Source organism: Poromitra crassiceps (genome assembly GCF_964638095.1).
Source record: "Poromitra crassiceps genome assembly, chromosome: 9".
Taxonomy (NCBI): Eukaryota; Metazoa; Chordata; class Actinopteri; order Beryciformes; family Melamphaidae; genus Poromitra; species Poromitra crassiceps.
The window spans coordinates 43,229,072-43,301,160 of NC_139630.1; the positions used below are offsets into that span (position 1 = coordinate 43,229,072).

At 45.1% G+C, this 72,089-nt stretch overlaps 2 protein-coding genes across 2 annotated transcripts; one reads left to right on the forward strand and one right to left on the reverse strand.

The window, feature by feature from the left end:
- Window positions 1-3,303: 3,303 nt before the first annotated feature.
- On the forward strand, window positions 3,304-49,308 carry slc24a4b (solute carrier family 24 member 4b; the record flags this gene model as incomplete). Its single annotated transcript, XM_083642992.1, has 17 exons — window positions 3,304-3,469; window positions 9,800-9,901; window positions 28,776-28,852; window positions 32,104-32,178; window positions 32,338-32,422; window positions 32,986-33,089; window positions 34,793-34,867; window positions 34,973-34,998; window positions 35,439-35,492; window positions 37,849-37,940; window positions 41,497-41,666; window positions 42,067-42,223; window positions 42,468-42,634; window positions 44,170-44,284; window positions 45,075-45,187; window positions 47,882-47,947; window positions 49,153-49,308. The coding sequence occupies 17 exons, from the start codon at window positions 3,304-3,306 to the stop codon at window positions 49,306-49,308; spliced, it is 1,800 nt and encodes a 599-aa protein (XP_083499118.1).
- A 17,988-nt stretch (window positions 49,309-67,296) lies between these two features.
- tmem121ab (transmembrane protein 121Ab) lies at window positions 67,297-69,331 on the reverse strand (the record flags this gene model as incomplete). Its single annotated transcript, XM_083643616.1, has 2 exons — window positions 67,297-67,629; window positions 68,720-69,331. The coding sequence occupies 2 exons, from the start codon at window positions 69,329-69,331 to the stop codon at window positions 67,297-67,299; spliced, it is 945 nt and encodes a 314-aa protein (XP_083499742.1).
- Between the last annotated feature and the right edge of the window lie 2,758 nt (window positions 69,332-72,089).

The following is a 72,089-nucleotide window of genomic DNA, read 5'->3' on the forward strand; positions in this document are numbered from 1 at the left end:
ATGCCAATGGAAGGTAGTCTACAAAACATTCCTGGAGTTTTCCAGGGAAACAAAGTTACAGCATTCTCCTAAAGTAACAATTGAAGTGAATGGTAACCAACTTTCAAACATAAAAAAATAAATTCCTCCGTTCATACTGCTTGTCTGGCGTAATCCAAGTCTCGACAAGCCCTGAGATGGCAAGTTGACTTGAAAGGATGTAACTTACACCCTGTTTTTAGCTTAAATTTTCAATGTATAGCAGGTTAACCGTTTCAAAGGGTAGGCACTTAAAAAAACTACCTGGCAAGTCACAGGTGATTGGATGAACCATCTGTCCATCACGTCTATCACGGGCTCGCTTCTCGCTGGCGTCACACCAACGCCCGCCTGTAGCGGCCTCATAGGCTGCTGATTGGTGTGAACCACTGGTGGTTCAGATTCAAACCAATAGAGCGTGGCAAGATGGATTTGTCATGTGATCGTGATCTCATGATCTGGTGTGAATATAGCTGCCGGGCAAGGTTATGGCTACAGTAGCCCCGCCCACCAGCACTTGTTCCTTCCATTTTCCTATGGCTACTACAGTGAAGATTTCAGCTAAAAACAGTATTATGATGATCAATGACAGCAGGTCATATTCTAGACAGCTTTTAATGGATCACTGTAACACTGACATTAATGTTCTCATTAAAGGATAATTTGGGTGTACAGCGCGCACGTTTGTGTCAAGCAATTTTCTCCAAAGCAAAACCACAGGGCCATGTTTAAGCCATTCAAATCTTGGTAGGGCAAAAAGGCTATGAGAGAATATTTCATGGCTGTGGATTTGGGGGAAACTGCAGGTATTGATGCCCGTGAGCTGGAATATCTATCACCTCAATTATTCAGCCTGCTATCAAAATGAGGTGACTTGTAGGCCAGTTATTAAAGGACCCAGAAAGAGATTGGATTTGGCTTCGTAGCCCAGCAGTGGGATAGATAGTATACATTATATACAGCAGTGGGATAGATAGTATATATACAGCAGTGGGATAGATAGTATATATACAGCAGTGGGATAGATAGTATATATACAGCAGTGGGATAGATAGTATATATAACACAGCAGTGGGATAGATAGTGGCTGTTTGTTGGGCTTGCTTTGAAGCAGCATGATAGGCCTTGCCTGCTCCGCGTACAAACCCAACCATGTATTTGGTGTCGATGGCGACGTGCAAATAACGTGAAAGAAGTGCCAGCGGGCTCTGGGAGCGATCAATAAGCGGTTGCCCGGGTTGTTTGAAGGTGGCTGTTCCAGAGAGAGCGAGAGAGAGACGATATTTTCCCCCTGCAAATATACGCTGTTTGCACATTACATTATCTGAAAAGTTGACTGCGCGCGCTGATGTGTTTGATTTTTATTCATTCTTCACCCTTCCCAGATAACTAACAGTCAACGCAGGCACTTTCCTTTGCAGAACGTTAGCAGCTAACGCCTTATTAGCCGCTGGTATTATGTCGTTGGCCTAACGTTGTATTGTTGTCAACAAATGGGGTTTGTGGCAGCTACATTTTGCTTTTCTCTGACCTTTCTTTCCACAGCCGGCTCAAGGCTCAGAAGCAATCGCCACGTCTGTCTAATAGAGCGCCCCAGGGATGTCATGTTTTATAGGCCACCCCGGAAGATAGCATCACGCTGGGTTCCTCGTCTCAAAGTCATGGGTCTTTGGTTTCAATGCCTGCAGGTCTGTGCTTAACAGAAGTTCATGATATACTGATATTTTATGTTCAGCAAGATAATCTTCACAAATGAATCCCACTTTTATGATTTTTGGAGCTTAATGGCCAGAAAAGGCTATCAGTCTTCTAAAGTGTTTTTCAAGGTCATGAGGTCAGGTGGTGATGTTTTGGGGATATTTTAATTGATACACTGTTATTTTATTTAGTCACAATGTTTTTTAGTCTGAGATAATTGGGCTTTTATGGTATGGTATTTACAGACTGCAGGGAATCAACACAAGGGAGGTGTTCTTCAACCAATCACACACACACACACGCACACACACGCATACACACACACACACACACACACACACACACACACACACACACACACACACATGAAGAGTGATACATTGTGACAAAATTGTTCCGCTTTCCTACAAGTATTTTTGCTAACAGGTCCGTCTCTGTATAGATCATGAATTTGTGTGTATAGCTTTGGTTGTGTTTGTAGGTGACATTTTGGTATGAATTTTGCTCATCCAGAAATGCTGTAAATAAGCTCCATTAAAAGGGGGGAAATCTGGACCTCACTAATTTCTAAACCCTGGTAACCACCAGAAGAGATCTTAATATTGTTATAATACATCCATGCTATTTTAAAATGACAGTGCGTGTTTTGGGGGCCCCATGTAAGATGTAGCCTATAGGCCTATTAGGGCCCTAACCCCAACATGTTCAGAAACGGCCTACAGTAGCTGATTGGGCTCACACGAGAAGCACAATATAACTTATGGTCCGGAGTTGATAATTGAATTTAAGTGAATGTAGGCTATATTATAATGTAGCCATACATTCGAATGCATGCAGGAGCGTAGCAGCTGGGAGCAGAGACTTGGTGGTCCTCTCTCTCATCAGTGCAGCTTTGCTTTGTGAGGACTTCATGTGGAGGCAGGCACAGACAGGGGGAGGCGCCCGACCCCACCGACCAAGCCGAGTGCCATGACTCTCTCTGCCGTTGCCCAAACTTAACAATTAACCTTGATGAGCGCAGATTGATTTCACTTAATAGGCTACTGGGTGACAGACGCGCGCAGGTGCATGGAGTTTGCGACCCAGTGCAGCTGACTGATTCCGTTTACGACTGGAAACTGACGCATTCCATGCCCAATACAGAAAGTAGGATAGGAGGCGTGCTGCATGTACCGTTTGGCTTTCTTTTTCTTACAAACGGACCCAGGACAAACGTTTTCCACACCGCATGTTGCCATGGGTGTGTTGATATTAAACCGGCAGAATCGGAGATTTGGAGAGTCGCTGAATTGATTTGGAGCCATATATTGGAATTTGACCGCCTTGTCATTGCCGGCTGTGTCGGTCCCAGAACGGCATCGTCTCGGCGGTGGGAGACGGGGAAAACAGCACTGTCCGCTTCACTACTCTCCATCTGCGCCCCTGGACGGCTTGAAATGAGGACCGCATCCCGGTGCTGCTCCGTGTGAAGAGAGGAGAGGCGAGCGGGCAGGGTGGGAGCGGAGCAGTTTCTCCGCTGGGTCTCAAGGACGCACATAAGCAAAAAGTGGCCACAGCCGGTGCTCCCGGGCCGAGCCACTGCCAAGCATGGAGCAGCGGGACGACACAGACACAGCAGGCATGTCCAAAAAGACCACCATCGCCAAGCTGTTCAAAGTTCGCAAGAGGAGGGAGATGCTTTTTGTACAAGTGTGCTTTATCTGCAGTGTCCTCGCAGTGGCGTGGAGCATGTCGGCGCTGCTGACCAAGACAGGTGAGAAAGTGTGTCGGCTGCCCGTGTGTGCGTGAGGGGGAGAACCCGGGGTGAGGCGAGGGGGTGAAACTGCTGAGAAACGCCGGGGCATGGAGGACTGGAGGTCGGAGCAGAAATCTGCAGTGTAATCGCGCAGCCTCCAAAGCACATCCATGCATTGTAAAATAAATAAATAAATAAATAAATACATTTAAAAAAGTAGGCTATAGGCTACGTCAAGGGCATGGCATCAGTGTTTGAGCCATAGCATTCATTTTAATTGATCTGCATTCTCAAATATGTAATAATAGACAGTGGAACAGAGCACATCCTGTGACCTGTCCAAAAGGTGGACATTATATCCGATCCGGTTTTCTGCTGATTTAGGCTACTGGAAAGTTGGCATTGAAATGTAGCAAAACGCCGCGTTTGTCTTTGGGTTTGTGGGCCATCACACCCGGGACAAAAAAAGTCAGCGGTACCTGTTATTGTGAGAGAGACGGTGATATAGGTCACAGGATGAGGATAATTATTTCTGAGTCTCTCTCCGCACGTTGGAGTATGCGTCTGTTTGTCCGTATGCCGCAGTGTGCGCGCCGTGGCAGCGGTAGGCACGTTTTTCTGTCCTTTTTCTTTTTTTAATTTAAGAGGCAACACACACACACACACACCTCAGAGTCAGCCTCCACCATCCATGCAACAGCAACACAATGATCAGTGATCACGTAACCGAGCCCCTACAGGCGCATATGTCTATGTTTGACTGGTTCGAGTGAATCGAGTCGGTCGCATCGTCGTGTCGCGGCTTCACACCACCGCACACCGGATCACCATCATAGCTCTCGGTCTCGGAGCATCATGCTTCCAGGTTTCCGCATGTGTGTTTACGAGGGTGGAGGAATGCCGATTACGCAGAGGCCACGGCTGATCATTTGGAGGAGGAGGAGGGGGGGTGGGGGGGTGTAGGCGTTATTCACCCAGCTGCTCTCTCTCCGAGGTCTCGCATTCAGATGGCTGATCATGCATGATGTGATTATGGTGCTAGTTTGGTGACACCCCCCCCCCCCACACACACACACACACTCACTCACTCTCTCTCTCTCTCTCTCTCTCTCTCTCTCTCTCTCTCTCTCTCTCTCTCTCTCTCTCTCTCTCTCTCTCTCTCTCTCTCTCTCCAAACAACGTGCACTTATAGGATGCACATACTGTATGTCCAAACTCTTACCTCAGGCCCGTGCAACCACTTGCACACAGCATCAGAGCATCCCACACACTGTTATGTAATCTAGCAACCAGGACAATTAACCTTGACATTTTGCTGGTGAAGAATGATATCTGACGGGCAGTGGGGATCAGAGGTTACCCAGTCCCAGATAGCCTGCTACACCCCGATGACTCTATTGTCTGCAGGATGCGCCACAAACTTGGGGACAGCGTTCACTATTCCCACTATATATATATATATATATATATATGTGTGTGTATATATATATATATATATATATGAACCTGATGAAGCAGCAAGCCTGCGAAACGCGTTCTGCTTAAATTAAATATGATCTTTTGATACAACATTGGTCACCCTGTTCTTCTGGAGTGTGCGGTCAACTTCATATGGACTTGTTCCTGTAGAGACTGTTTTTATGTTATATATATATATATATATATATATATATATATATATATATTAGTGTGTGTGTCAGCCACGATGCAGAGATGCACAATGCAGCGAGAAGAGGGCTCAATGTTTCACCCTCAAAGTGCTATTTAACACTGACCCTTGACCCCAGACCCTGCTGTGGGATCCGTCCATCTGCATCCACTCAGCCAAAATCGCCCGTACTCCAACGGATGTATTGGGAGTTGTGTTAATTACATTAAAAACAAGAGGCTTAAAAGCTTATTCTGGAATGATATCATACGGACCGGCGCAAATCTCCAAAGGCAAGCCAAGTAACCCCCCCCCCCCCATCACTAATGGTTTGCCTTTTCTCTTCTTTTTTTTTCATTTAATCAAGTTTGCTTGACCCGCACGGTGATGTTTAGCCATGTGGGGGCATTCGGTATTTCAGCTGTGATTGACTGTTTGACCAGCAGCGGTGGCAATAGTCTCAAGGTGAGCAGGCAGATGAGAAGTGTTTGATGACAGAGAAATGGAACACTCTCTCTGCACCCGTGGGACCCGCCGCTCACCTATAATCACATCTGTCCTGCTGAATGGCCGCGGCACTCTCATCCCTCAACCGCCAACAATAGGCGCACGCATTCTTCATGTAGCTGTAAAAACCTGTGTCCCCTGTTTGCCACCCTTTTGATTGATGGAGCAGTGGCGTGCGTGGGCGGGGGGAGTGGCGCTGCGTGCCGAATGGGCCAGATGGATGGGATTTGATGTAGTACTCTGGTGTTACGTCTCCATGAAGAGGGGTGGGGCACGGAGGCGTCATCCTGCACGCTCACTGCGTGTGTGATGGAGACGCCAGGGGGAGTAAGAAACAGGTGTTTGTGGAAGTGGGGCAGGGCTGAATCTGACTGGTGCATGCAACAGACTGATGGTGATGGTGGTGCAAACTGTGCAGAGGTTGTTGTCGCAGCGGGAGGCCAAGGAGAAGAGGCGCGGGAGCATGTTCGCGGTACGGGAAGTGGCGGATATTGATGGTCGTCCTTGGTCCCGCTCCCCCCTGAGCTGATTGGACCGAGCCAACGGACGACATTACCTACTGTGCTGCCGTTGCCCCCTGCTCCTCTGTACAGTCTGCTTCAGTCTGCTTCAGTCTGCTCCTCCTTACAGTCTGCTTCAGTCTGCTCCTCCTTACAGTCTGCTTCAGTCTGCTCCTCTGTACAGTCTGCTTCAGTCTGCTCCTCTGTACAGTCTGCTTCAGTCTGCTCCTCCGTACAGTCTGCTTCAGTCTGCTCCTCTGTACAGTCTGCTTCAGTCTGCTCCTCCTTACAGTCTGCTTCAGTCTGCTCCTCCTTACAGTCTGCTTCAGTCTGCTCCTCCTTACAGTCTGCTTCAGTCTGCTCCTCCTTACAGTCTGCTTCAGTCTGCTCCTCTGTACAGTCTGCTTCAGTCTGCTCCTCTGTACTGTCTGCTTCAGTCTGCCCCTCCGTACAGTCTGCTTCAGTCTGCTCCTCTGTACAGTCTGCTTCAGTCTGCTTCAGTCTGCTCCTCTGTACAGTCTGCTACAGTCTGCTTCAGTCTGCTTCAGTCTGCTTCAGTCTGCTCCTCTGTACAGTCTGCTTCAGTCTGCTCCTCTGTACTGTCTGCTTCAGTCTGCTCCTCCGTACAGTCTGCTTCCGTCTGCTCCTCTGTACAGTCTGCTTCAGTCTGCTTCAGTCTGCTCCTCCATACAGTCTGCTTCAGTCTGCTCCTCCGTACAGTCTGCTTCCGTCTGCTCCTCTGTACAGTCTGCTTCAGTCTGCTTCAGTCTGCTCCTCCATACAGTCTGCTTCAGTCTGCTCCTCTGTACAGTCTGCTTCTCTGTACAGTCTGCTTCAGTCTGCTCCTCTGTACAGTCTGCTTCAGTCTGCTTCAGTCTGCTCCTCTGTACAGTCTGCTTCAGTCTGCTCCTCCGTACAGTCTGCCCGAAACAAACATTTCTGCTGATATGACAGGCCGATAAAATGACTTTAATTATGTTCAGATGCCTAATGCCATCTCATCTCCCAAGCATGAGGGCATCTCCCAAGCATGAGGGCATCTCCCCAGCATGAGGGCATCTCCCCAGCATGAGGGCATCTCCCCAGCATGAGGGCATCTCCCCAGCATGAGGGCATCTCCCCAGCATGAGGGCATCTCCCCAGCATGAGGGCATCTCCCAAGCATGAGGGCATCTCCCCAGCATGAGGGCATCTCCCCAGCATCAGGGCATCTCCCCAGCATGAGGGCATGCGTGCTGCTGGCACATTTAAGTAGTTTTCTTATTTTGCCCACTGAATGTGTACAAATTGAAAAGCATTGTATTTATGTCTGCATCTGCCAGTTGGCCATCACGATAAGAGTAGGCATAATCACTACAGACCAAAGGAGATGAAAAATATCGGTATATCGGATAGTGGCAAAAAACAACAACAATACATTGTTTTTATCATTAAAATGTTAAGTGTTTGATATGAGAAGATGTTTCATGATGTAAAACGTCAGCAGTGAACATCAGGTTTTGGTGTCAGTCCCTCAGAATAAGAGCCGCCATTTTGCACCAAGAGACGTTCAACAATCGGGGAGAAATCCACGGTAGAAGAGGAGAGAGAGCACCGCTGAAGTAGAATAGATGAGACTGGTTGAGGGAAAATGCCAGTTCTTGAACCTGCAAACACACCCTTAGATTTAGAATCGCTGTTAGTTTCATAGCTATGGCTAGAAATAATTGACTGGTTTTTCCTTGACCTCACGGCCTATCCATCCACCAAATTTCACATTCACAAGTTCTTGGGAAATTTTGTCAGTCTTGACAAACTAACCGGGGGGAAAACATAATTCATTATGTATTAAACCTAATTGGTGGATGTAATTAAATGTCGCCGACAACAGTCTTGCAAAGCCAACCAGATTAATGATTTCTTGTCGTTGGGGTGGGGGGGGTTGTCAATGTTGAGTCATCACTGGGGGAGCAAATCAGGCGTAGCGTGAGCCAGCAACATCTTGCCCACCGCAGACTGCACAAATGCACCCCTATTTCACCCCAGCCTGCCTGCTTCACAGTATTGCAAATCAGTAGCACAGTAGGAAAGCTTCCTCCCTAGTTTTCTCTCCCCTAACTGCACGTTTAGATGCTGTTCTAAATATTCCATGTTAAATGGATCGGTTTCAAGTGATTCCACACATTCAAAGATTGAGGATGTCACACGAGTTTCCAAATGAGTCTAGTACACAGCATCCATGGGTACGTTGTGTAAACTGCCATTTGGAACCTAGCTACCTCTGACATCAGATTGGATGGCATGGGGGAAGAAGAGGAGGGGAAGCGAGCTGGTTAGCGAGGAGGAGGAACAGGTTAGAGCGATGGATGGCTGGAGGGTTTGGTCCAGGGATCGGTGAGCGGTGAGAAGCTTCTGCAGGTGGCTTGCACAGAATCTGTGAGTCCAGTGCCTGCTGATCACCAGGCTGTTTCACTATAATACATTTAAAACGGTCCAAATCTCTGTCTGTGTACTGAAAATGCCAGGATGTATTATTTCAGGGATGAAGGAGAAAGAGAATGTGTCACACAGTGCATGACAAACAGTTAAGACGCTGAACACGCATCAGTGTTTGGGTTTCAGTGTGATTGAAATAGTGTTCTGACATTGGTATGCAGTATTTGTGTTTTTCCCACGCTGCATGCTATCATTGCTATGGTGTACAGCATGGTTTGTAGGGCTAATACTTCTAATTCTAGGGATTAGGCTTGTGTAGTGAACAGTTTTCAGACAAATTGACTCCCAGACCTGAGCTTACCGTCTTAAAATGGTGGATTGAGTACTATAGAAAGATGCACTCAATACTGTAGTTAATGTTAAAGGCCACAGACAGTTTTTTCTTACCAATTAAGCCTTATATTCAAACAGACTAATCATCTTGTTCATCATCTTGTTCAAACACCGGGAGCTTGTGAGTCTGGCATCTCTGCTAAACAATCTCTTTGAGAGCCTCAGCCATTGGAGAATCTCTAACCAGAAGCCAGCCAATTGGGAAGAAAGCTGTTGAGCAATTTGGAATCCAGTAAACATGATTAAACTCAGACACCTTCCACACAGTCCCTTTGGAAATTCATCCCCTGCTGGTTTCCTGATCATTTGATTATGCTTGTTATGGGATGCTGTTACACGCTCCTACTGTCCTAACTGCACTGTCAGTCAGTTTGCCATTCTATATTTGTCCAGTGATGTTTTGTTTTTGTAAATTACCAGTTTAAAACATTGCTCTACTTGTCACTATCATTTTACAGAATAGATTTGGGACTGCAGCCCTTTTTATCCTTATTACAGAGCAGATCAGTGAAAAATGAGACTCCCATGTCTCCCCCAAAACATGATGGAAGAACAGTGCATTTTGATGTTATTTGCCGCTTTAAAAACTTTAAAGCGGCAAAAACTTTAAAGGATTAAGAAAATCCACTTTATTATTTGGATTAAGGACCACACTTTTTCAAAATGATGATATGGGTTTCATGGGAGCAGGTTTCATGGACCTCTTGGGTGATGAACCTACCCTGCACATAAACGACAACGTCGCAGTTATGTTTTCCCACCCTTGAAATATTGTTTGTTGTTTTCTCTGCTGCAACACATTGCTTGCTATGGTATCTTTTTGGTCAAGGATGTGTTGATGTTGTATGATGTTTGATAAGCAGAGCTGTCCATGTTGTGTTGCAGGCCATGGGATGCTGGTGGAGGGCCATCCGGACTACGAACACTGGGGGAGACGGCTCATGGCCTCGACGAACGAAACTGAGACGAAGAATTGCACAGCCCCAGGTATGCCAGTCTAGAGGAGGCGATGCGCTTAATGAACTCATTTTCTGCAAAGGTTTCCAGTGAGGACCACCTTAGGGGCTGTTCACATAATATAGCAATTTTTCCCCCAACTGCCAGAGCCCACTTCTCATTCAAAGCAACGGGACGCGGCGCAAAAGGCAGCTGTTCCCGAAAAGCGCTGCAGCCGGCATTTTTCCCATTCGAGCTGAGCACTTTCAAAAGTTGAGAAATCTTCAACTTTTCAGAAAAGCGCCCGGCGGTGACGTGAACCGCTTTTGCCAGCCGACCAATCGCGATCAGAGAAACACTGGCCATTTCCCATAGCAACAGCAAACGCAGAGAAAGTGAAAGTGCCGGTGGAGAAATAGGACATTGTAATCAGTAAGTTTACACGTTAACACGTTAACAGCGATCATAAAGGCAGTGTGGATTATACAGACATGTATTGGAACTATCTGGTAAGCCTTTGCTTGTTCCACAACACTATTGTCTGCTAGAAGAGCTAACCAGCTGATCATGTTATCATGATCCACTTTGTATTTCTCCTCCTCACGAAGTGCTCCAGGCAGTACTTTGAGTTCTCAACGGGCCTGAGCCGAATCCAACTGACCTGAGCCTGGCAGGCCTGAGATCATCACATACCATACAGAGCCCAAGACTGAGCAAGCCCGGAGAAAAAACTAAACAAAACACCCACGAGTCTGTTATTGCCAGAAAAGGCTGCACAATTCACGTAGGCAGCGGCTTAAATCACATAGTAGCACAATCGGGTGAGAGAGAGCAAGAGACTGGGAAGAGGGGGAGAGAAGGACCGAGCAAGCAGGAATGCCACAAACTAGCTGTTTATTCACCAATAGTTAGAGCAAACAGGAGATGTTGGATGGATGAATGAAATAAATAAAGTCACAATTGTTTGACTCCACAATTGGTAATCAGCACCATGGACAGCGCTGAGTGCTCACTGCTCACATGGACCCATACATTATTTTTTGTTCTTCTTCTTTGCACAGGCCGACCCAACCAATTAGCATAAATTGGTCGGGTTAAATAAATCGGCCTGAACCCGGCCCTACCCGAGGGGCTTTTTCGTGCGTGCTCGGGCTGAAACTGAGAAGTGAGAAAGTGCTTTCTCCATGCAAAAAAACGCTGTATGTGAACAGCCCCTTTGTCGACTCCAAGTCAATCCAAAGACCAGGTTCAAAGAGGGTCGAGTCCAAGTCAGAACCGAGACCGAAACGATCAACTCCAATAAACGGTGTGCATTTGGAATAAAAGATAATGGCTTAGAGGTGAAGGATAAATGTATGCAGGAGCAGATACTGTGCGATACCAGTCACTATCCAGCAAATCGATGCAGAGGACCATCACATACACATGCTTCTGCAGGTGAAATCCCTCAAATGGAATGAAAAACAAACCTCAATAAAATACTTAAAAAATATATTTTTAGATGGGCAGGAAAATGTCAAGTCAGCAACCGACAGTGGCCGTGTCCCTGAGTTGACCTGCCGCTTTATTCCATTTCCTGATGTTGAGCTTATGTTGCTCTGAATCAATTTAGATCACTTGCATTGAAATAAGCACTGAAAGGACTATTAAAAGGGTCACATATTGATTATTTTAGAGCACCCTTGGTATACTTAAGGGGAGGCAGCAGCACAATCTATAATTAAATATATTGGGTTGGGTGCGGACAATTCCACTGACATTGCTGATCCGCATTGAACCACAAAAAACCTTAATGCTCATTTTGCATGAATTCATAGATTTAAACGGTGCCCAAGTGATCGCAGCTGTTTAAATTCCCGTAGATCAGTTTCTCCAGGGTGGAAAACCTGAAAAGTGTTGTCAGACTTTGAATTTGGATTTCCACGCCTGGAAAAGTTAGACAAAACAATACATGTCTGTAACGTTTTGGAAATCCTATAATGTGCATCTTTTTCTTTTTCTTTTTTCAAACTTTGTGTTGTTAAGCTTGGCTCCTTGGTGCCTTCTTGGAGGCTTAATAACCCAAATAACAGATGTACTTATATTTACTTATAAGTCCCAAGTGACACTCAAATTAGCATTTCAACCGAAAAGTCACAAAAAGTCATAACATGGCTTTAGTAGAACTGGGAAAACATGGAAATTGTGCTACACATCGTGGAATAGACATGGAATTTAATTAGTAACAAACAAACAAATAGGAACCATGTTGTTTATAAGAGCATCAGGGAAATGGAAGTTGTCATTGTTCCCCAACTGTTGACTGCCATCTGTGCACCGTCTTGATATGCACTAGCTTTCTGTTCTCCTGTACAGATCAATGGGAACAGCCTGGCACTAACACTGTCAGGGTTAGGGCCCATTCATGCTACTGTAAATGGCATAATAGCTCTTCTTCATACTGAATATTGCTTCATTATAAAGCCTTTCCCCCTGAGACCTTCTCACCCGTTCACCTGGCTTCAGTCACAAAGCGCAGATGGAGATTGAGGAGACGCAGGTTGAAGGAGGACTTTTATGCCCTGAGACAAATGAGAACATGAATTTTGCAAAATGGGGTGCAGCTCCATATTAGGAAGATGGTGGTAATATTTGATACGCTGTATTTGAAGGGCAGCAGGGGACAGACAGGGGACAGGGGACAGACAGGGGACAGACACTTCGGGAGATAATTTGAGGTGTTATTTTTAGCTCTTTTTGGGCCACCGCAATTGACCCAGTGAGGCCTCGACCCAGTGAGGACTCGACAGTCTATTTCTTCATTACTAGTCGCAGCAGGTGGAAACTTTCAGGGCATAGTAATTGATTCTGTAGCGTAGCCTACTATTTCAAAATCTTAGCAAAATAAAATGTTATTTCTATCCCATGCTCTTGTCATCTAAATGCTACGGTTCCTCCTCATCTTGATTTCTCGTGATCTTGATTTGTCTGTATAGGGAGACAAGCAAGCGCAGAAATCTGATTGGCTGTTGACGGTCGACAATGGAGAAACGTTTTCACGGCCAAGAAGCTTGTTGACAGTCAACACATGGGCTGAGTTTCCTTGGAGCTTAATGGATCTCTGGTGACTTGTTGATCATGTTGCTGACAGTGTGGAAGCATGGCTAGTCATATAGTGACTGTGTACATCGGTGAATACATTGTTCGGTATACATACTGGACTGAAGTGTGGCCACGATAGTTTATGGTAGAGGCGACTCAGGGGGCTCCATTTTGGTCAATAATGACGCATGGCGTAGACAGTGGCGCACAGTCTGTTTAAGGCATGTCTAACTCAATGTAGGTAATTTGGTGTATGGAGAAGCGATGTCCCAGGTTGGTGCAGTTGTAAAGGATGAACTAAAAAAAGGAAATGCACAGGGGTGTGATGATGGGGGCTTGGTTTCATTATGGCCAATTAGACGAGCTGATTTATATCCTTTTTTAAATACGTTAGCTTAGAGAAAACTCACAATTTCCCAGGGACGGCTGTGCAAGGAGCGCTTCTCACAGGAGGAAACGGACCTGCTTGTCCGTGACGTGCCTATTTGTCGTTTTCAAAGCGGTGCAAAAAAAAATAAAGTTGACAATTTCAACTGTTTAATGTATGTTCGTCATGCACCTGAATATACTCACTAGGGAACCAGCTCCATGGCCAGACGGTCCTTCACCCCTTCCCCCCCAACCTCTGCAATCACCACATGCAGCTGTGCCTCTCCGCATCCTGCATCCTATTTAACAGGCATGTCTGACTCCCACTGATGAGTGGTCCTGATTTATCACTGTCTCTTGTGTTTGTTGCATAACCACAGGCACTGTTTAAATAGTTTGTTAAATGGGAATGTTTAATTAATTACAGCTTGCGTTTTAAACTGGGAATGTTTAATTGATTACAGCTTGCGTTTCAATTAGTCACTTTGGTCAACGTGGGGGAAATATACAATATTCACAAGCAAGCTGCTCATGTGATTTCACAAGCCCCTGTGTTAATTTGTGCCCATTAATAACGCCACCAAAATGGCACGGTGCCTCAACGTTTGCGTTAAGAGGGGGTCTGGTTCAGCCGAAACGTAAACTCATTTGATATGAAACTTGCACAGCGCCGACTGTTTTGTCACACCCCCTATTGCGTGAGCCCAACCCATATTGACGCAAATGCGTTTGTGTGCAACGAAAATGTCAATCTGGGTGCAGGTGCAGAATATTTGATTTGCACCTTGTCCACGTGGGGAAATTCACCCTCTGCATTTCACCCATCCTCTACTACCTTCTAAAACTATGATCAATCAATCAATCAATCAATCAATATCCTTTATTTAACCAGGTAAAAAAAACACATTTGAGATTAAAACCTCTTTTCCAAGAGCGACCTGGCCAAAACGGCAGCATAAAGACAGTTGCATCAATACACACAAACACAAAATAAACACAGATAGACAGATCTCTGTCTTTTAAGATTGACTTGAATTCCCCCAGAGTTATGAGATTTGGTAGTTTCAAGTCCTTCTGCACATCAGTCCAGGTAGAGGGGGCAGAACATTTAAAAGCCTTTTTACCCAGTTCACTTCTGACTCTCGGGACCTGCATCTGAAGGATATCCTTAGAGCGCAGGCCATAATGGCCTGAGCAATGGGCAGCCGCAGTGCAGCGCCCTGGGACCAACTCCACTCCAATTGCCAGTGCCTTTGTCAGGAGCTCTGACTCGAGTATTAACCCTAACATACATGTCTTTGATGGTGGGAGGAAACCGGAGCACCCGGAGGAAACCCACACAGACACGGGGAGAACATGCAATCTCCACACAGGAACGACTATGGGACAGACTGGGGTTCGAACCCGGGACCTTCTTGCTGTGAAGCAACACAGTGCTAACCACTGAGTCCACTTGCACTTGGCCATAGTGTCGCGCAGCGCCAGCATGAAAGAGCCCCATGGGTCTTAAGCTTGATCTTTCGGATATGGACATGGGACTTCTCTCAACACCGCTCTTACTGTAGCTATAAACCATAGTGAGGCTTTCCTCATCATGGATCCATGCGTTTGTTGTGATTGGCTCATTCACTGTGTAGCTGTGTCCTGAGAAGACCGTCCAGCATTCTGCAGCCACGGCACCGGCCTGGACCCCGGGGGAAAGCAGGACCGGACTAGATGGATGAGAAGAATTCTTATTGGAGGCTTTTTAGTTTTATGCTGAGTGTGTGTGTACCACATCTAAGGCTCTGCTTAATTAGTGTTGCTGTTTGTGGGATGCATAGATTACACTCAGCTGCTTTGGTCTCTCCTTTTCCTCATCATTAGCTCTGTGCTCGGCGAGGGAGCCCTTTCCTGGGTTCATAAGGTGCTAATGTTGTTTTGCTTGTCCTGAGACTTGCACTGCCAAGACAGCCATTCATCATAAGTACCTATTTTATTGGTCATTCAGCAATAAGTCCTGGCAGGCAAACACGCTGTCCAAACCCTTATTTGTGCTCCTGGTTCATTACAATACATGCTTGCCATCTATAAAGGGCTAAATCATAATGCAAGACGCTGATGGCACCTGAATGCTTGTTTTATTTTTCCGCCATCACACGCAGAGCCATTCCAGCCCTACTTTAACTAATTAAAATGTGCGCTAAGAGATTTATTAACGGAACAAACGTACTCGCCACTTTTCTCCCAAATTCAACAAGTCGCAATAACTCGTAACAAAATGAACTTTATTGCAAAACTCAAAAGGCTTTATGTGCTGTTCTGTTCCCGACTGTGAAGAATGTGATCTGACTTTACAGAGAGGTTAAGTCATCCTTTATTGTCCCCTTGGGGAAGTTCATCCTCTGCATTTGACCCATCCTCTATCTATAGGAGCCTTCCTAAAGCTAGGAGCTGCGGGCAGCCGCATTGCAGCGCCCGGGTACTGGAACTACACCGGTCCAATGTCAATGAAATAATGGACACGCTTTTTGAAGTCTTTTATTTCTCTCTTTTGCTCTTTGACACTGTGAAAACTAAAAGAAAATAAAAAACATAGAAAGGTTCAAATGAAGTCTGTCATTTCAACGTCTCTCCAGCAATTATCCATTGTTATACAAGTTCAAACAACGCTAGCATGACAAATGTGCTGAAATCAAATTGTTGTATCACATTGTCTATGTAACGTTAAAAGGACATCAACAGACATTTTACACAAATATAAAACAAATTAAAGATAATTACCGTGTGCGCCTTTGAATCGCATAATAATAATAATAATGTTAGTTTGGGACTGTGTTTCCTCTGCAGCAGCCATGCTGGTTCTGCCCCAACATGCCATGGTCACACCCTTAACTAATCTCTGGTCATGTGACCCATTACACTCTTAATGAAGTGCACTACATTTTTAATCAACATTAACATATTTTATCAATGTAAATCAATCAATGACATCTTTTATCAATGTTACCCTTTTTCACATCTTATTTATTGCATCTTATTTATTACATATTTAATCATTTTTAATGACCGTATTAACTCAAATAACCATGAATTTATGACAGAAGAATGAAATCAGGAAATACCAATTATGAAATATACATCTCAATGGGACCTGTCTCTGAGACAGTTACAGGTACCAAATCCAGTTCTTTTGAGTATCAACCCTAACATGCATGTCTTTGACAGGAATATTAACCCTAACATACATGTCTTTGACAGGAGTATTAACCCTAACATAAATGTCTTTGACAGGAGTATTAACCCTAACATAAATGTCTTTGACAGGAGTATTAACCCTAACATGCATGCCTTTGACAGGAGTATTAACCCTAACATGCATGTCTCTGACAGGACTATTAACCCTAACATGCATGTCTCTGACAGGAGTATTAACCCTGACATGCATGTCGCTGACAGGAGTATTAACCCTAACATGCATGTCGCTGACAGGAGTATTAACCCTAACATGCATGTCGCTGACAGGAGTATTAACCCTGACATGCATGTCTCTGACAGGAGTATTAACCCTGACATGCATGTCACTGACAGGAGTATTAACCCTAACATGCATGTCTCTGACAGGAGTATTAACCCTAACATGCATGTCTCTGACAGGAGTATTAACCCTAACATGCATGTCTCTGACAGGAGTATTAACCCTGACATACATGTCTCTGACAGGAGTATTAACCCTAACATGCATGTCTCTGACAGGAGTATTAACCCTAACATGCATGCCTTTGACAGGAGTATTAACCCTAACATGCATGTCTCTGACAGGACTATTATCCCTAACATGCATGTCGCTGACAGGAGTATTAACCCTAACATGCATGTCTTTGACAGGAGTATTAAGTTACCCTAACATGCATGTCTTTGACAGGAGTATTAACCCTAACATGCATGTCTCTGACAGGAGTATTAACCCTAACATGCATGTCTCTGACAGGAGTATTAACCCTAACATGCATGTCTCTGACAGGAGTATTAACCCTAACATGCTTGTCTCTGACAGGAGTATTAACCCTAACATGCATGTCGCTGACAGGAGTATTAACCCTAACATGTATGCCTCTGACAGGAGTATTAACCCTAACATGCATGTCTCTGACAGGAGTATTAACCCTAACATGCATGTCTCTGACATGAGTATTAACCCTAACATGCATGTCTTTGACAGGAGTATTCACCCTAACATGCATGTCTTTGACAGGAGTATTCACCCTAACATGCATGTCTGACAGGAGTATTAACCCTAACATGCATGTCTCTGACATGAGTATTAACCCTAACATGCATGTCTCTGACAGGAGTATTCACCCTAACATGCATGTCTGACAGGAGTATTAACCCTAACATGCATGTCTCTGACAGGAGTATTCACCCTAACATGCATGTCTCTGACAGGAGTATTAACCCTAACATGCATGTCTCTGACAGGAGTATTAACCCTAACATGCATGTCTCTGACAGGAGTATTAACCCTAACATGCATGTCTCTGACAGGAGTATTAACCCTAACATGCATGTCTCTGACAGGAGTATTAACCCTAACATGCATGTCTCTGACAGGAGTATTAACCCTAACATGCATGTCTCTGACAGGAGTATTAGTTGGGCAGACAGAATATTAAATGATACTCACTCTTGTGTGTTTCTACGTCTCCTTTCTCCCCATGTGTGGGACCCGACCGATGCCAACTCATCTCGCATGCATGGAAAAGTGGCGTGGAGGCAGAGTGCTGTGCCTAATGTTCTGTAGGAGGAATGATTTGCCTCTAATAAGGACCCTGCTAATGCCATATATTGAAAACTCCCACTTGAGTAGCGTAATTACGGTTCTCGCCCTCTAGAGAGAACTGGACCATAGAGCAAAGTGGAGCTGAACAACAAAGGTTTTACCATGGCTTGGTTTGTACTATGTAGTAATCTGCTCGGATTTGATTATAGTGGTTTTAGATATGGCATGTCACTAATCTGCTCGTGGGGAGGGGCACATGTTGCGTGTTTGGAAAGATAAGTGGTGTGTGTGAGCAGCTGGAATACCAATGACCTACAGGTGCTCACATTGTAAATGTCTGTTAGAATGAGGGTGTGTTTTTGGGCTAATATTGATGATGTGTGTTTTGGGGTTAATGGGGATTGGTGTTAATAGGGATGAGGGTGTGTTCTGGGGTTGGGGTTAATAGGGATGAGGGTGTGTTTTGGGGTTAATAGGGATAAGGGTGTGTTTTGGGGTTAATAGGGATGAGGGGGTGTTTTGGGGTTAATTGGGATGAGGGTGTGTTTTGGGGTTAATAGGGATGAGGGTGTGTTTTGGGGTTAATAGGGATGAGGGTGTGTTTTGGGGTTAATAGGGATGAGGGGGTGTTTTGGGGTTAATAGGGATGAGGGTGTGTTTTGGGGTTAATAGGGATGAGGGTGTGTTTTGGGGTTAATAGGGATGAGGGGGTGTTTTGGGGTTAATAGGGATGAGGGTGTGTTTTGGGGTTAACACGTTCACTGCCAATGGCGAGTTGACTCGTCAAAAAAATTCCAACGGTTCACTGCCAATGACGAGTTGAGACGTCAAAAAAAAAATTTTGACGGTGCTACATGGATGAATGCCCCCCACGTCTCCTATAAAATTATTGGAGCTACCGAACGTGTACAACCCATTCCACCGACCCACTAAGTGGCGACAGTGCTCTCCTGACTAGAGGAAGGCAAGCAAAAAGCAGTGTGATCAAGCCATTCTCATGAAAATGGATTGGCGAAAACGCTTTCGTTTTCGCGCTGATTGCTGGCGGTGCGGGATTGCAAATTTGCATAATAGATTACGGGTGGAACACACTTTGAAACACGCAGCATAAATATGACCAGAATCGCAAAAGCTTCATCAAAGCTCTCAACCAAAACTCCAAGTAACGAGCGAGTCCATCCAGACTTCCTCAAGGAGTGGCCGCGCAGACAGGCACAGCAGCAGCAAAGCAATGAGCCTGGTGACGCGAGGTTACAGCAGCAGCAGCAACGAGCTGTGTGACACGGCCGCTGCAGCCAAGAAGACACACACGGAGGGAGGAGTTGGAAGCAGAGGGGGGTTTCCTGCTGTTATGGAGGAAATTACTGTTCAAAACTATTGTTTAGATGTCTGATGTCTTACTGATGCCAAAAATGAATGGTTAAAGTGACTGTTCTATCGAATTTCACAAAAAGCCGTTTATCTCAGAATAATTTTTCTGACGCTGAAACCATGCTGTATTCAACTGCTAATGCTTACATAACTACTAACTCTACAAACTAACTCTTTTAGACAGAGAAAGCACACATTCTATTAGTTCTTTTGAGATATTGTGTGTTCACAAAATCTTAGCAGAAAAGAATCCTCGGGTCTTGAAAGATGAGCCAGAATCCTAAAAAAAACCCTCTGGCAGAACCTACCTACAGTAAAAAAAAAAACGGCTGGCAGTGAATGTGTTAATTGGGATGAGGGTGTGTTTTGGGGTTAATAGGGATGAGGGTGTGTTTTGGGGTTAATAGGGATGAGGGTGTGTTTTGGGGTTAATAGGGATGAGGGTGTGTTTTGGGGTTAATAGGGATGAGGGTGTGTTTTGGGGTTAATTGGGATGAGGGTGTGTTTTGGGGTTAATAGGGATGAGGGTGCGTTTTGGGGTTAATAGGGATGAGGGTGTGTTTTGGGGTTAATAGGGATGAGGGTGTGTTTTGGGGTTAATAGGGATGAGGGTGTGTTTTGGGGTTAATAGGGATGAGGGTGTGTTTCGGGGTTAATGGGGATGAGGGTGTGTTTTGGGGTTAATGGGGATGAGGGTGTGTTTTGGGGTTAATGGGGATGAGGGTGTGTTTTGGGGTTAATGGGGATGAGGGTGTGTTTTGGGGTTAATAGGGATGAGGGTGTGTTTTGGGGTTAATAGGGATGAGGGTGTGTTTTGGGGTTAATAGGGATGAGGGTGTGTTTTGGGGTTAATAGGGATGAGGGTGTGTTTTGGGGTTAATGGGGATGAGGGTGTGTTTTGGGGTTAATGGGGATGAGGGTGTGTTTTGGGGTTAATGGGGATGAGGGTGTGTTTTGGGGTTAATAGGGATGAGGGTGTGTTTTGGGGTTAATAGGGATGAGGGTGTGTTTTGGGGTTAATAGGGATGAGGGTGTGTTTTGGGGTTAATAGGGATGAGGGTGTGTTTTGGGGTTAATAAGGATGAGGGTGTGTTTTGGGGTTAATAGGGATGAGGGTGTGTTTTGGGGTTAATTGGGATGAGGGTGTGTTTTGGGGTTAATAGGGATGAGGGTGTGTTTTGGGGTTAATTGGGATGAGGGTGTGTTTTGGGGTTAATAGGGATGAGGGTGTGTTTTGGGGTTAATTGGGATGAGGGTGTGTTTTGGGGTTAATAGGGATGAGGGTGTGTTTTGGGGTTAATAAGGATGAGGGTGTGTTTTGGGGTTAATAGGGATGAGGGTGTGTTTTGGGGTTAATTGGGATGAGGGTGTGTTTTGGGGTTAATAGGGATGAGGGGGTGTTTTGGGGTTAATAGGGCAGAATTTAAGTTAAAGGGGAAAGGAACGTTAGCGGTGAGCTTGAGGGGAAACTCGCGGCGGCCAATCCAGGGTGGAATGCAGGCTGGTCAGCTCCTGGGAAACACCAGAAGGAGCCTTTTGCAAAGGGAATTACACACACAGGGATTATGCTGCTGTGCTGCTATGCAGCAGAGAAGCAATGCAGCAGAGAGCATGGAGTGCATGCCCCAGCACCTGCAGTACACACAGCACAGAGCACGGCAGAGTTGTTCAGTTCAAACACGCCTGACCCTCTTCCTATATTTATTAATTTACATTCTGCTCCGCCTCAGCTTTGCCTTCTTTTATTTTCATAAAATTCATAAAATCTTTATTTTTTGCTTTGCAAATGTTCATTCCATCCTGCTAGCATGGAGTCATTTTGATTAGGATTGAGGCTAATTGAAACAAATGGCAGTGCATACAGTCACACCAATAAAGGCTCACATTATAGAACGTGGGTAATGTGCTCTGTGCAGATCTAGTGCCTTACCCAAGGGGGACTAGTTTTACCTATTGCTCCTTTACACAGCTGAATGCAGACGTTCCACAGCGGTGTCCCCTTTAGGTTATTGAACCAGCAGTCTTCTGGTCCAGCAAGTTCCCCTCTTTCAACCATCTAGCAGCTCCTCCACCTCTCTCCACTCTCACACATGGAGTCTGATGGGACTTCATGCTAAAAGTACGAGTGTAAAAGGTATGCGGCCCATGCGTTCATGCGCGCGTAATTCTCCGCATTAAAGCATTCGCATGACCACGCAAGTGTCACGTGGGGGATAACGGTGTTTGTGTTCATGTGGGGAGGTGGAGGTATCTGGAATAGCTTGGAACGAGGGTGGGTGGGTGCTCCATAAATAGGTCTTGTTCTGGGGGCTGTGAGTGTTACAGCAACATAACCCATCACCTCAGTGTTACCAACAGGACTCACAATTTAGTGTGGTGTTTCCATGTGAGCCGTGCCGCTCGCTGATATCTGCCGGAGCGAGCTCGTTATCTAACGGGTTAATGATGACCCCGGCAGCTCGTTATCTAACGGGTTAATGATGACCCCGGCAGCTCGTTATCTAACGGGTTAATGATGACCCCGGCAGCTCGTTGTCTAACGGGTTAATGATGACCCCGGCAGCTCGTTATCTAACGGGTTAATGATGACCCCGGCAGCTCGTTATCTAATGGGCTTAATGACCCCGGCAGGAATCCTCCTTCTGTGAACGCTCTCCTGACCAATGCACTCAAGTGTCAATTGTTTTCTGTTAATGACCTGGCCGGTCTGCGAGTCGGCATGTGGGCCACCAGAAGGTAGCAACCAGGCAACGGGCCAAAACAAATCGCACCTATCACAATATTTCTATTTGGCTGTGTAACATTTAATGGCATTTGTGCTTTACCCGACCAATCCAAATGATCGACTCTGTATCATCTGTCTCAAATCTATGTCACTGACTGCAGTATTGTAAAAATGCATACTTTTTCTCCACACTAGTGTCTCTTTAGTTTAGTTTAGTTTATTTCGGTCAATTTCACAAGTACAGCTCAATACAGTTGTGATTAAAGAAAAGCAAGAAAACAAAATAAGAGAACAAACAGTGATTGCTGGTTGGGTGTATACAAGCCTGAAAAGACCGAAAAGGAGTAGGCTGAAGCAAACGCTTATAGCGCCTACCCTTTTTACCGGTACATTCTTTTTTTTTTTTTTTTTTTTTTTTATTATTATTATTATTATTTTTTTCTTTTTTCTTGATATATAATATTGATAATATTGATAGTAATGATAATAACAATAATAATGAGTACTAAGCAAAATACAGGTATTCTATATACCGTACACAAGAATTGTACTTACAGAGTGTCAAATACACAAACTAAGTTTCTATATATCTATGAATGATATGATATGATATGTTTAAATATAATAATGTAATATAATATAAATATCAATCTTGAGTTTTATATCTGTTAATAATCTGATTTTTTAACATTTTTTTAAATTTGTAGATTGTTTTACACATTTTTATTTCATTTTCTAGTCCATTCCATAATTTAACTCCTTTAACTGTTATACATCTTTGCATTGCATTTTTTCTGGTTTTTGTTCTTGTAGTTGTAAACATGCAGATTCCTCTTAGATTATAAGTGCTTTCTCTGGTTCTGAACATATTCGGGTGTGTTGCCCATGCTCGTGCCTTCACTGTCCTGCCAGTCTTCCGTCTCTCTGGAACAACAGACGGAACTGTTTGTCCTGCCCGTCTAAATGCTCTCTGGGACAACAGACAGGGTCCCATTATGTAAGGCCAGGGCATAAATCTGAAAGATTAACAGATTATGGAATAATAATAGTACAAATTTACAGAATGGCTAGCGTCCATAATTTATATAATTATATGCTGTAAGCATAATTCACTCAAACGTTAAAAAAAAAAAAAATTGTGAATAATTTTGCGCTCTGACCTTTTGGATCTTATATTTTACCTTGCAACACTCTTTTTAGCCATTTTATGTAAAGCACTTTGAATTTCCTCTGTGTATGGAATCTGCTATAATAAACTTGCCTTGCTAAAATGCTCTGGTTTTACTACACTGACAAATTAAGGGTATCTGTGAGGCTTTTTGCTTTGAACATATAACGCTGTGGCTTGTGTAGTAGTCAGTGTAGCTAAAATTTTAAAATGCCTTTTTAAAATAACCAAACTCCCAATTTACTGCCATTTTTTAATTAGTCGTGTGTGTGTGTGTGTGTGTGTGTGTGTGTGTGTGTGTGTGCGTGTGCGTGCCAGTGGCACTGCAGTGCACATCACAGGCACTCCATCTAGAGCAGCTTTGTCTCCAGCATGTTGGAATCAAAGCATGTTTCAGAGAGAACAGAATCTTCTTGACCGTAACGTGCGGCAGCGACGGGCTTCAAAGGCAGAATGTGGCTCGCGGGGCAGCGCCGGTTCCTCTGAAATCCTCCAAAGGCTTCTAGCGAGGACACACACATGCGCACACACGCACACACACACACACACACACACACACACACACACACACACACACACTCTCTCTGAAATCCTCCAAAGCCTTCTAGCGAGGCGTCTCTGTGCGGACGTAATTACTCCTGGGGCTGATAAGATGAAGGGGGGAGACGGATGAATACAAGTGTTGCCAGTGTTGTAGTTTCTTGCATAAGCAGCACAGTCAGGTGTCCAAACAGAGAATCCAGGGTTATTAATAGATTTGTAGTTTAGCTTCTGAAGAGGGCTTTTGTTGTTGTTGTTTTGCCTACCATCCCTCCCTCCTCCCATAAAAGAAAGCGGGCCCGTGCAAAAACAAGAACAGCAGGATGTAAGTGTCAGTTGGTTTTTCGAAGTTTTGCGGTCCACAGAGGCCGATGCGGAATATATAACGGAATATGTTTACTGTGAATCATCTGAATACTCTGAATAATCATCTCTGCAATGAACGGTACATCATTAACGACACATGATGATGATGTCACTTCTCTAGGAGGAATTGACTAACTGGAGAAGTGACATCATGACGGGCACTGGTGTTTTTGGGGTAACAAGTAGGCTGCGGTTATTTTTCATCTTTTTTTTTTTACAGATTATGAAAGTGCAGATTGTAAGAGTTCAAAAGATGTGTCATACATAGAAATCTGAAAATAGTTGAATAAGTGTTTTTTTCCCTCAATGTTGGTAAAGCAATGTTCCCCCAACCCCCCCCCCCCCCTCCCCCGGCCGTTATCTTGATTTGTGTTATTTCATGGTTGCCTACTTGTTACTTGTTTCAGCAGACTGTGTCACCTATTTGTCTGCAACCGAGCATCACCTTGACCCATTTGAGCGACCGACCTATTTGTATATTTTTGGCTATACTGTAGACGGCTACTTCGACTTCCTCTCGTCGCCCTTCTGTTTCTTCTTTCTTCATATTGGCCGCTCGTTCCCGTCTGGGCTGACCTCCGCAGCGAGAGGAGGCACGGGGGGAAAACCCCGCAGATGGTGTCTCGCTGGCTGTTAACGAGCCATCTCTCCGCTGCCCCTTTAAGCACCGTTATGATCACCTCTTTTTAACACGCTCAGTCGGACCCGATTGTATACGGCGTCAAAGGCCTGAACAAGTAGCTACAGGACAGAGATGGCCGTGCCATTGAATTATTGATTCAAGGCGTATTTACAAGGCGGTAACTGAACATGGGAAGAGTAGGTGAATAGACCCATTTCACAGCAACCGTTTTGAGGCGGTAAAGCAGGTGTAACCTATACCATTAATGATGACGTTTGTTTACACACTGCTTCACCACCTCAAAACAGTTGCTGTGAAAAGTGCCTATAGGCTAGGACAGCAGGCAGTTCAGGCCTATATTTTGCTGGAACGTTTTGGGTTGGGTTTAGATTGTTAGAATACAGTAACGTGTCGTGGGGCAGGAAATATAATTGTGATTAGCTATTCACAAATGAGACCGCTTGCCCATCACAATTTCACAAACTCTTAATACAATCAAATTGTATTATTGACACTTTGTAATGACATTTTTTAGATTGTGGTTTACATTCTAGCAAGCCAATGCCACTGCTAGAAAGATTTGTATAAACATAAATCTGCAGTCATGCTTTGACATTGCACTTTTATGATGTGATTTATTTCATCATCATATGGTTATATTGAATTGTGAATCCCATATCTCATATTGTATCATCCCATCAAAAAGCTTCTGTAGCTACTAGAATAGTGTATGGAATGGATGTATATCCATACACTACACTATATAGCCTTCTGTATCGGCATCAGTTTTCTCCCCTGTCACCTCTGAGGGCGCAGCTGTCAAATCCTGTAATTGATTGCACGCGTGGTTGAGGCAGTAGGACCGGCCGACACGTTTCATTCAGCACATAAACGTGTCAGAAATGAAATGTGGCGAGGCTTTATTAGCTGTAGCCTGTTAAAGTCCATGATGTTGTTACAGTATTCCAATGTCAGCCGGGTGTTACACTTTCTCATGATCAATTTAACATTATAATCTGCATCCAACTCATTATTCCGTCGCCTAATCTAATAATCGGTTACATCTCATGACACAAAGGCTGAGGACGGCAGTGTCGCACGTGGCCACCAAAGCCCTGCAAATCAAGGTCATGGATACATTTGTCCCACAGCTACAAATAGCATTCTGATTTACCGTCTTTATCTCTTATCACTGGCTGCTCTTTATTGAACAGTTGCAATGGTATCTTGCTCAGGGCTGCACTCGACCAAAGATGTTCTTAGTCGACTAATAGTCGTTAGTGCAAGTGATTCATCGATTAGTTGATTAGTTGTCACACGTCCGTGGTTCCCCAGCAATACACCCGCCAAGTGGGAAGTAGATCAGACCAACGGTTGTCAAGATATGTTCTCACACATGAGGACAACACACACACACACACACACACACAGAATCCTTGCTTTGTAGTTTGATGGGATCAGAATCTCACTCAAGCCAGGTACCCAAAGTTGGCAACCCTGCTCTAATAACGTTTCAACGACAAGGCACAGCTGCCGAATAGAGTTTGAGTGTTTGTTTTCTTCCTGCAACTAAACAAACTAATCTTGGTCGACTAAGACTCTTCTCATCGACTCATCTAAGACTCATCGACTCATCTAAGACTCTTCTCATCGACTCATCTAAGAATCTTCTCATCGACTCATCTAAGACTCTCATCGACTCATCGAAGACTCTCCTCATCGACTCATCTAAGACTCCTCATCGACTCATCTAAGACTCTTCTCATCGACTCTAAGACTCCTCATCGACTCATCTAAGACTCTTCTCATCGACTCATCTAAGACTCTTCTCATCGACTCATCTAAGGCTCTCTTTATCGACTCATCTAAGACTCATCGACTCATCTAAGACTCTCCTCATCGACTCATCTAAGACTACTCATCGACTCATCTAAGACTCTTCTCATCGACTCTAAGACTCCTCATCGACTCATCTAAGACTCTTCTCATCGACTCATCTAAGACTCTCCTCATCGACTCATCTAAGGCTCTCTTTATCGACTCATCTAAGACTCTTCTCATCGACTCATCTAAGACTCTCCTCATCGACTCATCTAAGGCTCTCTTTATCGACTCATCTAAGACTCCTCATCGACTCATCTAAGACTCTCCTCATCGACTCATCTAAGACTCTCCTCATCGACTCATCTAAGACTCTCCTCATCGACTCATCTAAGACTCTTCTCATCGACTAATAGGGGGCAGCCCTAATATTGGAAGCTAGAGACATGGAGTAAAAACCAAAACAACAAACGGTATATTTCCACATGCATGATGTCATTGAACACAATCCAGGAGGCATGCAGGTGATTAAGCGGGCTCTGACTACATCCTGTGAAATAAGTATTTGTAAACCGCTTTGCCTGCGCCGTGTTCCAAGTGGCGTGCAGTCATTCAGTCATGCGAGCAGACCACACCGCGGTCGAGCAGACCACACTGCGGTTGGGACAGGTGCAGCCATGAGTCTCAGGTGAGCGCTGTTCCAATTCACAGGTCCATCTGTGGCAAGGGTCCAAATTATTTGCTTGATTTTGTCAACCATGTCATTCTGCTGGCTAAGACCGTCACATTTTGTTCTCATATAAACATGTATGGTTTTATAAGTAGGGCAACAGCAAAAGGGAGCCCCACCCTCGCCCCGTCAATTTGAATCAATCTTTTCAGCTTGATAGTTTGTCCTGCCCGCAATATGACCCACTGTCGTTTTGTGTGCCAAGCAAACGTGCCAACAAGCTTGTGGGCTCGTCGAGAGGCAAAGACGCGACCTCGCCTCCTGCTGGATCGGAGGCCGCTCACCCGGACGCTCGAGTCCCGTCGGGGAGACGGCCGGCTCCCGTCTCCAGCCAGGTGCTCGATGGCGTGGCCGCGGGCACAGAGATGCGAGCCGTATGGTGGTACTGCGATCACACTGTGCTCCAGCTGGGCTCTGGATGATGATGGGAGGTTTTTCTGCCTGCTTGGTCTAATTCTGTATGACTTCAGAATCTTAATATAGCCCAAGCTAAAGATCTAGGAGTTCTGTTCTCCCCCCCCCCCCTAACTTGGGCGTGAAAAGGTATGGAGTTACCAGTCACCGTGTGGCATGCCGTGTGACATACAGGCTGAGGATGATTTAGCCCAAGGGTTTATCACCGTTGTTGCTATTATTGTTGTTGTTGTTATTATTATAATAAACAGAAATGTGAGCAACTGTTGTGAGCCATTTCCCTCTTATGAAAATTCAATAATGTCCCCAGCATTTTTGTATGATGATCTGATACCACAGTGTAATATTTAGATTTGTTATGGGATAAAGATTTAGAAAGGACTGCTCTTTTTGGGTATACAAGGAGCTGTTGCTTCATTAGATAGGAAAGAAGCAAAGGTCAGATTTAAAGTCACAACGCTGCGACGGGGACACGCCCCCTCACCCCCGCTGATTGTGTGGTGACCGTGACAGTCATCTTAACTCCCGGGAAAACGCCACATGAAATATAAGCAGTATATAGTTTGTAGTGAAAATCTGTTCACTTGTGGCAAAGTGACTGTAGAGGCATCTATATGAGCTCATGGCTAAGCTCTCATGTTTGGCTGAGAGTTTTCAATCTAGTATGACTGGAATCTCTGCTCTGTCTTAATCTGAAATGCCACCGTACACTGACACGCATCCATAATCCTCATCAGATTTCACATTTTGCAGCGTCATCCTTCTAGTCCCCCTGTTCCTCTGGGGGAAATGACAGGACACATTTTAATCCTCATAGCCAAAGCAGATCATATCTCCAGTTTTAAAATAACAGGGATTTTGTCCTGTTTTACGCAAAGCCTCCAATCTCTAACACTCTTTCTCTCTCTCTCTCTCTCTCCCCACTCACTCCCTCTCTCTCCCCCCTCCCCTCTCAGCGGTCCACGAGTTCCCCCGTGACCTTTTCACCAACGACGAGAGAAAGAGCGGGGCGGTTCTGCTGCACATCGTGGCGGTAAGAGGAGTTTTTTGTTGTTAAGATGCTGCACCTGCGTCTCGCCTCGCCTCACCTCTGTCCCCAATCAACAGTTTGAAATGGAGCTCGGCAGGTGGCTGACTGGCAGGTAGATTTAGAAGCCGTTCAGATGACCTTAAGTGCTCTTCTGCCTTTTTACAGCCTGGAAGCTAAAGCAGAAGCACTGCTGCGGTTTTTGCACGGCCAGATGTTAAGATCTTAAAGATGTAGTAGAGAAAGTGGCAGCAAGCAAGCTCAAAGTCAAGTGGAAGACAAAAGTGGAAAAAGGAGCTTACTGGTTACTTTTTTGCGAGAAATTTAATCCAGAAGTGTTGGTACACAGGTAACCTCAGGTTTACATACAATGTACAACTTCATACACAATAAGAGACACGGGCAGGAAAACGCAACGCGTTTCAACCTCACTGGGTCTTCATCAGGCCAACGCCCAGCTGCCATAGCCTGATGAAGACCCAGTGAGGTTGAAACGTGTTGCGTTTTCCTGCCCGTGTCTCTTATTGTGTATGAAGTTGTACATTGTATGTAAACCTGAGGTTACCTGTGTACCAACACTTCTGGATTAAATTTCTCGCAAAAAAGTAACCAGTAAGCTCCTTTTTCCACTTTTGAAGATCTTAAAGATGCCACAGTGGACGGTATATTTGTCATGTGAACGTCCATTCATATTAAAATGATCTTGGAGCCATTTTCCTGCAAGTGTCAGTGTATCACTTTGAACGCGGAATACAGGTAGACCAAATCTGCATTCATTCAGAAAGGTGGACAAGCAAATTCAGTAGTGGAAGCAAAAAATCTTCACATTTGGGACTTTATAAATCATAGAATATGTAATCACTTGCATTAGATCTTTCATGCAGCTAATGCGGATCTGAAAACATGTCCAAAAATGAAACCTACTGAGCTGTTTTCATGACAATAGAAACCATTACGCTCTGCGCTCTGGCATGTTCGGCTCCAGTGGATTCACTGAAAGACACACGCCACCTGCGGATTTCATTGGAGAGAAAGAGCATAGAACACTATCGAATGTGGATGGTATTCACATCGGTGCTCTTTTGAATGCACTCTTCACGCTGGTGTTAATTGACTTTAACGAGTTTCCTGAATCTGACAAGAACCTGTGACCTTTGACCAACGAGTGCCTGTTTGTCCTGAGATGAGGGTTTAAGGCTCATAGTACCTTCCCTTGTCCACATCGTTGTTAGATCTGCACTCATCGGGCTAAAAGCAGACACGCAGCCTCTTTTCCCACCTCGGTGAGTACATTTACATGCACATGAATATTCCCATTTATTCAGGACACTCGATTGAAGAGTTGCCGCAATGCCGTAGCCTTTTGAAGTTGCGGGGAGGCTCACATCTCAATTGTTCTAAACCCAAATGGAAGCTAGCGTACGCCAACATTAGCCAGGAGAACACCTTATCAGATAATAGGCAAGTAAACACCTTATCAGATAATAGGCATGTAAACGTTATCCTAAAAGGTTATCCTGATTACCATTGGAGTTTGGTGGTGCTGCCTGGTTGGCCTCCAAGCTGGTATTCTCTGAGAATTCTCCAAAGGTCGTGTAAACAGGCACATTCGTGACGGGGATATGAAGACGCTCATCTCAAATATGACCCCAGAGATATGAGCCCCTGTGCAGAATACTGAGCACTGTCCCCTGGCCTGCTGTCCACACTGAAATCTGACTTCATGTTATGATGTGGCTGGCTTCAACACAAGAGAGGAGGTGTGAGGACACCGCAGTCCTGCGCTGCCCCCTGTGGACAGCATAGAGAAGAGCACCGCTGCTGCCCGAGCTGCCGGCCCATGATGTCACACCTGATCTATAATTTATAGATCTCGCTTCAGCTGCCGAAATAGGCCCCTCCCCTCGCCCCCCTCCCCTCGCCCCCCCTTCCCACCCCCGCCTGCACCCTCCTTTCCTCTTGACAGCGGTGGGAGTATGCAGATCCACAATGTTTTTCAGTGTAAGGAAAACGGCTCATCACCGAATTGACGTTTGAATTTAATGCAAGGCCAATTTGAGTTGGCTGCTGCGCTTTGAGATTCTCCTTCACCTGTCCTTTAGCAGGAGAATATCTTTAGCCTGCCAACTTTCTATTAACTCAGCTAATTTCTGCTGAGTAAGAATCTATATATGCGCTTGCACATTCTCTCTCTTTCTCTGTCTCTCTCTTTGTCACACTGCAAACTTAGAGCATGGTGCAGGTTAGACACCACTTTGCATTAACATGTGGGACTTTTATGTAGCAATTAGGATTATCTTTTGTTTTGTTTTTTTCCCCACACATAGCTGCATCTAGACTGGTTTATATGAAGCATCTGGCACGCGCACATAAAAACCTGCAAATCTAGCAATAACACCTGTGATGATTTCAATACACAATAAACAATAAGTGTTCCCTCAGATCATTACCTCCATACGCCCAGCGTCTGTCCCAGTCTGTCTGTACGCCGAGAGGCTGCTCACTGCAGTACATCACCTCCACTCTGCAGCTAAAACTCCTCTGGAGCTGAAACTGCTCTCATACCCCTGAGCTCCAGTGAGTGCCACTTGCTCCGACGATGAAGTTATCCACCTGAGACCATTCTGCAGCAGGCTTACACAAGCTGAGATGGTCGGTCCACTATGCGCTCTCATGGCTCTTCAAAATTATATTTCCAAATAGGCGTTATTTTTGAAAAACGGATTGCATATTCGGGGTCAACTACTGTAGTTTTACTAGTTACATTTGACTACTGAAACTATGAAAACTTCATAAAGTGCCATATTGACCATAGATAGAGCCCAAACAAACGGAAACAAAATAGTTTTCTCTGCTCCTTCAGTGCCGAAATGCATTCTGGGCAGTGTTGAATTATCGTACCAGAGGGTCAAAATGATCATTGTTGGAGGTAAATTATCGTACAAATACGATAATTATCGTACGTCTGGTGTTTTGGAAAGTTCTCTGCTGTCCACATTGACTGTATAGTATTATTATTATTATTATTACAGTAAGTACAGTAGCCCAAGTGTCGTCACAGGTGTTATCTGCACAGATGGCATTTTTTTAAACATGTGCATTATAATGCCACCTTTTCTCCATATTCCTGCCCTGGGGGCATGTTTCAAAAAAATTGGGGGGCAGGGGTATTTTCATAAGAATCTTGAGTCCTAACTGTAAATTCATTTTTTTTAACCTGCACCATGCTCTTTAACTCTTTAACCTCCTGTCTCCAGGCGCTCTACATGTTCCTGGCCCTCGCCATCATATGTGACGACTACTTTGTCACGTCGCTGGAGAAGATCTGCGAGGTACGTCGCCACCTTTCGTCTTTGTCTCATGGTCTGGACGTCCACCTTTCCTCTTTGTCTTATGGTCTGGACGTCCACCTTTCCTCTTTCTCAGTGTTATGGCCTGGACGTCCAGGTGTGTCCGTCTTAAGTGATCAGCTCCTCTTTTTGTTTGTCTAGAAACTAGACCTGAGCGAAGACGTCGCCGGAGCCACCTTCATGGCAGCCGGCAGTTCTGCGCCAGAACTGTTTGCCTCTGTCATTGGTACACACACACACACACACACACACACACACACACACACACACACACACACACACACACACACACACACACACACACACACACACACACACACACACGTGTTTGGGCAGCTATCATAGTGAGGACATTGATTGGCATAATGCATTCCCTAGCCCCTAACCTTAAAGGATAAGTGAATGAAAATTCAGTCATTACCTACTCATGCCTGTGGAAGGTCGGGTGACATTTTTTAGTCCACAAAACATTTGTGCAGTTTTCCAGGGAATCAGGGTTACAGCATTCTCCTAAACAATTGAAGTGAATGGTGACCAACTTGACCAAGGTGTGTGAGAAAGTGACCAGCCAACATGTCCTCCCCTTTCCTACAATGTCCTCACTTCCAAACTCAAATTGGTTCTCACTAAGATAGCTGTAGCACAAGATAAGATCGACCACGCAAGGTTAAAAAGATAAGATTGAACACACACACACACACACACACACACACACACACACAGACAGACAGACATTCCCAGATGGTTGGTGTCGGGGCTGATTCTGATTGGCTGCCTCCTCGTGTGCAGGTGTCTTCATCACTCATGGCGACGTGGGGGTGGGGACCATCGTGGGCTCAGCAGTCTTCAACATTCTGTGCATCATCGGCGTCTGTGGAATCTTCGCCGGACAGGTGTGTGTGTGTGTGTGTGTGTGTGTGTGTGTGTGTGTGTGAGAGCTTTAGTGCTGTGGCTGCACTCTGTTTATTTCTGGATTGTAACATGTGTGGCAGAATTTTCTTTTTTGCTGAGGGGAAATAAAGCCATCTGCTTCAGTTAGTTTTCCTCTGAGCTGGTTTGAATGGAGATGGAGAACTGAAGTCTGGAGGCCGAAACAGATCTTAAGGCTGCGTTCCCTCTCCGGGCATCCGACTGTCAAGTCACATTTATCCATGAGGGCCTTCTTCACACATAGTGCTCCACTCAACCTCTTTGGACGTCCTGTCAAAGCAAAAGTATCTGAAAGTAAGGAACTGCACTCAGTAGAGTGCAGATCTCCGCCAGGCTCCACTACGCCTAACCACACCAAATCTTAACGGTGCTTATGTCTCTGGGACGGCACGGTGGCTCAGTGGTTAACACTGTTGCCTCACAGCAAGAAGGTCCAGGGTTCGAACCCCGGTCCGTCCCAGGTCCTTTCTGTGTGGAGTTTGCATGTTCTCCCCGTGTCCGTGTGGGTTTTCTCCGGGTGCTCCGGTTTCCTCCCACCATCAAAGAAAGACATGTATGTTAGGGTTAATACTCCTGTCAGTGCCCCTGACCAAGGTACTGGAAAAATAACTGGAGTTGGTCCCCGGGCGCTGCACAGTGGCTGCCCACTGCTCCTAGTTCTAGGAAGGTTCCTAGTAGAGGATGGGTCAAATGCAGAGGATGAATTTCCCCAAGGGGATAAATAAAGGATAACTTAACTTAACTTCTCCAGTCTGAACCCGAGCGTACAGCTGATGGGTACGTGATTTGTTTACATGGCGCCTTTACGCACAGGGTTGATCCACGTTCACTCATACAGTGGACACTATCCTTATCCTACCCCCCCTCCATTATATTTCACTTTAAAGGACTTGTACTTTGCTTTTTAGAATTTGTAATTTGAGATTGTTTTCTCTTTTGCTCCAACTTCTGCTTGGATTAAGTCAAATTCCTCGAGTGTAATCTGATTACTCTATAAAAATGTATCTTGAATCTTGAATTTTTAGACTAGGAATATACCGGTAGATATTTCGGTACAAATCAAGTTATCGCCTTCCAAACAGACTATGGTGGCGCTTCACAGACAAACTATGATCTATTCTCTCCACAGCTGTAGCGAACAGCAACTGGTTTCCCCTCAAGCACACTGCAAGTCGTTGCTCAGGGACGGGCACCGCGTCATGTACAATCCACTGCATAGGCTTTTTAACCATTGCAATACAGGTATCAGCATTCTGTTGGTGCAAAATTAGAACTCTAGAATGGCGAAATGTCACAACCGGACAACGGACCCCGTGTGGACAGAGAGCGTGCAACGCAATAGCCGGACGTTCGCTTGATGTTAGGACACGGTGTGACGGCAGCCACGCGGCCACATACTTGCTTACTTCTCCCCGGGCTCCTGGCCTGACCATGGAGGACGACGAGCCAGCATGGAGCAAACACCGAAGACACATTTCACACAAAAAGTCCTGCTCGCCAACTCACTCACCCTGCTAGCTTAGGTTAGCCAATGAGCCTATTAGCCTGCACACTGCAGCTAAAACAGCCTATAGGTGCCTCAAATTGCCAAGACTGCTCTTCAACACAACTGCCAACAAAACGTTATGTGGGTAAGATAATAAGAGCTTGTGTCTCCCTGTCTCAGGTGGTGATGCTGACCTGGTGGTCGGTGTTCAGGGACTCCTTCTACTACACCCTCTCTGTGGTGGCTCTGATTGCAGTAAGTCAGACAGGTCATACATTAATTACATGCATTTTGTCAATGAACACCAGCAGATACTTTCCACATTTACAATGTTTTAATGTTTTCCTTTTTGTCTTGCAGTTCATCTATGACGAGAAGATAGTGTGGTAAGTGAGTCATCCACGTCACCTCTTGGAACGTATCACACATTCATTCATTCATTCATTCAATGTTAAAGAGGCATTTGTGAAAAATTGGTGCAGGGATGAGAACCGCCATTCGTGGAAACCTGGTTTTGAAAATTCCATGAAAAGTATCAAAAATTATGTTTAGCCAAAAAGTTTTTGAAAGTGCTGTGGGAATTTCTAAATATTTTTTTAAATGTCATGCTCGGTTGCCAGTAGATCTAATGACAATTTGAAGGAATAGCTTTTTCTCATATTATAAGTCCCAGGTGACGGTATAGCAGGCAAAAAGCAGCAGTTGGGACATCGAGAGAAGCTTTTCACTACAACATAGCTGCTGGCATATCCTGGTCAGGGAATGTGTGGGAGCGGTACCTGATGCCACAGCAGTCTGACCCTGCCTGTGTCTCCCTCTGTCTCAGGTGGGAGAGTCTGGTGCTGGTGGTCATGTACATTGGATACATCCTCATCATGAAGTGAGTTCTGCGCATCCCTAACACTCTGTTTGGTTTTCTTAGCTGTGGATGGACCCGGGAGGTCGATGGGGAACTTATCCTTACTCGCAACATCAGCCTGGGTGTTGGGTTGGCATGGGGAGGGAGGGAGCTGCCTAGTAGAACCAGTCAAGGGCTGAGCAGTTCACTGGTGTAAGTGCCTTGATCAAAGGCACTTGAAGTTGAGTTGTAGATGGAGGTAAAACGTTCTTGTCCAGTTCCCCTGCTCAGACAAACTCGCTTCTCTTAACGAATTAAGTGCAAAACACACCGGCGCCATATGACACCCCCCAGCAGACATAGGAAACGTTGCACTGCAGCACGTCTGAGCCTCTCTCTCATCTCTCTCTTTCTCTCATCTCTCCCTCTCTCTCTCTCCCATCTCTCATATCTGTCTCTCCCTCTCATCTCCCATCTCTCTCTTTCTCATCTCTCCCATCTCTATCAAATAAAGGCAAGAAATGCAAAAAAACCAACCCACACATCACAGCAACTTATTAATTTGCATGGGCACGTGGCATCAAAGCTGGCATAAAAACACAGACTCCATCCAATATGCCAGCGCAGTGTCTTTTCTAGCTAAAGTGGAAAGCGCTGCTGTGTGTGTTGTGGTTCAGTGGGGTCGCCCAGCTGGTAATCTGTGTCACACTCCTTAGCAGCCTGCTCTCTCCCTGTCTGCCACAAGAGTTTAATCTATCTCCCTCCGCAGTGGCTAAGAGCATAGGCTTAGCTGGATCTCTCCTCTCCTGTCTGATCGGAGAGAAGAAGTGCTTACTCTGTAGGCTGTACTGTCATACATCTCTCTTACTGTAGGCTGTACTGTCATACATCTCTCTTACTGTAGGCTGTACTGTCATACATCTCCCTTACTGTAGGCTGTACTGTCATACATCTCCCTTACTGTAGGCTGTACTGTCATACATCTCTCTTACTGTAGGCTGTACTGTCATACATCTCTCTTACTGTAGGCTGTACTGTCATACATCTCTCTTACTGTAGGCTGTACTGTCATACATCTCCCTTACTGTAGGCTGTACTGTCATACATCTCTCTTACTGTAGGCTGTACTGTCATACATCTCCCTTACTGTAGACTGTACTGTCATACATCTCCCTTACTGTAGGCTGTACTGTCATAGGTCTCCCTTACTGTAGACTGTACTGTCATACATCTCCCTTACTGTAGGCTGTACTGTCATAGGTCTCCCTTACTGTAGACTGTACTGTCATACATCTCCCTTACTGTAGGCTGTACTGTCATACATCTCCCTTACTGTAGGCTGTACTGTCATACATCTCCCTTACTGTAGGCTGTACTGTCATAGGTCTCCCTTACTGTAGACTGTACTGTCATACGTCTCCCTTACTGTAGGCTGTACTGTCATACATCTCCTTTACTGTAGGCTGTACTGTCATAGGTCTCCCTCTCCCAAAAATACCTGTTGACATTTTTACTCCCCATCAGTACTGCGGGGGTGACCTTGCATGGCTCCCACTCTGATAATTTACTCCCTCAAGGAGTCGCAAGTTCTCCAAATATTCCAAAAAAGTATTCCAAAAGTCCAGAGCACAGGAAAGAAATGCAAGAGCATGAGATGTCAAATAAAAGACTGCTAGTGCTATTAGCCTGAAGTCATGATATGTTTTTCAGACGATGCTAGTAAAGTGGTAGCACTGAATGTAGTGCAGTGAGAATCCAAGAGGTTTCTAAATCTTACTGTTGGTCGCTGAAGGTGCAGAACCACTTGGTACAGCTTTGCTTGGCGGTGCAAGTGTTATCTATGCAGCTATAGTGTTCACAGGCAGCAGCAGTCACAGAATTGATTTGACTGGATAGAATGGACAAATCGACATTCCAGTGTGGGCTTATATCCTCTTTATAAACTCACTGAGCTACGGCAAGTCGCTGAGGCAGCACGTTTTGCATTAAGGACCAAAGCCTCTTCTCTGTCACCTGGCTGCCATGGTTGACTAGAAGAGCTAGCGAGAGAAGTACAGTAAAGCTACGATAGCCTTGTCGCCATAGTTAATTTTCAATCACTCCATTTAGTGTAAAGTATTGAGCAGGTTTATAGGCCAATTTAATCTCAATTTATGAAAGCCGGTTAAGCAAAAAGGTTAATTGCATTAATGAGTAAAATATATACTTCTAAGCCATGCATCTCAAGCTGGTCAACACTACTTCACCTGCAAACATGAACTTCTACAGTAAATCAGTCACCGGGCTCCATCATTTTCCCCATTTGGTCCCAGGGGACCTGTGCTAAACTCTTAAGTTAAGTTAGCTTAATTTTTGAGCATCCCAGGGTTTAGGGGTTATGTTCCCTCTTATCTCCTAGATTCAACTCCAGCATGCAGAAGTTCTTCACCGGGAAGCCCAACAAGAACGTGGCCAACGGTAACGCGGCGGCCAGCAGTGAGATGGAGGACGGTAATACTAGTTATGACTATGTTTGGGATGACGACCCGTCATCGCCTTTGCTCCCATCAGGTAAGGTTAACCAGACAGGCTGGGTGTAGACCACCCTCTGTGCTGGGTGTAGACCACCCTCTGTGTAGAAATGAGACTGGGGTTGCTGGCTTGGATGATTGACTGGTAGCTCCTTCCCGTTAGCGGGCTGGACAAAGTCTGTGGCTTTAACCCTTCCTCTTTCCGCTGAACTGACTTGATTCTGTTAAACGTATTAAAGGGAATTCCACTGAAAATAACTTTCAAATTATTCTGCAGAAGTGCACACTTTACTGCAATTTCTAAGGCTTTTTCTTTTTTCTTTCTTTTTTTTTTAGCTTCAACGATCAAGGAAATTTCAGTGCGATGACATCAATGAATTGCGTTTTATTGGCCAGTCATTTTCCAGGAGCTGCTTTCTTTCCTAATTTTTTAAGTTGAATATTGTTCGTTCATTTTCTCGATCTGCTTAATCCTTTTCCAGGATGAGACAAGTGGAACCTATGCCAGCATACATTAGGCAGCCGGCAATGAAATGAGTTCTTGTTTGATAAGAGTACAGGAAAATGCTGTACGAGGTTTTCTTTAGTCTTCTTTTGGTGATGCTGTCTGATGCCATAGGATTGCATCGGATGTTGAGATGTCAAAACTCCTTTGCAGAATAACATCCCTAAAGTCATTTTTGGGTGGAAATGTCCCTTTACGCCACAGTTCCCTCCACTACCTCTTCCTGCCTTTTGACCTATCGGAAGCTTCTCCCGAGTGAGACTTAACCCTTCTCAGTGAGCGACGGTAACGTGACTGCATTAATATGAATGTGCCTGTCTGTTTAGCCTTACTAAACCTACTCTTGCTTATTGTCTCTTTCTGCATGCATCCTGCTTATCTGCTGCGTAGACCCGCTCACTCAGAGTGGTCATGAATTTCACAAGAGGAAATGTTTGTGCCGACTCTGTTTACAAAGTTAATTTATGCGCATTCTTACATGTATAATCAGTTAAATTAAGGCTGAGTTAAACTAATAAGAACTTGATTTAGTCCACACAGCATTTTCACAGCTATTCATAAACATATAGCAACTGCAAAGTTTTGAGAGATCGGTGAACTGTTTGAAGATGTCGTGACATGACACGAAGTGACCATGTGTATCATGCATGTCAGCCTCCTGGATTAAGACCCCTTCAGCCAGTCTGCTGCGAGGGCATCTTCTGGATTAAGATACCTTCAGGCAGTCTGATGCAAGGGCATCTTCTGGATTAAGATACCTTCAGGCAGTCTGATGCGAGGGCATCTTCCACCTCACAGATTTACAAATCAAGTTCCTTGGTCGCCTCATAAATACTATCAGAAACCGTCCCTGTGTGACCACTGACTAGGGCTGCACGATTCTGGATAAAATGAAAATCAAAATTTTCTTGCTTAGAATTGAGATCACGATTCTTAATCAAAACCATTTTAATACCTGTACATTTTACTGCGCTCTTTTTGTTTGATACAGACAGAAAAAAAATATATATATATTCTAATGACTGTAATGGGACTGTCATATCAGCGGCTAAATGAGCTTCACACATAGTCAAACACAATGTATACGAGGGATCAGCTGAGCAGCATTTTGGTAAACAAACCGCGTCACTGGGTGGCAACGGCAATGGAACCCTATGGAGCCTGCGTTTGAGCGTCTGACTCTAGCCGGCTGACCGTGTTTACAATTTAAAAACTGCGACAGTTCACACAACTTTAACATGACGTGCATATATTATACGTCAAACTTTTGAGCTAATTCTGCTCTCACTCAGAATGTCAAAATATAAGCGATGTGATGTATACTTTTTGAGATATTAACGTTTGTTTGGCACAACTCATACTAGTTAACTGCCGCGGGGTTACTTATTTTTGGGTGGCAGTGACGTCACGCTGATTCGTCCTATAGACTAAATTCCAATGAAATGTAGATTGAATTAACTGTATTAAACTTATCCAATCTCCAGCTGGTTTATCCATCCATCCATCCACATTCTGCACACACTGACTGCACAGTGCAGCATTAAGTAGGCAGTTTGGAAATGTAACTACCTGGCTTCAAGTTCCTGAATCTTTTTTTTCTGGTTGTGGATCCGTTTCAAGCCAATGTTTTGTGTGTATGAAAATGGGCTGAAAATGGACGTTTCGCCGGTTGGAAAAAAAACAAACTAACAAACAGCAAAACTGACCTCCGTGCAGTTGACGAGCCATCAAGCTAAATTATGTTGGCTCTCTCCAGTGCTGGCACAGCGCTAAAATAAAGTGTGGAAATCAGTGGCGTAGGGTAGTCATGAGCGGCCCCAGTGCAAGCAATTTTGACGGGTCCCTACACGCTAGTTGCGAAGTACAGACATGCAAGCAACGCGTGTACACACACACACACACTAGGCATATGCTCTACAACATGTGCTATACAACATGTTTGATTTTACAGTTGAATGAGTGAGTTACTTAGGTTATTGAATGCGGAAAATAGAGAGGTCATAGAGCAACATATCAGAACCATGGCCAGCGCTCTGACACTTGGTAACAGACAGTCGCAGCACCTGAGAGCAGAGGAGCTGTCTCTTTCACTGTGCTTCTGAATGTTTAATGTTGATGAATGTTGATTTGATGTGGAATAAGCATATCATTTTGCTACTGACTATTTTACAAAAAAGAAAACCATGGCAGAGATGGTTTTGCCTTTTGAGGGCATATATTGCAAATGGCACCACTTTAAAGCTAATGTGTGTTCTTATTTGAACACAGGCGTATTTCTGGGGTGGCAGTTTGAGTCATTTGCAAGGGCCCGTTCTCTGCCCAATACGTTGATGGAGAGCCTGCTCTCTCCAGGGGCCCCTCTACCCCAGGGGACCAGTGCAACCGCACTGCCTGCACTGTCTATACCTACGCCCCTGGTGGAAATAAGTCTGGCTTACCGAAACTACGTTAGTGGAATTAGGCAGTTTAATTGATAACCTTGTGGCAATGCATTGAATTGAGCTCAACACCGGCGCTGTCGTCCTGTCAAAGATATGCGTGTTTTTTTTAACTAAGAATTAAGATAATCAGACTCTCAATACCAAAGCACTTGCAAGCCAAAAAAGACCACAAATTGACACTGTTTTGGCCATTTTTTATTACCTTTTTTCACACAACAGACACTACAACCATATGACAGCACTATACATCCTTATACAAACAAAAAGGGGGGGGGGGGCGGACAAAAACTAGAAATAAAGTGACCAACAACATAAACACTGTTTTGGTCTTGCTTAAACGAGTTATGCCTCACATCATGTATTAATAATAGAATTGAATTGACACTCACTTTTCAAAAGCGAATGACATAGTGCTTCACTGCCAGGTAGAGCACCAAGTATCCCCCATTTTAAAGCGATGAATAAAACAGCAAATGAATTAGCTAGAAGTGGGTCTGCAGATCCAGTTTGCTGACATGCTGTCTGTGCACACTAAATACTGGCGTCACCGTGGTAACGTGTATCCCCCCCGCCCACCATCCCACCCCCAGTCAAGCCTAGCAAGCCCTACACCCGCGGGTCGGTGGTGATGGTGGATGAGATGATGCATGCCAGCCCACCCAAGTTCCGCTTCCCTGAGGCGGGCCTCCGCGTCATGGTCACCAGCCATTTTGGCCCCAAGACTCGTCTCCGCATGGCCAGCCGCCTCATCATCACAGAGGTACAGACGGGAGTTGTTGCTCCAATACGTGTTATTGGGTTTTGCAAGAACATCAGAGCATTCTAAGTAAAAATGTATATATTGTATTCCCTCTATAAAATAAAGAGACATTATTAAAATAAGTGACAAATTTGAAATATTGCTAAACAGCTTACAAAGACTGAGAAAACTAAAATAACACAATTGGTCTCTGAATTAGTCTGTTCTCCAATTCAGTTGTCTTTGTTGTTGTTTTGTCTTTTTGCTGCTTTAGAGGTGATGTTTTTATAATGTCCCTTATCTTACTTGCACAGTTTATATATTTTCTTTCTTTTTCATTTTTATCTGCAATAAACAAGCTCGACCCGGCAGTGGCGTGTTTTCCGTAGTGCTCTTTGACTCAGTTTATTTTTTCTGAAAGCGCCAGAAGTTGGTCCAAGCCTCCAACGGTGTGGAGACGCAAGTGATCGATGGCAAGGTGGACATGGAGAACGGAAACGTGCTGGACGACAAGCCCAGCGAGCAGGAGGAGGAGGAAGAGGAGGAGAACATCACCGTCTCCCCGTTTCATATTCCAAGTATGTGATGTGACGGCACGTGCAGTCAGGCAGAGATGTTGTGTATAGAAAGTCTTAGATATTTTAGTTAAACTCATGAAAAATGGGAGCAAATGATGCATTTATATTTTTGTTCAGAATAGGAAGTAGTGTCAGACTGATATAATTTAGCCGTATCTGATGTACGAGCTTTGGCACACCGCTGATGTGACTGAACACTTCTGCTGTGTGTGTGCGTGCGTGTGTGTCCGGGTCCGTCCTGCAGGGGGCATCGGCAGCAAGGTGAAGTGGCTGATCTCCTGGCCCCTGCTCCTGCTGCTCTTCTTCACCATCCCCAACTGTGGCAAGCCTCGCTGGGAGAAGTACTTCATGCTCTCCTTCCTCCTCTCCACCGTCTGGATCGCTGTCTTCTCCTACTTCATGGTCTGGATGGTGGGTGTGTTTCTCTGTCAACTTTTCTAACCGGTTCACCTGTTATTCCTTCGTCGCCCAACTAAATACCAGTGGTGGATAGTACCTGAAAGCAACACTTGTTTTGTGTTTTGTTCATATATTGTTAAAATTGAAAATAAAATATATATATATAAAAAAAGAAGCGGCTGCACCACTTAAAAATGGCCTGGGACTCTGATCTTGGAGTAGCTTTGACAGATGGCCAATGGGACTGTGTCTTAGACTTGCTACATACATTGCCTACGTCTGCTAAACATGGCTTGATACAACTGAAAGTGGCACACAGCTCATTGTACTAATGCTAGGTTGGCAAAGATTTCTCCCAACTCTGATCCATCATGCCCTCGATGTGGAGGCCAGCCAGCAGACTTGGCTGTGTCTGAATCTCACCACCTTCTGGATAAGTATATTTCAAGCTTTTAGTGAGATCTTTGAAATCCAATTTGACCCTGACCCCATCTGTGTCCTCTCTGGTTTAACGTCAGGAGTCCATGCTCTCCTGCCAAAAGCCTATGTCGTCATACTGTAGCTCTCTCACTACACTCATACTGTAGCTCTCTCACTACACTCATACTGTAGCTCTCTCACTACACTCCTTGTGAGACGTTTAATCCTTTTTTAAATGGAAGCAACACATCCGAAAACGGTTTTGCAGGCATTCATTCAGTTTGACAGTTACTGAGAGTTGATTTGGGTGACGTTGTGGACCAGTGATGTCATTCGTGCACAACTGACATCACTGGTCCACAACTTCACTCAAATCAACTCTCAATAACTGTCAAACTAAATTAATGTCTGTAAAACTGTTAACAGTTTTCAGATGTGTGAGATCATGTGCAAAGTAAAATCAGCATTGTTTTTCAGTGAAGTTGTCCCTTTTAAGATATGTGTTATATTTGTATGACTTTGCAGAAGCTCCTTGATAAAGAGGAGGGTGGAACCAATGTCCCGTTACAGTACTGATCATTCCCCCTCCCCCTTTTTCTCTCTTCCTTTTTTCTCTCCCTTCTTCTTTTTGTTTGAATAATCTATACAAATATTTGATTGTACTCTGGAACCTGCAGTCCTGTGTGGGTGGGTGGGCGACGTGATGGGAATGACTAATTGAATTTGTCAACCTAGTTGATGAATAATGCTTCTTTGTGGGGGTTGCATATGTGAACTGAAGTCAAATAGACATGTTTTGTATCCTTTACTCCTCCTGTGGGAGAAGAACTTTGAAAATCAATCAACCTTTGCAAAATAATAATAGGCCATAGGGATAGCAGCCAACTGTGTGATTCATTTCAGTTGACATTGATTGAAATGTCTGCTTGCTGGATCACGTGCATGTCGATTTTTACAAGTGGACCCTAACGACTGGTAAACGGTCTTACGAGATGTTCTGCGGGGTACAGTATGTACTGTATGTTTTCCAATAATCGGGGCTAGATTAACCTGTCGGTTATGTTCTGGAGGTTGACGTGACATTCAGAAGCCGTGTAAGCTCTGATGGTTTCTCCGTATACTCGCAGGTAACTATTATTGGCTATACTCTGGGCATTCCCGACGTCATCATGGGCATCACATTCCTGGCAGCCGGCACCAGTGTTCCAGACTGCATTGCCAGTCTCATCGTTGCTCGACAAGGTATTCCTTTCCTTTCCTTTGGTGGTGGTGCTTGTTTTTCTGTAGGATTAGCTATATGAAACTTGAATGATCGATCCCTGTGGGGAAATTGGGTTACCACAGCAACAGAGGATAGGCTATCACAGTGCTTCTAAAATTGGGATCCAGGGACCCCAGGAGTCCTTGAGGGTGTTCCAGGGGGTCCCCAGCAAAAAGTCAGATTTCCACTATAATTCCATCCATGAGTAACACAATGACAGAATGTATGACTATTTTGGTCATGGGTTTCATACACCTTCTGTAACAAAACTAAGAGCAAAAGTCTTATCAGATGGGGACCCTGGGACAAAATCTTATCAAATGGGGGGTCTGTGGTCTAATTTGTGTCAGTTTAGGGCTCCTTGAAGTGAAAATGTTTGAGAAGCCCTGGGCTATCAGAATAAGACAGAGTATTGAAGAAAACAACAGATTATTACAAAAAATCTAACATATTTTGAGACTGACTTCATTGATAGTTTTGTTGGTGGACAGATGCAAGAACATGGGTTGAGAAATGTGTCCAGATGTGTGTTGTGAGCTAGAGTCACTTTGTACAAATGTACAGATGGAGGTAAACATGTATTTGTATGCAAAATTGCATTGTTAGCCTTTGTCAACATGTGATCATGAACACAAAACCAAAACCAACTAAAGTCACCAATCTTAAAAGTGAGCCGTGTCCTTTTTTTTAAACCCGGAGGGAAAAAACAAGCTCAAATCCCACCCCTGCTTGGAGCGTCAGGACCAGATAACGTGTGTGTGTGTGTTCCAGGACTGGGCGACATGGCGGTGTCCAACACTATTGGCAGCAACGTGTTTGACATTCTGGTGGGCCTGGGGCTTCCCTGGGCTCTGCAGACCATGTGTATCAGCTGGGGCTCTGAGGTAACTGACACATTTATGTTACCTTAGCCCTTGATATTCCTTTATGGACACGTTTGTGTGTGTCACATGATCATCAGCGGTGAAGCCTTATCATTGCGGGTGAGTAACGAGATTGAAAATGCCACAGACCCATTGCTGACCTCACTCTGTCTTATGTGTTGTAGGTCATGATTAACATTCATTGCTGACCCTCACAGTCTTGTGTGTTGTAGGTCATGATTAACAGTCATTGCTGACCCTCACTGTCTTGTGTGTTATAGGTCATGATTAAGAGTCATTGCTGACCCTCACTCTGTCTCTTGTGTTGTAGGTCATGATTAACAGATCATTTGCTGACCTCACTGTCTTGTGTGTTGTAGGCCATGATTAACAGTCATTGCTGACCTCACTGTCTTGTGTGTTGTAGGTCATGTTTAACAGTCATTGCTAACCTCACTGGCGTGTGTTGTAGGTCATGTTTAACAGTCATTGCTGACCTCACTCTGTCTTGTGTGTTGTAGGTCATGTTTAACAGTCATTGCTGACCTCACTGTCTTGTGTGTTGTAGGTCATGATTAACAGTCATTGCTGACCCTCACTGTCTTGTAGGCCATGATTAACAGTCATTGCTGACCTCACTGTCTTGTGTGTTGTAGGTCATGATTAACAGTCATTGCTGACCCTCACTCTGTCTTGTGTGTTGTAGGTCATGATTAACAGTCATTGCTAACCTCACTCTGTCTCGTGTGTTGTAGGTCATGATTAAGTCATTGCTGACCTCACTCTGTCTTGTGTGTTGTAGGTCATGATTAACAGTCATTGCTGACCTCACTGTCTTGTGTGTTGTAGGTCATGATTAACAGATCCATTGCTGACCTCACTCTGTCTTGTGTGTTGTAGGTCATGATTAACAGGCATTGCTAACCTCACTCTGTCTCGTGTGTTGTAGGTCATGATTAACAGTCATTGCTGACCTCACTCTGTCTTGTGTGTTGTAGGTCATGATTAACAGTCATTGCTGACCTCACTGTCTTGTGTGTTGTAGGTCATGATTAACAGATCCATTGCTGACCTCACTCTGTCTTGTGTGTTGTAGGTCATGATTAACAGTCATTGCTGACCTCACTGTCTTGTGTGTTGTAGGTCATGATTAACAGATCCATTGCTGACCTCACTCTGTCTTGTGTGTTGTAGGTCATGATTAACAGTCATTGCTGACCTCACTGTCTTGTGTGTTGTAGGTCATGATTAACAGATCCATTGCTGACCTCACTGTCTTGTGTGTTGTAGGTCATGATTAACAGTCATTGCTGACCTCACCGTCTTGTGTGTTGTAGGTCATGAACAGATCCATTGCTGACCTCACTCTGTCTTGTGTGTTGTATGTCATGATTAACAGTCATTGCTGACCTCACTGTCTTGTGTGTTTTAGGTCATGATTAACAGTCATTGCTGACCTCACCGTCTTGTGTGTTGTAGGTCATGATTAAGAGTCATTGCTGACCTCACTGTCTTGTGTGTTGTAGGTCATGATTAACAGATCCATTGCTGACCTCACTCTGTCTTGTGTGTTGTAGGTCATGATTAACAGTCATTGCTGACCTCACTGTCTTGTGTGTTGTAGGTCATGATTAACAGTCATTGCTGACCTCACCGTCTTGTAGGGCTGCACGATTTATCGTATTTTCATCGTCATCGCGATATGAAAATGCGCGATGAACACATCGCAAAAGTCACGTGTTATCGCAAAAAAAAAAAAAATTTTTTTTTTTTTTTACAGTGCACATGAACGCAACATGCAAGATACCGACTGAATAAGTGTCCAAATGTTCATGTCATTCTGGCCAATACTCCACTTCTGTTATAACATTTCAGTCTGGAATATGGAATATCTTTCAATAATCGTTATGACTAAAAGGCTAAAAGTAATCTCATGTGTAAGAAATGACTGTTCTACATTGAAGTAAAAATGTAAATAATTAACTTGTTGGTTTTGGATTTTTTTTTGCTTCAAGAGTGCATTTTTGTTCGTATGACCCTCAACACAGGCTTTGAGAATCCCGTGCCACTTACTGATACGTATGCTTAAATTAACACACTCGTATTGCAAAATGAATTTAGGCCCTCACTGTAATACTTCAGAAGTTGAATTTGAAGTTCAGCATTAATACATTTGTCATTTTTTGTCTTAGATTTACCTTTGTGTGTTATTGCAATATAAAACTACATAATTGAGAATCGATTCTAGATTGTGGAATCGAGAATCGTTGGAATTGAGAATCGATTCTGGAATCGGATCGTGACCCCAGGAATCGGGATCGGATCGTGGCTTAGCCGGATCGGAGCACCCCTACCCATAAATCTTTTTTTTATAGCATTTTTTTATTTATCGCAGGTCATATCGTCATCGCAATATTGAACAGTGTTATCGCACATCGCAACTTTTCCTCATATCGTGCAGCCCTACCGTCTTGTGTGTTGTAGGTCATGTTTAACAGTCATTGCTGACCTCACTCTCTCTTGTGTGTTGTAGGTCATGATTAACAGATCAATTGCTGACCTCACTCCTGTCTGTCTTGTGTGTTGTAGGTCATGATTAACACATCCATTGCTGACCTCACTCTCTTGTAGGTCATGATTAACTCTGACCGTCTTGTGTGTTGTCGGTCATGATTAACAGTCATTGCTGACCTCACTCTGTCTTGTGTGTTGTAGGTCATGATTAACAGTCGGGGGCTGTTGTACTCGGTGGTGCTTCTGCTGGGCTCTGTGGCTCTGACGGTGAGCAGCTGCCAATGATATTTACTGAGCACCAAAGATGGAGATATACCAAAATAAAAAGCAGAGAAACTGATGGGATTAGCACTTTAACATGAGGTTTAGTGTGTCAAGTGCATGGAATGTACAGTGCATTTTCAATATGATTACTGTAATTACACTAATGGTAATCACGGTGGGATCATTAACCTCCCACCACTCTCTTTTTGACACAAGCACATTTTTAAACAAGCTTGGCAAGCAACTTTACAAATGACTGGTTTATCAGGCAAAAGTAGGTCTAACAACTGCTTCAGAGCTAAACCTCGTTGGGACAGTAATTGTGTCCAGAGTTAAAGGCCGGCTTTACCGTGGGGAAAAAAAAAAAATTGGGCCAGGTGACGCGTTTCGCGTCGAAACGCGTCACCTGGCCCATTTTTTTTTTTTTTTGTTTTTTTTCTTTTTTTTTTTTCTCTGGCTGTGAACAAGCAATTTCAAAAATTTCAACGGATTCGAAATTTAAGATTTTTTAAGAATTAATATATATTCATATTCCCCACGGTAAAGCCGGCCTTTAATGATACATTGCTGTTTGAAAGGGAGATCAGAGGAGCTTTAAAGGGACTGTTCGCCCCAAAATAAAAAATAAAAATGTTCCTCTTAGCTGTAGTGCTATTTATCCAAAAAGTCAGTGACTACTAGTCACGACTAGTGAGCACTCTCAAAAAAAGTTTCAAAAGCTACGGTGCAAGGCGCAAACAATATACAGAAAGACAGAAAAACCACCACTCAAAATAAATCCTTTTGGTTTTTTAATACCTTCAAAGCAGCAGTCAAGCAATGGACGTTTCGGCACAAGCCTTCCTCAGCATTGTCATTGTAGTGCTATTTATCTAGATCGTTTTGGTGTGAGTTGCTGAGTTTTGGAGATATCGGCCCGCAGAGATGTCTGCCCTCCAATACAATGGAACTGGATGGCACTCGGCTTGTGCTGCTCAAAGAGCCAAAAAGATACATTGGAAGAACTCGACAACAATGTCTCTTTCCAGAAGTCATGACCCGGTTACTCAAGATAATTCAGAGCAACCAGATCAACTCTAAATAACTATCAAACTAAATTAATTCCTGCAAAACTGTTTAGAGTTTTCGGATATGTATGAGATTATGTGCAAAATAAATCTGCATTGAAAATTGTGGAGTGTTCCTTAAGTTTTGGTGTGTGTGTGTAGGTGCTGGGGATCCACCTGAACAAGTGGAGGCTGGACCCGAAGCTGGGCATCTACGCCATCACACTGTACGCCATCTTCCTCTGCTTCTCCATCATGATCGAGTACAACGTTTTCACCTTCGTCAACCTGCCCATGTGCATGGAGGGGGATGGGTAGAGCGCCGCCGCCCACCTTGCAAACCAAAACCTCAACTCTCTCCCCTGCCCCCCCCCCCACGCACACACACACCCTTTTCATAATCACTGGACCTCACTCCACTTGCAGACTCTCTCCCCTCATTCGGTCTTAGACTCCTCTCTCTCCCTGATATCGCCCCCTTTTTGTCCCTTCATTCCACCCCACACCACAAGAGGCAGTGTGCTGTGAAGAGCGGACTCCATTCCATGTCTCTGATTGGTCCTCTTGTCACATGGTGCCGGCCCTTAGCGCCCACGTTGGGGCGATCCCCACTCCCACAGTCTTTAGTCTTTACTCCCTCTGTGCTCCTTGCTACCTTTCCCCCCATCTAGCATGGCTTTAGATGTCGGGGACCTCTGGAATCATCAGGGCCCCGGTTTTGACTGTTGGTGTCCGTTGTCACTATTTCCCCATTGTAGATTTTCCATGTGCCATCCCAAAGCCTCTCTCCACCAACCAAACTCAAGAGTCTGTGTAGAAAAAAAGAGTAAAAACTGGATCTCATTTCATGCCATGAATCAGTTATTTGAACCAAAACCCTATTGTAGAGAGTCCCCCTTTTTGAGGTCCTTCCTAACAGAATGACTGACTTCACCCTGCACCCAAAGAGAAAAGTACACCCCCCTGGAGGAGGACCTTGTCCTTGGCAGCTCCCCTCCTCCACACTGGACCCCCCTTTCCCCCTCAGCATGGCCTTTAGAATTGGGGAGCAGGTCCTGTCAACGCACCACTGCAATCACTCTCTGCGACCCCTCCTCCCTCCTCGACCCCAATCTTGCTCCCTCAGATCTGCTTTGTTTTCTTCTAGCTCACTTTAAGAATGACATTTTTGTCAGAAAGCTTTGTGTCAAAAATGTGCCACAGTCCAAATCAAAGCCGACTGTGAGGGCGTTCTGTATATGCAGCACTGCACAATGTCAACTTGTAAAACTCCTTTCTGTTCCTTGTTCCGTTTTGTATTTGATTTATTTTTTCAAAACCAAGTTTTGACTAGTATGAAATACAGACGAGAGCTTGATGCAATCATAGGACATTTGCCTGTTTTTCACTGGAACAAAATTGCACATGGATACGCTTTTTCTTGCTTTGTGCTGTAAGGAGATTCGGCCCTTCGGAGGGCGGGAGCGGTGACTCCATCACCGCGTTGTGCTCGAGCTCGCCGCCATTTTCGTTCGGAGACGGATCTTTTTTCTTCTTCTTTTCTTTCTCACCCCTCCAAATGCACAACACCAGACAAAAACCCACTCGGCTGCAGGTCTTCGGGGGACGTGTTGGATTTTGTTTGGCACATTTTTTTGAGATGGCTGCATGGGAGGTAGTTGTATAAAGGAAAAGAAATGGGATGGAACATGACAGTTCTCGACACTGCTATAACGCCCTCTGGCCAGTAGGGGGCAATACAACACCCCCCGACTTCTAACTCTCAGCCCCACCTGACGTGTGCATGGCAGGGGTGTCAAACCACAGCTGTCGGTTATCAGGGAAACTCAGAGCTCGACAACTCCAGGAGGTGGCGCTGGTGATCTGTTGATTTGAATTACATGTAGATATTGCACTTTAACAGCCGTCCTCTCATTCTGAATCAACCAGTGCTTCCTTCTGTGTGTGTGTACTTTCAGTGTATATGTGTCTGTACGTGTGCCTGTTTGTGTGTGTGTGTGTGTGTGTGTGTGTGAGAGAGTGGGAGAGGGAGAGAGAGAGAACAAGCGCGTGTGTGTGTGTGTGTGTGTGTGTGTGTGTGTGTGTGTGTGTGCTCAATACAGGCAGGCCCGAAGCTAGGTTTCTCACACCGGGCCCTCGACTCTCTCTTTCAAAAAAAAAGGAGAAAAAAAAGGATGACACCACGAGCACATCCCCTCCCCCTGCCTCTGTCTGCAGTGCATGCTGGGACATCGAAACGCAGCTCCTCCTACAGCACAGCGAAAAAACATGGCTGAGGGCTTCCGGGGCGTCTCCGCGGGGGAAACGCGCCCCGACCCACTTTACAAAAATCGGCAGCTACGACGACGAGCCACACTGCAAAACGCAGACAGTTTTGACATCATGCAAAAATGCCTACGAGGAGTCCGGAAAATTTGGAAGGTGCAGAGACTCAAAAGAAAATATCTAGGGGGGAGGGTGGTGTTACGTGTTGAAAACATGTCTGTCCCTCTGCCACTGCTGGCAGCAGGGCCTTGTATTATGCAATCTCAATGTAAAGAATTCTATACGACAAGAGGGGGCCCCCCTGCCAGGTCGCCATAACGTCAGGGGGCAGCCCACCGGAGATATGTGACTGTCGCTTCGTCTCGTATTCAAATTGATGTGTGAGCTCACAGGTGGTGTGTGTATGCGACAGCCATGGGGAACACAGGTGGTGTGTGTATGTGTGTGTGTGTGTGTGTGTGACAGGCATGGGGAACTGAGCCAGAGGAGTCGAAGCTGCTGGAACAGGGACTGCTGACCCCCACCCCCCCCTCCCTCTTGCACAAGGGCATTAAACTCCACCTCCTGGCTGAAGGAGCAGAGGGGCAGGACTCACACTCTGGCCAGCTTCCCCCATGTCTTTATTTTTTTGGTGGACTTGGGGGAGAGCAGACAACGCCTCCCCCTAAGCTGCTACAGTACTCTTCTCTGGGGTTCAAACCGCGGTGTTTTCTGGACGGAGGTGACCACACAGGGCCCACAGACCCCTAAATGCCCTGCTAAGCCCCTCCAACCGCCATTGCACTCTACTTAATTTTTTCCTTCCCCGACTTAGTGAAAGAGTATTCTCTACTAGTGCCATTCTCATCGTTTAATACCAGCTGCACTTGGCTCTTCTGTACATGCCTCTATTTTCTGGGAAGTTTGATGATGAATCATTGAGATAATGTTCAGAATGTGCAATGTTAAGGGGTTAATTTTTCTTTGTGTGTGTGTGTATTTGGTGCCATGGGGCCTGTGTGGTCATGTCCTTGGGTTGCCAGGTCTGAGCAGTTAACAGCATGTGTGTGTATCTGGTGGCATGGGGCCTGTGTGTTCATGTCCTTGGGTTGCCAGGTCTGAGCAGTTAACAGCATGTGTGTATCTGGTGGCATGGGGCCTGTGTGGTCATGTCCTTGGGTTGCCAGGTCTGAGCGGTTAACAGCATGGGGCCTGTATGGTCATGTCCTTGGGTTGCCAGGTCTGAGCGCTTCACAGCATGGGGCCTGTGTGGTCATGTCCTTGGGTTGCCAGGTCTGAGCGGTTAACAGCACAGCAGGGGCAACACAACCGCCCCGCCATATTTTTGTCATCCCGCTCATGCGTCACACGGCATCGTACGATCTCACTGGTTCTCTTGACGCGCATCTTTTACTGTCGAGTCACATTTTCGGGGGGTGGGGGGGAAAGAATTTCAGATGCCATAAATGTTGTAGCTCTGCATCAATCCAGATTGTATTGCAAATCCAGTGTACAAAAAAAACAAAGCGCACACACATTGGAACAGACACGTTTAGATATGGCAGTTGAACACAGAGAGGAACGGTATGTCTTTCTCTTTGAATGAATGCGACCTGATGCACTGTGAGCTCAATGTGACGTGGGAGTTGTTTGTCAAGAATAATAAATGATAAAAATATAATTATAATATATTTAATGTAAAGTTAGTTACTATGAAACATTACTGAGGACATCTGTATACCTTATATGAATGTATTGTCTTGCTATACTGGACATATCCAACCGATGCATTTTACTGTAAAGCAATAATGTGAGAAAAAAATAAAATGGCAAAATAATTCCTGTACATTTGTCTCATAAGTTCTTGGACCGTTTAATGTGAAATGCATAAATTAAATTAAGCCATTTGTACATGTACATCTGCTTGTGCTGTCTATTCATTTGTTTTTCACTGCATGTACAATACTTGATCATTTTTAATGTTAATGTTTTTTGGTTCACCAAAAAATTTAAATTCTGTCATCGTCTCACCCTCATGCCAATTGAAACAGTCCATACAGTATAACACACAGGGAGGCTGCCTTCAGTACAGAACAACTGAAGTCAGTGGGGACCTGCTCTTTTTGGAGTTGTGCTGGCAGCCTATTAGTACCTGTGTGTTACTTGGAAAAACGTCCCCATGTGTTTGAGCTGGCAGCCTATTAGTACCTGTGTGTTACTTGGAAAAACTTCCCTATTTGAGCTGGCATGAGGGTGAGTACTAGGTCATTTGAACTGTTGGTTTAAAAGGGCATTTAATCCCCCCACCACCACTTATCTTAAATGAAATTGCTCCCTCCACCTCCATTATCACTATAGTCATTAGATACTTAATGTGTTAAATTTGAATTCCAAAATCTATGCAAAACTCAATGGCTCGTCTGCTGTGTTTCCTTCTGAAACAGTGTCTTTAATCCATTCTAATGTGTTACACCGAGCTTTAAAACACAATGACAACACCGGAGGATAGATTCAAACTTGCTGACTAATAATGCATTTTTCCCTAATAAATCTGAAGCCAAATGAGAAAGTGCAACTTCTATAGTCTCAGACGCACAATTTAAGATAAAACGTAATAAATCATCTTCCTCGCTGGAACGCCCCTTAAGGGTAAAGTTAATGAGTTTCATGCCCGTCCTTATGGCTACACTGCAGCAACAGCGGGGAGTCGAGCACTTGTCTGCCCCCCCATATTGACCATACCACCCTACTTTGACCCCCCATATTAATCATATCACCCTACTTTGACCCCCCCCCATATTAACCATATCACCCTACTTTGACACCCCCCCCCCATATTAACCATATCATCCTACTTTGACCCCCCCCCATATTAACCATATCATCCTACTTTGACCCCCCCCCTCCCCCATATTAACCATATCATCCTACTTTGACCCCCCCCCTCCCCCATATTAACCATATCATCCTACTTTGACACCCCCCCATATTAACCATATCATCCTACTTTGACACCCCCCCATATTAACCATATCATCCTACTTTGACCCCCCCCCCCATATTAACCATATCATCCTACTTTGACCCCCCCCCCATATTAACCATATCATCCTACTTTGACCCCCCCCCCTCCCCCATATTAACCATATCATCCTACTTTGACCCCCCCCCCCTCCCCCATATTAACCATATCATCCTACTTTGACACCCCCCCATATTAATCATATCACCCTACTTTGACCCCCCCCCCATATTAACCATATCATCCTACTTTGACACCCCCCCCCCCATATTAACCATATCATCCTACTTTGACACCCCCCCCCCATATTAACCATATCATCCTACTTTGACCCCCCCCATATTAACCATATCATCCTACTTTGACCCCCCCCCCCATATTAACCATATCATCCTACTTTGACCCCCCCCCCCCATATTAACCATATCATCCTACTTTGACCCCCCCCCCATATTAACCATATCACCCTACTTTGACCCCCCCCCCCCCCCATATTAACCATATCAGCAATAAGAATAACAACACTGAAGGACAAATTCACACTCTCAAAGCAGAGAATCTTTATTAATTGGAGCATGGCTGAAAACAATATGGATGAGTAGCTACATTGTTGCAGCATTATTTATTTTTCACCTGAATGAACAATGATTTATTGGCCCTTACTGGAAACTTGTCTTGTAGCCTACAGTAATCGAGCTGGTGTGTGTGTGTGTGTGTGTGTGTGTGTGTGTGTGTAGTGTGTGTGTGTGTGTGTGTATGTGTGTGTATGTAGTGTGTGTGTGTGTGTGTGTGTGTGTGTGTGTGTGTGTGTGTGTGTGTGTGTATAGTGTGTAGGTGTGCATGCGTGTGTGTAGCCAGACAGGACGGTCTGCTCAAATTGTTATTTATAATGACGGCAGGGCGACATGTGAAGAGCCCGTTGAGAGGCACTGGGGAATTTGATGTCTGATTGCATCTTGTCTGGTTTATGGCCCCAACCTGGGCTTTCCAACATTATCACCAGTAGGGGGCAGTGGAGCAACAGGAGTTTCTTTACAGTGTGAAAGATAATATTATACAGTCTATGGTATGAAATGAAAATGGAGCTCCTTGGAGTGAATAAGGCAATCAGACTGGCCCTCCACGACACAAAGGTTCAAATGTCGTGGTGAGCTCTGACTTATTGTTCCTGATGCGTAGTGCAAGTCAAGGCTGTCTCTAGATGTTTTTTTATGGAAACGACAGTTCCGAAAGGGGCTAGTCAAGCCTGTCCTTTTGTACTAGCAAACACTGCAACAGGAAGTGAGCTGGGGTTCAATTTAGAATGTTTATGTTGTCAAGTTAAAACTGTCTATAGACGGTTTTAACTTGACAACAAAAACATTCTAAATTGAACCCCAGCTCACTTCCTGTTGCAGTGTTTGCTATGGACAGAAAAGGGGAAAAAAACATTAAGGTGGAGGAGTGACCATTCCGTGAAAACCGTCTATAGACTCACAGAATGACTCAAATAAATGCTTTCCATATCCTCTTAGCATAGTAGACCTACACAGTTTCTTTTAATGATGGATGTCCGTCTCCTTACTTGGCCATCTGCTGGGACCAGCATGGCTGGAGGTAGCGGTGCCTCTCCCGTAACGAGCCACCTCCATGCTGTGGTTAACAAGCTCCTCTGATGAGCTCCCTCTCTGCCCCCTAACGAGTCCTCCTTTGGGCAGATGGCTCTCATGAACACCGGTCTTCTACCAAACTCTGTTCCTCCTGGTTGGCTTATGGAGTGACGATTAGGTAAAGTTGGGTAAAATATATGGCCCAGCCAATCAGAGAATGGTATCTGTAGGAACCGTTCTCGACGAGGGAACCGATCAATATGACACCAGCTTCCCCTCCAACATTTGTTTGTGGCACGTCAGGCAGAAGGCCCGTGCATCCCAGCCTTTACAGTACGGTGTCGGTGTGGTACGGTAACCCCGCTTCGGAAAGTTTTGAGTCTACTCGCCCTCCCCCGCACTAGCAGTTTGAGGACATTTTGCTCCTTGTTTGTTCCTTGCCAGAGTCTTTTTGACACCACGTCACTGTTTGGGTAAATTGCCATGCTGCAGTGATGGATGGTAAAGCAAACTGGGTTGCCTCTGCTTGTTGCCGTCCCTCCCGGGGGCGTCCTGTTCAGCATGCACAGCGCGCGCGTGGTGGGTTGCCCCCGCGCCCCCTAACCACTGCTTTGCTTCGGCCTTAACTGCAACACACCGCCTTGAGCTGCTAAACTCCGTCTCCCCGCCCCATATTCATTTCATCTCACGATGACACATTTCAAAGTAGCGAAAGTAGAAACCTACAGCAGCATCTGAGCACTCCACCAATGACATTGGTTATTGAACGTTTCAAAAGGCCATTCTGTGATTTGTATTCGCACCACCGCAGCCTTTTTAATCTTTAATAAATGCTGCGTTTGAAGCCCATCAAATATGTTGCGGGCGGCTACAGAGACGCACCTGGGGGACTCGGAGTCATCTCTGCCTGCGTCTGATAGTTTCTTTTCTTTGGGTTACTTCTGTGAAAGGGAAGATAGCATTTTTCGCCCGGAGCGTCTGCTGCGAATGTCAATCTGCATGTCACCTCTCCTCCTGTTCAGCAGTGAGAATACCAAAGATCGCACTGTCTGGGGCCAGTCAAGGTCCTCGAGTTAACGGTGCACAAAGCTACTGTAAGTGGTGAACTCAATTAGCTACTCTGTCATTACATTTGACCTTTCCTTGGTATTTAACTGTGAAAACTTTATCCCAACATAATTTGAAAATAAACGGATTAACGAGCCATTTGGTGACATATCAGCGGTGTAACCGGGGGTAATTTGGGCATTTTGGGTCTTTTAAACATCAGCACGTATTGAAAGAGATGCTGTAGAAATCAAAGGGAAACATGTTGGAAAGTGTCTGCATTCGGATTGTCCAAAAAAGAAAGGAAAAATAGGCTACATCTGAACTGCTGTTCCTAAGCACTTTTCCTAGACCCTGATGGAAAACCTCATGAGGTCATGGAAATAGTATGAGGAAAGACTTTTGAAAAGACAACCGTAATCATGGGAAAGCGGATGTTGTTGACGTGGGTCTGCCGTGGTGAAACTACATCAAAGCATATAGGCCTAGCACTAAGCATATTGGCAAATTATGCCATGAGCTGGAACATGAGCAGTAACTTAGATTATCTGCGTCCCTTTTCGGTCAAGATGGCCGAAGAAGAATGGCCGGATGGTGCGTCAGCATTTTGGGCTTCCCATGTGTAAAGGATGGCCCAGTGTAGCCTGTCCTGAAAGAGTTCAGTCAGGAAGCAGTGTAGCACCTTTCACTGCCACAGTGCAGTGTAGCACCTTTCACTGCCACAGTGCAGTGTAGCACCTTTCACTGCCACAGTGCAGTGTAGCACTGCCACAGTGCAGTGTAGCACCTTTCACTGCCACAGTGCAGTGTAGCACCTTTCACTGCCACAGTGCAGTGTAGCACCTTTCACTGCCACAGTGCAGTGTAGCACTGCCACAGTGCAGTGTAGCACCTTTCACTGCCACAGTGCAGTGTAGCACCTGCCACTTAGTTCATTAAGTTAAGTTATCCTTTATTTATCCCCATGGGGAAATTCATCCTCTGCATTTGACCCATCCTCTACTAGGAACCTTCCTAGAACTAGGAGCAGTGGGCAGCCGTAGTGCAGCGCCCGGGGACCAACTCCAGTTCCATTTCCAGTGCCTTGGTCAGGGGCACTGACAGGTATTAGCCCTAACATACATGTCTTTGACAGGAGTATTAACCCTAACATACATGTTTTCGACAGGAGTATTAATCCTAATATACATGTCTTTGACAGGAGTATTAACCCTAACATACATGTTTTTGACAGGAGTATTAACCCCAACATAAATGTCTTTGACAGGAATATTAACCCCAACATAAATGTCTTCGACAGGAGTATTAACCCTAACATACATGTTTTCGACAGGAGTATTAATCCTAATATACATGTCTTTGACAGGAGTATTAACCCTAACATACATGTTTTTGACAGGAGTATTAACCCCAACATAAATGTCTTTGACAGGAATATTAACCCCAACATAAATGTCTTCGACAGGAGTATTAACCCTAACATACATGTCTTTGATGGTAGGAGGAAACCGGAGCACCTGGGGGAAACCCACACGACACGGGGAGAACATGCAAACTCCACGCAGAAAGGACCTGGGACCTGGGTTCGAACCCGGGACTTTCTTGCTGTGAGGCAACAGTGCTAACCACTGATCCAACAGTCCAGGAAGGCCTTCCTTCCTAGGCAAAAAAAAGACAATTTGAACGCAGCCTGACTTGTTTCCTTTTGTGCTTACACTATGTATTTACAGCAGCCACTATATATTCTATTCCCACGTGCATCGCCGGCTAAAGATGCGCTTCAGTGATTCATCCTTTGTGAAGGTAACACAATGACTTCTTATCTTGTGTATGCATGAATATCAACTAGCCAGTCCTTGAGAAGCTAACAACGTGCCACGGAGACTGATTGGTGTTTCCCATTATTCAATAACCACAGACAGGGGGGAAGGGCGGGGGAGGGGGGAATCAGCTGACGCATGGAGCAGGTGTTTGAGTGGAGGTTAGACTCGGGATGCACGGCGTGCCGCGGGATCACTATGCACCAGGCGCCTTCGTTAGGCCGGGCTAGAGATATCCATCATTACAAGCACACATTAGGGGCTGGATGGAGGCCAAGGTTAATATCTATGGCCTGAAATATAGATTCACATACTCTCTGAGTCATAGATATTTTATGGAGAGAGAGAGAATAGCTGAGTTAGATACATGGCTTGGCTTTCAGCAGGAATCACAATTATAATCCGGCCTTTTAAAGCAACAGTTCAGCCAAAATGAAACTTCTGTCATCTAGTCACCCTCATGCCACTTAACACAGGTGGAGTTTCTCCATATAAAACACAGGGAGCTTGTGTCGCTACAACTTGAACAGGTCCAAATTCAATGGGGACTTGTTCTCTCTTAAGAGTAGGCTGGGATGTGTGAATGTAATCAGAGACTTTTCAATAGAGGCGGTGCAACTTTCAGTGACTTCCTGTATCTGTTTCGCCACTGCCACGCCCCCTGAGGAGACTTAGGAGCCAACGAAGTATGCAGGATGAAGTAATGAAGGACGCACTGTCTCTATATTGAAAAGTCTCTGATGTAATCTTTGCCCGTAGGCTACACTGGGACTCCACTAATTGCCACGGAGGGTGGAAAATATGCAAATATTTGATGGAGTCCTTTCAAGTTTCAAGTTTCAAGTTTCAAACAACTTTATTAATCCCACAAGGGGCAATTGAATTTAGAGCACCTTGTATACAAAACACAGAAACATCATACAAACAAACAAGTGAGTACGCCATGGAGTTAGAATGTAAAGTTACACCATAAAAGGAAGAATGTACACAGTAAAAGCATAACGGCATCATTTAAAACACACCTCGTCCTACTAATTTTTTTACCACCGTTGCTCAGGAGTGAAGGACAGTCTTTGTTGATCGAGCTTCCAGTGGACAATGAATGCGTTGCAGTTTTATGATGGCAGCACCCAGAGCCATTTCCATATAGATGACTGTGCGCAGTGGCTAGTGCGGTTCAGGGGTTGTGTAGCCAGCAAAGTGATTAGGGTGTGAGCTCAGAGACATATATTAACGGGGTTGAAGCGGAGAGCAACCGGTGGAGCAACCAAATTGCAAAAACTCCTATAAGTCAGCAACTCCAGGGTTGGTCAACGTTCAAGAGAGCGGCTTGGCCCCCCTTTGTCTGATCGCTGAATTAATTCTGAAATTGAATGTTCCAGGAAGTCATGATGCGGAATAAATCACAGAGAGAGAGAAAAGTCTTATTAGACATATGAGAAAGCACAATTAAATGTCTGATGTGCGGGCCAGGTGATTTATGAATGAATCTCTCGCTGAGAGGGTCTGGGAAAGGTGATCTGTTACAGAGGCAGCCACAGGGAATTTGTTCTTTTTCCAAATTTACTTTTTCCCCTTTAACCACTTGCGCTGACAAGATTGATTCAAACAATAGTATGCTGTAGGCCTAGCAATGAGCCTTGATCCAGACCGCACCAAAGATCTCCACCTCGGCTGTTCACTCTCATTCAGAAAAAAAGTTTGAAGAAGTATAAAGCGCTGGTTCGGTGGCACTTATTCATACGGAGAAACGTTTTTAATTAAATTTTGGACCTGGTTCCCGATTCCTATTCTTTGAAATACATTTCGCTGAGCCTATTGAGACAGCATTGGCGAGATTCAATAATGTGAGTTGAGAGTGCCAACCAAGTCCCCCAGCTGCCAGCTTGGGGCCATTTTGCCACCAGACAATACATCTCCTCTGGGCCTGCTTAGATAAGGAGAACACAGGCCCGTGTTATTTTAGACTTATTTCCTTCTGTCTGCGTATGATTGGGGGGGGAGATAATTACACACATAGGCTACCGTATGTAATTAGTTTACTTGTTTTCCGTCATTTGTAAAATATAAACTTCACAGTGTCAAACCTAGCTTGAAATGAACTGCTGTCCCGGCTACAGCCTGAATAAGAAGACATGGACATGACAGTCAAGTTAAGAGAACATGTTGTTGAGGGATTATTTCCTGCGGCAGGAAGTCCACTTCTCCCTGTGGCTGCCAGGTGATTGACAGTAAACAACGTAGCATAAGGACACTCACCTCAGGCACGCTGACATACCCATAAAACAGAAACTTAAGACTTCATGTTTACTGTGATGGATTGTCTTGCTTGGCCAATTTCCAACTCTGCAGACTTTTTTTCCAAACTTAAATGGCAGCAAAAGGGCTTCTTCTGAAGGGAGGAAAACACGTCCTGATATTACCAATGCTGACTGTGCAGACACCAGTGGGAAGAATGGAACCATCAAAGAACCACTGTGGAACCACAGCTGTATATTGGACCAATAGTTTAAAGGAACTATTCACTGCTTTTCAACCATACCTCTATCCGACTTCGGCATATGTGTTGAGTGTGAACAACAATGGATTTTTTGGGGGGGAAGGAGGTGGGTGCTCTCTCTGTCCCTGGGGCGTGGCTTCAGCATCTGCTCTACTTCCTAGAACCAGTGATGTCACTGGTTCTAGGAAGTAGAGCATATCTTGAAGCTGCTCCGGCTCACATGACTGTTATTCAAACTACAGATTGTACTTAGTCATTTTTGTATTGAGAGCTTTAATGAGCAGAGCTTTAACGAGCCTTAACGAGTCATACAAGCTGGTGTGGGCGGAGTTTCTGCTGGCAGATGATCGGGGAGCAGGACAAATGGAGGGAAGCTAAACATTGTTCATCTGCATATGCTACCCACATAATAATGTAATGATAAGCTCATATGCTACCCAAATTGTAATGATAAGCTGCATATGCTACCCACATTGTAAAGATAAGCTGCTTGAAAAGCGGTGAATAATTCCTTTAACCATTGACAGTTCTACAGTATTTTATGGAAAACGTAAAACCACCATGCCATCCCAGCCATGGATTTCTTTACAAGTACAGTATGAGTATGGCTAACATGGCTAACATGTTTAAATGCAGATACAAGTAAGCCATAATTACTAATACTTTTTAAATGTAGTATGGCACATATTAGATAATAGTAGAGTGAGTGGAAGGATGGGAGCTGGACTGCAAAGAGCCAGCCAGAGTGAATGGGGCCTCAGAGGTGTTTAATACTTTACCAACAGCAGCACAATCAATATTGTTTACAGAGATCCAAGGAGAAAGCACTGGCCTGTTTGTACAGATAAGCCCAAAAGTGGATCATGCCCACTCAGTCAAAAGACTGATTATTTGATGGGCTTGCAGCAACAGTGATGTGGGTGTGGAGAATGAAACCACGACTTCCTCTGATATTCGGTTTCTCACAGTGCAATCATTCCCTGAACAAATGTTGGTGAAATTGCCTTTCTGTGTATTTTGCATATTTTGCTAAAACTATTCCTAGTTAGTAAACTAGCAAATAGCTGCAATAATACAACTTGGGTCTCCGTGCAACGTGGCAACTATGCACAATGTTACCTGATAATAAACGGGGTCGGAGGGTCTCCCCAAAGGGGGTCCGAAGACCCCCCCCCATTCAAGCCCCTAACCCAAAACCAGGGTGGTACTACCGTCCCCTGGCCAGTACCATTGTATTTCCCAAATCATCCTGGAGGACGAGCCCGAGGGCATACTTGACCTTAACTGAACCCACAGCTGCAGAGTGCTTTTTAATGATTGGCCAGTCCTGCGTTCCATTAAACGCTCTGGGCTTCCCAAAGCGTTAAGGACGTTGCTAAAGGCGCTTGCTAAGGCTCTGAGACGCGTTGAACGGCCTGAATATAGTGAGCAGGCAGAGCTTCTCTCCCCGTCTCTCTGCTCCTTCCCCTGCACTCAGCTGATGGCAACTTAAAGTGGCAATTTAAGGAGACTGGCAGGATAATTCCAGTTATTTTCAACCTGCATGGGCCTTATTTATTTTCCAAGTTTTTGCCATCATGACGATTGATCGTGTTCAAAATGTCATCAATTACGGTACTTCCCTCGGGCATTCACACCTGCAGTTCGCCAGGAGAGCTGCTGTCCTACGCACAGTCCCAGAGGGCCGAAGCAAACTCCAACAGCTGAACCCAAAAAGTCTTTAAAACACATATGTTCAGCACAGTAACACTCACACTGCAGTGGAACCTGCCTATATCACATTTAAAACACGTCTTTTCAGCACAGTAACACTCACTGCAGTGGAACCTGCCTATATCTGATTTAAAACACATCTTTTCAGCAGAGTAACACTCACACTGCAGTGGAACCTGCCTATATCAGATTTAAAACACGTCTTTTCAGCACAGCAACACTCACTGCAGTGGAACCTGCCTATATCTGATTTAAAACACATCTTTTCAGTAACACTCACACTGCAGTGGGACCTGCCTATATCAGATTTAAAACATATTTTCAGCACAGTAACACTCACACTGCAGTGGAACCTGCCTATATCAGATTTAAAACACATCTTTTCAGTAACACTCACACTGCAGTGGGATCTGCCTATATCTGATTTAAAACATATTTTCAGCACAGTAACACTCACACTGCAGTGGAACCTGCCTATATCAGATTTAAAACACATCTTTTCAGTAACACTCACACTGCAGTGGGACCTGCCTATATCTGATTTAAAACATATTTTCAGCACAGTAACACTCACACTGCAGTGGAACCTGCCTATATCTGATTTAAAACACATATTTTCAGTAACACTCACTGCAGTGGAACCTGCCTATATTTGATTTAAAACATGTCTTTTCAGCACAGTAACACTCACACTGCAATGGGACCTGCCTATATCTGATTTAAAACACATCTTTTCAGCACAGTAACACTCACACTGCAGTGGGACCTGCCTATATCAGATTTAAAACACATCTTTTCAGCACAGTAACACTCACACTGCAATAGGACCTGCCTATATTTGATTTAAAACACATCTTTTCAGCACAGTAACACTCAAACTGCAGTGGGACCTGCCTATATTTGATTTAAAACACATCTTTTCAGCACAGTAACACTCACACTGCAGTGGGACCTGCCTATATCTGATTTAAAACATGTCTTTTCAGCACAGTAACACTCACACTGCAGTGGAACCTGCCTATATCTGATTGAAACTTGCAAAATATTGCAGTATTTATTCTAACTACCATCATGACCTAGTTGGCAAGTAGACCACAGACCAAGTACTCTGATGCTGCATTCAAGTCACATCAGATGTTCCATATAAACTTCCAACTGGGAAAACCTGTTCACATCAGCCTGCTAGTGGTGATTACTGTACATGTAGGATATGGCTTCAACACAAGCAGTAAGCATAACAGCTCTCACAATATGAAAAATTAGAAATATCTACTGTAGCAGCTACTTCGTTTGATTTGATAAATTCATACATGATTTGTGTGTGAGTGTTATTGTGTTGAAAAGATGTGTAGCTTTTTGGGTTGAGCTGATGAGCTGCAGAGTGTGTTGGCCGTGTGAACTGGAGGTACCTCAAGCTCTACAGTGAAGTACATGATGTCCTTTTCAACACAATCAATCATGATGGCAAAAACGAGGAAAAGAAGTCCCAGGGAGAAAAAAAAATAGCATAATTAGCTTTCAAGTTGGTATCAAAGTTAAAGTTCCCACAAGTTATTCTCAATTGACATGTCTACTGATAATTAAATGATGCATTATTTGGAAATTCAGTTGTCTGTTACAGCAGTGAGTTTCTGCACTTCAGCAGAAACTCACATCGGCTGACAGGTTTAATTTAAATAGTAATTGTTCTGCAAAGCGTCATTTTGTCACCTAGATGTTTAATGTGAGGCACCCTGATGATGAAGTCAGTGTGATGTCTTGCAGTTTTTTAGTTGCACATATAGACCATATAAACAATATGGACAGAGTCACCATGACATCATATAGACCATATAAACATCATATAGACCATTTAACCAATATGGACAATATGGACCTATTGGTTTTTGCACTCACGTTTTGAAGCCTCATGTATGGGAGTGTGGCCGTCGCCATCTTGGGGTTCTTGCACAGCTCGCGCGAGACGTTACGAGACCGGGGCTTTCCCACAGACCCGCTGCTCCACCTGCTATTGGTCGTGGAGCTGCGAGATCACTGGACAGGCGACCTGTCAATCACGCCCAGAACATTGTCTTTTCTATCGTTTATTTTACACTAAACGGGTGAGTGATATAGAAATTCACCCCCCGTAGTTGTACAGTTGTCATGAAAGGTGAAATAAGATAGAAAACCGTGTGCAGGCTGTATACATGTTTAATCCTCCTCTAAAGTCGGGCATTTTAACATGGGGGTGAACGGGGACCGACTCGCTTTTGGAGCCAGCCTCAAGTGGTCATTCAAGGAACTAGAGATTCAATCACTTCTGCATAGCTTCATCTGTCCAATCCCAAGCTTGCCGCCTGGTTGCTCACCAGGCAAGACAAGCTCAGACTGGGTGCACTGCAAAATTGCTCGTTAAAGCCCCTCCATTACATTTGTGCGTTTTCCCGAAAGTAAAGGGAAACTTCGCACCTTTTATGATCAGCCAGTCTCTTTGTCACTGACAGTATGTAGTTAATGGCGCGCGGGCGTTCAAGGTATCCGAGCACGGCTCTGCCTGTTGAGACCAGCTGTTAACCTTTAATGTTTCCGCCCGGAGACGACCGACATTCCCCGTGTGGCTGACCTATCTCTCTCCCACAGTAACACCGGGGTCAGTTCATAAATGTCTCCATAGGAAAAAGAAAGCAATTAATCGGCCGTAGAAGATATGCTTGATAAACGATATGGGGTCAGCGCCGATCCACGTAGAACAAAGAGCAAAATGGAAGGTGATCATGATAACTTGGGAAAATATGAGAACAATTTGCGAAAGGGTTCATGCATTTTTATCACATATTAGAGATAGAGTAATTGCTGGCATTCACATAAATGGTAGCCTGAGGCACAGAAAAACTCCAGGTGGAGGCTGCTCAGACCTATTAATGTGCTTTGAGTTGCTCTTTCCATGCAACACAGAAGAGAAATGGACAAGGTTTTTCTTTGCTTTCCAGTAGAACACATACTGTAGAGAGCAACTTCCTAAAATCATATAACATTTCATGATCAACAATGTGAAGAAGAAAAATGAGACTATACTCTCATTATTATTCTTTAAATTATACTTTTATTAAAACTTCACTGGCCTCCAACAACTACAGGATGTACATAGTAATAATAATATAATGATAATAATAATAATATAAACTGAAACATTAGAACTATTTTCTGTTTGCCTGTAGGCGTAGTTATTATTTTTTTCTTTTGTTAATTTTTCAGTGAGGCAATCTCTGGACTGTGATCTCTGGTTCTGCATTCTGTCATTCAAGGCTTAGGCTAGTTGTAGAGGAATGTACAGAACAGTCAATAAGAACACAAATATTCCTCCCCTGTCTTTTTTTCTGACATCACTACACGCTTTGCAATTTATCACACACATCTGCCATTCACATCCAACACAACCACTGCCTCCTTTGCCCCACACACACGGACACACATATAGGCTATAGTGCACACACACACGCACACGCACACGCACACGCACACACACACACACACACACACACACACACACACACACACACACACACACACACACACACACACACACACACACACACACACACACAGTAAAACAGTGGACACTATAGTGCTGAGCTCTGGTGCTTTTCTCAGACATTTTGGTCGTAAAGCCTCACACCGACCGAGGCAGCAGCTTCCAGACACTGTAGCTCCTTTCTCAGCAGAACCAACCACAGCAGGAACGCATTCGTCTGCCTGGCCACCATTTCTCTCTAGCACAGCGCAGATAGCCACCCTTAGCACAGCGCAGATAGCCCCCCTTAGCACAGCGCAGATAGCCCCTCAGGACTGGCCCTTATCAGTCCCTCTCTCAACCTGAAGTGCTTCACGATGAGTGGTACGTCCTTCGGTGCTGAACTTCAAAGGAAATACCACACACGCACACGTCAGGGGAAGAAATGACATTTCAAAAATAGATAGATATCCAATAGGAAGAGATAGATAGCCAATATGAGGGGAACCAATTGTCCATTTCACACACAACAAAATGTCATCCAGCTGCAGAGTATGGGAGAACAAAATGTCATCCAGCTGCAGAGTATTGGAGATTGTCTCTTAATAAAGTGTGGACATTTAAAACATTTGAAACATTTAAAAACACAATAGCACGATAAAAACCTGTTTTGTTTTTTCTTCTTAATGTCTGCCCCCTGCTGTCAGAATGGAGGGTGACAGGCAGGCCAAGCTGAAAATCTCCTTTAACAGTGTCACGGCAGTTCAGGTGCATGGGGCTCGACAAGAGGAGAATATCATCCCGTCATGCAGCTGATTTCTCTATTTACCACCGCTGCAGAGAGAGCCACCAAATACTTTGTAAAATCAACTTCCTGGTCATGTGTCGATGACATCCTGCGCGGGCGAGGGTTCGTGGGGCAAGCTGGTGGCGTTGGGCAGCGGCTGCGTGTGGCTGACCGAGTTCTGCTGCAGCTCCAGGGCCATGGCGTTCTGCGGGTGGGGGAACTCCTTCACCTGCCGGCGGTACTCCAGGAAGGTGGAGGCCTTGGTGGCGATGGCCACCACGTTCTTGCCCACGAAGATGGTGGAGACGCGGCTGTCCTGGAACAGCACCATGTTGACGCCGCGGATGAGGATGGTGACCACGTTGATGGTGACCAGGCTCAGCACCGGGTACAGCATCATCTTCTGGGGCGACACGTGCTCGCCCTGCATGTGGAGATGAAACGGTATGAGAACCCCACAAGACGATTACAGCGACCACAATTATTGCGATTATCGGTGTTATCATGGTATTGTTAAAATTTTCTGAAAATGGTAAAAACAACTACTACTACACTCATAGAAATCATTTCACCAAGTTGTATATTGAAAAGTCAGATGTTAACCCTAACCCTAACCCCAAAAATACTGATACACTCAGTTCACCAAGGCTGCGCACCTGTGTCTGGAGACAGTTGCTAACTTTGGTTGATGATGGACAGTATTTACCATGTTTTTCAAAGCGCTGTAATCACAGTAAGCCCTCCATACACCAAAGCCACGCCAGAGCCACGCTGACGCTACACAGCGCTATGGCAGTTTCATTCCGGCGTCCTTGTTAACCGGCAAGACCGTTCACACCAGCTGCACGCCACGCTGAAGCTACGCTGCAGCGATAGTTTCAGCTTCTGTTCTATTTTTTAAGCGTGCAGCACGCTGCACCCGAGCTGCCAGGCATGAAGTCAATGCAAGTTGTGAGCGGGGAGGGCAGTGCCGAGCGAGGCCCTGAGGAAAAGAGAGTGCTTCTGGTGTGACCGGTTTAGCGTGGGACTCAGCTTCTGTTAAGCGCTGCTTCAGCGCTGCTTCTGAATAGCGCCTGGTGTGAACCGAGGGTAACGGTAATCATGGTAATACAGTTTTAAAGGTCCTATATTATGAAAAACACATTTTCCCTTGCCCATAAACTTTAGTCATCCTTCAACCTAACAACCCACAGAATGTGAATGCCTTGCATCTAGCCTCCTTCCTGGGAAAACATGTGCTACTACAAACCATTTTGTGTTGGCTCCCTTTGTGATGTCACAACAGGAGCAATTTGCATATTTGCATTTTGGTTTGACATGTTTTGCCACAGTTTGTTTCTAGGTAGCTGTCACTAACTCCAAAACCTTATTTTAAAGACCAATGAGAAACGTTTTAGATGGCTAAAAAGAGCATAACATGGGACCTTTAATGATTCAAATTTGTTTTTTTTTATTTTAACCATCAGGAATTTGATGGTGGTTCATGATGAAAGCAGTAATGGTTTCATCCCTACCTGCATGCTGATCTCACTGAGCGACACGCAGGGCAGGATGAGCAGCAGGATGTAGCAGTAGAAGAACATGAGGCCCTCAGCCCAGATGGGCAGGCCCGTCCGCTGGGGCTCCCACAGGTTGGCCTGGATGTCCAGCAGGTCCAGCAGGTCCAGGGCCACCCAGAACAGACGGCCTCGCATGTCCTCCTTCTTCCGGAATGTTCTCACATACTCCATACTGTCCAGCGCCACCAGCACCAAGTACAAACCCGGCACGCACACCGACAAGAGTAACGTCAAAGCCTTCCGCGCCACCGTCTCCAGACTCTTCCGGTCCGCCTTGCAATTCTGGAAGACAAAGTAGAGCTTGATCTCCAGGACGAAGATGTAGAGGAACCACAGGATCATGGCGTACCCCCGTCGGGCGGTGCGCACCTCGGCGCCGACCCACACTGCCACATAGCGCAGCACGATGAGGAAGCACACGTCCCCGACCAGCACTATGATACACACGCCGATCTTCCTGGGACCCTGGTTCTGCTCCACCAGGTAGGCGTCCATGAAGGCCATGCTGGTCATGATGACGATGGTGGTCAGGCACACGTGGCGTTTGTCCGGGGGCGGCAACACCATGGCGAGGGCGCCCGCTGGCTCTCACTATCAGTCCACGGCTTTCAAAATTGGAACAAATGTAGTCCAGAAGTGGAAAACACACGCGTGCGCATGTGTGTCCGGGATAAAAGTCTCTCAAGGTGCTCTGACACAAATCTCTACCTACAGGATGTGTAATATCACTATATCATATAATACGGTATTGTATGAATTCCTTGTTTTACTGGAACAAGACGCTAGGAGAGTCCATTGAAGAAAACGGCGGATCCAAGGTAAGCAATGTGTGGAGTCAGCGGGAGAGGTGCTGGCTGCTGATTGACTCTCAGACCATGTGAAAACATCACCTCGTTACTCAGCGCACTTCCATTGATCTGCTTTGGCCCCTGAGCAGCAGCTACACCGAGGGCTCTACAGCTGACACACCATGACTGATACTAGCACGCTAAGCCACACACAGTCAAACGCAGAGAAAACGGCCTTGCTCTAATGGACATGTGCTGGGACTGGGGGGGCCCCACTGGTGCGCTGTGGAAATGTTTATGGACGTGATTATTCTCGTACGAGGTTGTTTGGAGAGCGCGTGCGAGGAATCCCTCTTCGGATGCTCCCGTCGACAGTGGTGCAGTGTGTGTGGCTCCGTACAGTCCTGCAGCGTGTGAATGGAGATGGGAGAGAGAGCGGAGTCTGCAGTGGCCAGAGGCCCCAGCCGCCATAAATCACAGAGACAGCGGGTCAACGGCCCATGAGGCCTTGCGTCCGACGTCGGCTTCCCCGGGGGGAGGCTCTCGCACTGGGCTGAAGATCCATCGTCTCCCCCCCTCTTGCCACGTGCCAGCCACTCCACAGCCTGGAGGAGAGAGGAGGAGAGCGGGGGGAGGGAGGAAGAGAGAAGAGACCTGTCAGCACTACTGGGCTATATAACAGTTTTCATTGCCAATGGCCCTCCACATATGAGGGGAGCCAACTAATGTGTCAGCATGGCTCAAATAAAGCCTGCCGCCTCTTTCATTATTGATAGGATCAAACATATTGCACATGTTAAGACAGTTCCACGATTTCATTATCTCACTATTGCAATGGGATAGCAGGTTTAATATGCTCTGATGCTAATGCCATTACACTCAGTAGATTTGGGACCATAACACCCAATACTTTCATTTTCGTGAGTTAAATTAATACAGGAGTTGTAACAGGAACTTGTGGAAACCAATTTTAAAGTCTCATATAGTAGCTAACTGCTTTCTTTTCCCCCTGCACTGCTCTGCACTGCCATTTTCTTCCTGGGCAGCAGGCGTCACTGGGGGGAAAACGATGGCAGAGAATCCATTTCTTGAACATATTGAGAGCCAGGGGGAGAGGTGTTGTGCAGTATCCAAACTGAAACAAAAGAGTTTGTGATTGTAACATGTTTAGGATATTTAATGACGTGCTGTCAGACGCTATTATGATGCATTTACTTATGAGCAGCATCTTCAAAGAATGTCAGAAACATTAAAGTACAGAAAACAAAGATGGATCTTCATGCTGTGTATGTCATCCAACATGCCTCAGTCTGGTGGATATTTTCAAATGAGCTAAAACAGCTTTATTTGACACACAATGCATCTCATTAGAGAACATCCTCTATTTGCGCTGAATGATATCTCAAGGTGTTTCAGTTTGGACCTGTTCAGTGTTCCGGCTGATGTGTGTGTTGAGGCGTGTGACAGCTTGGGGCAGGGGGGCCTCTGTATATATAATATAATGGATGTCTGGCCTTTAACGCTGCCAGTGGGAGCCCATCTTGTTGTGCACTATAGCCTCATCCACAAATAACATGTCTAAATATGAGTATGGGGAGAAAACAGGTGCGGAGGGGGGAGGGGGGAGTAAAATGTGTTAATTGAGCAGAAACGTCTCGGTGAGCTTCGTTCAGCTGCAACAAAGCTTTACTGTATCTGCCGTTGTGTTCTGTTTGGGTCTGTCTCCTCTGTCAGTGGGCTCCTTCAGGCAGAACGCAAACAAATCACATTAGTGTTTCTGTCAACTCAGTTACGTTCCAGATCAAGATATGAATGTATCACTCACTGCACTTTGGCAACACTCCTGAGCAAAATTGTTTGGCTAAGGCAGAAGTGCCTATCAACCTTCTGTCTATTTAAGGGCTGCATATAGCCGATTCTCCCCAAAGGCCACGTCTCCACCAAAGCCTTTTCTCCTGAGGCCAGTGTTTTTTGTTTGAACTGTTTGCAGTGAGCGCCGTCTATTTACATTGTGCTGCAAACAGCACAGGTCTACAGGGAACAGGAAGCACAGGTCTACAGGGAACAGGAAGCACAGGTCTACAGGGAACAGGAAGCACATGGGCTACAGGGAACAGGAAGCACATGGGCTACAGGGAACAGGAAGCACAGGTCTACAGGGAACAGGAAGCACAGGTCTACAGGGAACAGGAAGCACAGGTCTACAGGGAACAGGAAGCACATGGGCTACAGGGAACAGGAAGCACAGGTCTACAGGGAACAGGAAGCACATGGGCTACAGGGAACAGGAAGCACATGGGCTACAGGGAACAGGAAGCACAGGTCTACAGGGAACAGGAAGCACATGGGCTACAGGGAACAGGAAGCATAGGGGCTACAGGGAACAGGAAGCACATGGGCTACAGGGAACAGGAAGCACATGGGCTACAGGGAACAGGAAGCATAGGGGCTACAGGGAACAGGAAGCACAGGTCTACAGGGAACAGGAAGCACAGGTCTACAGGGAACAGGAAGCACAGGTCTACAGGGAACAGGAA